This window comes from Zingiber officinale, chromosome 6B (genome assembly GCF_018446385.1).
Source record: "Zingiber officinale cultivar Zhangliang chromosome 6B, Zo_v1.1, whole genome shotgun sequence".
NCBI lineage: Eukaryota > Viridiplantae > Streptophyta > Magnoliopsida > Zingiberales > Zingiberaceae > Zingiber > Zingiber officinale.
Window position 1 is genome coordinate 111,319,788 of NC_055996.1, and position 72,089 is coordinate 111,391,876.

General features: G+C 38.0%; 1 protein-coding gene and 1 long non-coding RNA gene across 4 annotated transcripts; one reads left to right on the forward strand and one right to left on the reverse strand.

Annotated features, from left to right (window-relative positions):
* The first annotated feature begins 27,830 nt into the window (after positions 1–27,830).
* LOC121988919 (homeobox-leucine zipper protein HOX13-like) lies at positions 27,831–29,268 on the forward strand. Of its 3 annotated transcripts, none has more exons than XM_042542651.1 (3): positions 27,831–28,217; positions 28,301–28,686; positions 28,724–29,268. In XM_042542651.1, the coding sequence occupies exons 1-3, from the start codon at positions 28,184–28,186 to the stop codon at positions 28,766–28,768; spliced, it is 465 nt and encodes a 154-aa protein (XP_042398585.1). In that variant the 5' UTR covers positions 27,831–28,183; the 3' UTR covers positions 28,769–29,268. The 3 variants fall into 3 exon arrangements, with proteins under 3 accessions (XP_042398585.1, XP_042398586.1, XP_042398584.1); XM_042542652.1 differs by having other exon boundaries at positions 28,301–28,644; XM_042542650.1 differs by having other exon boundaries at positions 27,836–28,217; positions 28,301–28,644; positions 28,761–29,268.
* Positions 29,269–43,920: 14,652 nt separating this feature from the next.
* Positions 43,921–46,401, reverse strand: LOC121988920. The gene is made up of 3 exons (XR_006114129.1): positions 45,863–46,401; positions 45,591–45,767; positions 43,921–44,182 (listed from the first exon to the last, which is right to left on the reverse strand). It is a non-coding gene; the product is annotated as an uncharacterized LOC121988920 (long non-coding RNA).
* Between the last annotated feature and the right edge of the window lie 25,688 nt (positions 46,402–72,089).

Below are 72,089 nucleotides of genomic sequence, written 5' to 3' on the forward strand. Positions count from 1 at the left end.
CCTTGTTTCCTTCCTTTTCCACTTGTATAACAAGTCCTTGTATAAAAGAATATTATATTATACAACATCAATAATATTTAAATCATTTACTAAAAATTTTTTATAATAAAAATCTTTAAGATCTTGATCTACACGCCAGATAACTATCATTTTATTACATCATTTAGGATCTTATACTTACTGTTTTTGAGATGATTGAGTATTTAAACTTGCATTTATATCATATTTCATAAGTTTGGATTTATTTAGAGATTTGATGTGATTTATCTTATATTTATGGAATTATGCGCTAATTTATGGAATTGATTTTGTAGGCGATCAAGGAGAAGGATCAATTTGTATCGATCTAGATTATTCATCTAAGATCTAAAGAAATCTAGGTCATCCATTACAATCTAGTGCATCCAAGTCAAAAACAAAGTAGATCATCACTATTGATCAAGATATTGAGCTTTCATCTAGATGTGAACTGATTCAGTCAGTGGATCATATCTTAAGTATTCTCAACCGTTGATCGAGATTCAAATGAGAAGCTATAGTGTTGGAAAGGAATCGTCAATTTGCTACAGGGTAAGGCACATGAGAACAGGGATCGACTTCCTCCTCCGATCGCCAGCCACCTCTGCTCTATCTCATCACCACCATCACCGGCAAGGATGAAGGGCTTTTCCTTACTCAGTCTGGTGATCTATCACTCCTCCGTCCGTCCACTTCTCATCTTCCTCACACCCGAAGACAACCTCATTGCCACTTCTTCCGACATCAAACAACACCGCCGATCTAAGCTGAGTCGATCGTCGGAGTTATGAACGAGATAGCGATTTTCCATCGCCTCTGAATTCTGCATCCACTTGTTCAGATCATTCAACTCCATCTCAGCTTGGCAACATCTTTGATCAATCTCCTCCATTCTTTTTCACATCCGGGTAAAGCTGATACAAGTTAGGGGAAGCCCTAGCTTGGTTTATAAGCATCATTTAGAGTTCTAGATTCATTCATTGTTGGTTGTAGATCTCATTCATGGATCAATTTGATAGAAGCATGCTTAAGTTCAATTCTCTTATACACTTTGCTTGAATTTGATTGATTCTTGATTAATTGATCAGCAATTAATTTTAGTTAAGTTTACTGTTCATGTTCTTGTTTGGTTTTATTAAGGAATTAGAGTTGACAATTAATTCTGCTTCTGATGGTTTTCTTTCCAATTGCATGAGTTGGTTTGTATTCAAGCTTAGTTCTTTATTTTCGATTCGATGCATAGGATAGATTAGATTAAGTTCGTCAAATGCCTTGTGTTCTTTAGTTCATTGCAATCATAATTTAGGTTAGATTAGGTTATTTTCATTACTTGTCATTAGATTTAGCATCTCAAAACCCAAAACCCCCAGTTTCGAATAAACTTGATCTTAAGATTTATCACACACCAACTACATTCCTTGAGAGACGATCCGAGTCAACTCTATACTGCATTAGTGTAGAAGGGTTTCAGTAATAATATTTGATACCATTTCATGATAAAAATAGTTTATCAAATTGGGCATCGTTGTCGAGTGTAGAGGTGTTTTATAATTTTAGGATTATTTTCTACTTTTACATAAAAATTTGAAAAAAAATTGTTATTGAGTATTTTAATGCTTAGATATTCATGTATTTGATCTTATATGTTCCTGTGTCTTCTGATCTTATTTGCTAGTGTTTTAGTGTAAGAGCATGAAATTTCTTTGGCCATGGATCTATATTATTAATATTTTGGTGGTAGGATGGAGAGTTAGTACTATGAGTCTAAGCAACCTCAATACTATCATCCTGAACCTCATTATTATCAGCCTCAGACTCAATATTACCAGATTGAACCTCAATATTACCCACTCGTGGAGTAGCCAAATAGGTATGGTCATTTCCAAATTCCTATAATTCTGATTGGATGGATCATTCACATTTTAGTTACCATGCAGGATACACAAGGTCAATTTATTGAGCCGTATACACTATATCAGAGTCCATAGGGATTTCAAGATGATCTTATGCCTACCTAGTCACATCCAATCCAGCAGATCAAGCCAAGGGGACATTTCAAAAGTCCAGTGAAGAAATTCCTGCCCTTAAACAACGAAATTTGTCAATACAAGAGCTTAAGGAGCTTGTCTAGCAAATGACATTGCAACAACAATAATTTTCATTGCAATTAGCATCTTATACTTTCCAATCCCAACCAGAAATTGATGAATCTAAGTTAGAAATTGCAAATGCTGTTGGATCAACTTACAGCATTTGACGCTCAGCAACAAGTGCAATACTCGAGTGAGTAGATATATAGTAGAGTTTGTGACAACCGTGAACTTGATTCAACTATTTTTACAAGACTTTTCTAGTTTTTTATATTGTGATGTTGTAGTTGTAGATAATTCTGATTTTGCTAATATTGTTGTTGCATATTTTGTTGATGATGCAGGTGATGTTGGAAATGTTAAGGTTGATGAGGAAAGACTTGTGCTGTAGAGACAAAGCCCTAAGAATCACTTTCTTTAGTTGTACATTCACCTTATCCAGAGCTTGAACCAGAGCCAGAGCCCTTACTTGATTAGGAGGAGGCCACGGTCATTGTTTCAGAACTTTCAGGTACCTTCCAACATGACAAGGTTAGTATTTCTTGTGATCTTTTAGAAAACTTCATAGAGGTACCAATGATGTATTTTATTGGTTGTGATTCATTACTTGATGTATACTTTATAGAATCTGACATTATTTCATCTTCTTCTTACGTTGCATGCATGCAGGAGGTGTTGTCTTTCCTTGGCTTTGCAGGTCACTATAGGCTTCTAGAATGGTTGCTCTATCTAAACCGCCTCCAACCTCTAAGGAGAACTTTCAAGGAGCAAATGGTTGAAGGAGAGGTGTTTGCGTCAATTCTTAGTATTCCACCTCCATCTTGGATTCTACACCTTAACCGCCTTCAACCACCTGGAGATACTTTCAGGGAGGCAATTATGGAGGGAGCGACATTTATTGACACTGAGTACATGAGGATAGCTCCCTCTTCTATCCAGACCATCCCACTACCAGCGTGGATATTGCTTCTAAATTGCCTTCAGCTGCCAGGAATAAAAGGGAGTCCATTCTTTACTTTTCTTTTTTACTGTATACATTTCTTTACTTTCACATTTTGCTTTCCTATTGTGCTTCCATACTTTGCACTTTGCTTGGTCTAGATAGCATTTGGTTTTGAATAAAATTCTCCATGTGTGTTTTTTAGTAATATCTTGAGAATCATAAAAGTTCTTTAAGTTTGACTATCAAATTTTAGGTTATTGGACATGATTGAATGCTTTACTCACATGCTATAGGTTAGTGTGGTGGTGGATTCTATTTTGATTAATTGAGTTTGATTGCTAAAATTACCTAAAAAGGACTACCACAAGCCTAATCTTTATTCTCTTTTTGTGTGCCCCTAGGGCATAGCCGAGTTGGTTATCATATGACAGATTTCCAAAATTGTGCAAGGGTCAAATCCCAACATAGACTGAGGAATTACCCTCTCATGTAATGACCAGCTTCAGTTTCTTTATTTACTTCCTCCCAATGGTGTGGGGTAGTCGTGTGTGTGTAGGGGGGGGGGGGGGGGGGGCAGAGGGGTGAATTTTACCTTTTACAGAATTTATTCTCTTTTTGTGTGATATGTACTCATGACAATTGAACTATAGAACTTGTTTTGTTGGTTTGAAATCACAATAGCATATGTGTGCATAGAGATGATTAAGGATATTTCCTTTCCTATTCTTTGATTTCTTCTCTTTGAATTTTATCTAAATAACTGACGAAGGGGAAGGGAGAATGCGTAGAGAGAATGGGAATTCACTAATGAAGAGGAGCTGCATCTAGGTTTAAACGAAAATAATTTTTTTTATTCAAATAAAACCAAACTCAACATGTTTTTACAAGAGCCCTAAACCTTGTTTAAATAGTCTAAGAAATAAGATAAAGGCGTAAACAAAAAAAAGTAAAAGAAAACTAATCCTAAAAAAAGGATAAATTTTAAACTAGCTTTTAGAAAAGAAAACTAATTCTAAAAATTTAAAACAAATAAAAAAAAGTTAAAATACCAACTCTAGAGTTTTGGTGACCCGATTTGTGTGAACCATAGTGCCACAATGTTGGAGTGTATACTGAGAGCCTAAGCTTTGTAAACATTCATTATGAATAAAGAATCACATTTGGTCTAATTATCTACATTTGTTTGTAGTTGTTCATTTAATTTATATTGTAGATAACATAGTATGTGGTGTCACATACAGAAGATGATGTTATCAGTACCTTATAAATTATAAACAGTAGCTCACGACCAGAATGGAAAGGAACAAACCATTAGAAAGTCGTAGTGTAATTAGGTATTAGTTTATCTTGACTATATAATTACACTAGTACACTCAGAGTGTATTGAGTAGGACCATTTGAGGTCGTTCCTTTTATACTGACTTTATAAAGGAACAAAGACCTCAGTTATTATGGAAGTGTGTGCTCTTAATCCTAATATAATAACAAGCACATATGTTTGATATTTATTTCTTTAATTTATCAATGGGTGAGATTTAGTTCGATGAATCAATAAACCCGATAAATTGGGAAATGGTATCACTCATAGTGTGTGTTGTTGATTATAGAAGGAAACCGTGTCCTAGTGATACTAGGTTGATAATGTCCTCAAGAGGAGCTCATAAAGATTGTCATGTTAAACCCGCAGTGGACTTAGTCCGACATGATAATAAGGTTGAGTGGTACTACTCTTGGACTTAGATATTAATTAAATGAGTTGTCGAACTCACTTAATTAGTGGACATTCGATATCTTAAACACGGAGACTAACACACTCATAATAAGAAGGAGCCCAAAAATGTAATTTGGGATTGGTGCGGTAGTTCAATGATAGTTCTCTAGTGGAATGAATTATCATTGATAAAATTAAGTTGTGTGTTCGGGGCGAACACGGGATGCTTAATTTTATCGGGAGACCAAAACCAATTCCTCCTCTCGGTCCCTATCGTAGCCTCTTATTTATAGAGTACTATACCCACATATACCCACCTTTTATACCCACCTAAAGGGGGCCGGCCAAGCTAGCTTGGGAACCAAGCTAGGGCCGGCCTAAGCTTGGGTTTAAGGTGGCCGGCCCTAGCTTGAACCCAAGCTAGTAGGGCCGGCCATAATTAAATAAAAAAAGAAATTTAATTTTAGATTTTATTATTATGTGGAAGATATATTTTAAAGAGAATTAAAATTAAAATATCTCTCTTGTAAAAGTTTTACAAAAGATTAAAGAAAGAGATTAGATCTCTTTCCTTATTTGTAGATTGGAGAGTTTTTTATTTTCTCTTTAAAATTATTCACATGTTAATAAAATTAAAATTATAGATATTTTCTTTTATTAACCATGAAGAGATTTTTAAAGAGAAATTTTATTTTTTAAAATTTCTGGAAACAAATAAGGAAAGTTTTAATTGTTGATTAAAACTTGTCCAATTTGTTTCCTCTTGATGTGGCCGGCCATCATTGTTTAATTGGGGAAATATTATTTTATTTTTCTCAATTAAATCATGTCAAGGAAATTAAGAAAAATTTGTTGTAATTAAATTTCCTAATTTACCTAGGCCAAGGAATATAAAAGAAGGGGTGAGGGTGCCTTCACAAGACACAACATCTATTATTCCTCTCCCTCTTTTGCTCCTTGGTGTGGCCGGCCATCATCTCCTTCTCTTCCTCTTGTGGTGGCCGAACCTCTCCCTCTCCCTTGGAGTTCTTGTGGTGGCCGGATACTACTCGGAGAAGAAGAAGAAGAAGGAGAGAAAGCTAGCATCTCTTGGAGCTTGGTTAGTATTTTGTTTTTCCTCCTTGGTGAAGTTTCCCTTTGTGGCCGAACCTTGCTTGGAGGAGAAGAAGGTGGTTGGTGGTTTCTCATCTTGGAAGATCGTTGCCCACACAACGTCCGAGGTTAGAAGAGGAATACGGTAGAAGATCAAGAGGTTTTTCTACAAGGTATAACTAGTAATTTCTATTTCCGCATCATGCTAGTTATTTATGGAAATAATACCAAATACAAGAGGCTTACGTTCTAGTATTTCGAATATGGGTTTTCGAAGTTGTGTTCTTTTGTTTCTTTCTTTTCCTTGTGATTTGATTGTTCTCTTTGGTTAACCTAAAGTTATTTTAGGAAATTAAATATTAGCTTTCTATTAAAGGTTTTGTCTAGTCGGTGGTGGTTGCTCCCATATCCAAGAAGGCCATGTGCCTCGCCACGCCATCTGGAACCTTTATGGAAAATAATATTTAATGGAATTAATAACTTAAGGAGACTTGGGTCGAACGTGTTAAGTTCCGCGAGAGATCCAAGTCAAAACCTAAAAGAACAAATAGATTAAGTTTTGGATCAAACGTGTTAAGTTCCGCAGGAGATCCAAAATTTAATTTAAAAGAACACATGGTAGCTAGGAAAAGGTTCAGACCTTTGTACAAAATTTTTGTACAATGGAACCTATAGGCTTTCCGAGTAGCAACCATCAATTGGTATCAGAGCTAGGGTTTAGCCTCTGTGTATTTGGTATTTAGTTTAATTATGCACATGTCATACATAATTTAGGCAGGTTAATAGTAGGATGTGCTAACTCTATGGATGCAGGATCCAACTATTATGGCTTTTAGTTAATTATGTGTGTGATTGGACCCTTGGACATGTCAAGGGCAATTTATATGTGTGTGCATGATTGTATTAAAATACAGCAGGAGCTGTATTTAGTTTTATTAGGATTTTATTTTTGATCTAGATACATGTACATTCCTTTTATGGAATATAGGATCAAAAATGTAAAATTCTATTTATGTCGCAGATCGAATCTTGCAAAGCGTGGAACCTTCTAAGGACCAGAGGCGCAGCAGAACTCGGAGCAAGATGGATGCGACAGATAGACCCGGTGGCGGTGGCCAAATATGGCAGCAGCTTCGGATGACAACACACGGAGGACAATTAAAGATAAAAGCCATAATAGTTGAAAATTAGATTTTCTATTTATTGCTTTTATATTGTGCTGTGTGTGCATGTTAGTTTACAAGTTTAGTAGGCTAGCATAGTTAAAATTCCTCATTTATAAATAACTAAGTGGGAGAGGGATTTTTAAGTAAATCCCATGGTCTCCATTACTGGTTTGTAAGTGATGCAAACGAGCTTGCGCGTTGGCTCTGAGTGCCTTCCTCCATAACGGATGAGCTTGTTTGCGGATCACTAGAACAGACTTCCATTTATGGATGACTATAGGAAGTTAATTAAGAGCGTGTGATCTTCCCCAACGGAAGGGGCATAATCTTATTAATGGACTTAGTGTCAAGTAATGGTGTACACTTAGACACATCTAATAGTATCCTCCCGAGTCACTGCTATTATTTGTGTGACCAAATAATACCAACTATTAATTTTATTTGTCAAAAGTTAGGTTGACAAGATAATAAAATTAATGGGTTAAAACCCTCCTTTACAAATGTTGAATTTGTATACGTCCACACTAACGTGGCATACAAAATTCACGGTGGTTTAAGGTGTTGGTTAATTTAAAATAGTATTGTTTGAGGAATCAATATTATTCTAAATTTAGAGTTCTGACCAAAAGTTATTTGTGATTCTTAGGATGACTTTCAACCCACTGTCCATCATACTTCAACAAAATAGACTTACTGGACCAAATTACATAGATTGGAAAAGAAACCTGGATATTGTTCTTACTGCTGAAAGCTATAAATTTGTACTGACTGAGCATTGCCCTGATGCACCTACTGGTGAATCTACCCAAGAGGAGATTGAATATCATAGGAAATGGGTAAAAGCAGATGAGATGGCGCGGTGTTACATTTTGGCTTCAATGTCAAATGTATTGCAACATCAGCATAAAGATTTACCAACAGCCTATGATATCATGAACAATCTCAAGGAACTCTTTGGTCATCAGGATAGGGCTTCTAGGCAAGAAGCCATGAGAAAGATAATGACAGCCACCATGCAAGAGGGTACTCCTGTAAGGGATCATATCCTAAAAATGATGGCTTATCTGAACGAGATACAGATCCTTGGAGGAGAAATTGATGGGGAAACCCAGATCGATATGATCCTCCAAACGCTACCTAGAAGTTTTGAGCAGTTCCGCCTGAACTATAATATGAATAAGAGGATTTATTCATTAGGGGAACTACTTGTAATACCCACTAAGCTTGTAAGCTAAATATATGAATGTGGTATTTAACCTTAGAAAATAATGGGAAAAGAGTTGAACCAAAAAGGAAATAAAAAGAAATAAAAATAGGGAGAAGAAGAAGGGCAAGTGCTTCATCTGCAAGCAGGCAGGACATTGAAGGCGGATCGTCCTCGTAAGAACCAAAACAAAGCTATATCTCATACTCTAGTTGTTGAAACATGTTTAGCGGTGTTATCTACCAGCACCTGGTGTGTAGATACGGGAGCCATGATCATGTCTGCAATTCCTTGCAGGGTTCCAGGAAACCCGACGACTATCTGAAGGGGAGATTACCGTCTACATGGGCAATGCTACTAAGGTGGCAGCTGTTGCAATGGGAGACGTCTACTTATCTTTGAGTAGAAATAGAAATTTGGTTTTAAGAAATTATCGTTATGTACCCAGTTTTAGAAAGAATTTAATTTCAGTTTCTAAACTGTTTTTAGATGGATATTCAGTTTCTTTCAATAATGATGTAGTTATTAAAAGAAATAAAGTGATTATCTGTCGGTGCATTAGTTGGCAATTTGTATATTTTAAATCCAAATTCTTCCACAAAGCAAAACATGGAAATTTATAATTCATCTTCTAATTCTAATAAGAGAAAAGAACCTTGAAATGAACCAAGCATATCTTTGGCATCTAAGGCTTGGTCATATTAACTTAAGTAGGATTCGAAGGCTTATAGCCGATGGACTTTTAAGTTCATTAGAGTTGGAAAATTTTCCAACTTGTGAATCTTGCTTAGAAGGTAAAATGACCAAGAGGCCGCTCAAGGCCAAGGGGTATAGAGCCAAAGAAGTGTTAGAGTTGGTTCACTCGATTTATGTGGTCCTATGTCCGTCCAGGCAAGAGGAGGTTTTGAATATTTTGTCTCTTTCATAGGCGATTATTCAAGATATGGATACATTTACCTAATGCGCCGCAAGTCCGAGTGCTTTGATAAGTTCAAAGAATACAAGGTCGATGTGGAGAAACGACTAGGTAAAAGTATCAAGACACTACTACGATCGTGGTGGCGAATACCTCTTAGGAGAGTTTAGGAATTACTTATCGAAGGCCGATTCAATCCCAATTGTTCGCACTGGAACACCCCAACGTAATGGTGTAGCGAACGAAGGAATAGGACTCTTATGGAGATGGTTAGATCAATGATGAGTTATTCGAATTACCAAATTCGTTTGGGGATATGCTCTGAAACAGCAGTATAATGCTCCGAACTTAGTACCTTCTAAATCGGTTTCTTCTACTCCCATAGAATTGTGGAATGGGCGAAAACCCGTCTAAGACATATTCGGATATGGGGTAGTCCAAAAACGTGCTGAAACCAGATGTTGATAAGTTAGAATCTCGCAGAAGTTCGCGTGTTTGTAGGATATCCCAAAGGAACGAAGGTGGTTTATTTTATAGTCCTAAAGACCGAAGGTCATTGTTAGCACCAATGCCCGCTTTTAGAAGAAGACTATATAATGGATCACAAGCCCAGAGTAAAGTTGTTTTAGAAGAACTTAGAGAGGACATGTCTACTTCAGTACCAACAAGACAAGATGAAGTACCACAAGAGACCGCAACACGTGTCGCACATGATACACAACCACGCATGCCTCGTCGTAGTGGGAGGGTTGTAATGCACTAAAGATTCATGTTTTGGGAGAATCTTCGGACTTGATCCTGTAAACATGAACCCCCGGTCATATGAGGAAGCACTCCAAGATATAGATGCAAGATCTTGGCAAAAGGCAATGAATTCAAATAGAGTCCATGTACTCTAATAAGGTCCGGAACTTGTAGAACCACCGATGGTGTAAAAGCCGTTGGATGCAAGTGGATTTACAAAAGGAAAAGAGGGATGACGGAAGGTAGAAACCTTCAAAGCTAGGCTTGTTGCGAAAGGGTACACTCGTAAAGAGGGAATTGATTATGAGGAAACCTTTTCACCGGTAGCCATGCTTAAGTCTATCCGGATACTCTTATCCATTGCTGCTCATATGGATTATGAGATTTGGCAAATGGATGTCAAGACAGCTTTCCTTAATGGAAGTCTTGAAGAGAACATCCATATGAAGCAACGGATTTATTGAAAAAGGCAAAGAGCATCTAGTATGCAAGCTCAATCGGTCCATTTATGGACTGAAGCAAGCTTCAAGGTCTTGGAACATCCGGTTTAATGAAGTAATCCAGTCATATGGATTTATGCAAAGTCCGGATGAGTCTTGTGTATATAAGAAGTGTAACGAAAACGTGGTGGTATTTCTTGTACTATACGTAGATGATATTTTGTTAATTGGCAACAATGTCAAGGTATTATCAGACGTAAGGGTATGGTTGTCCAAACAATTTGATATGAAGGACTTAGGAGAATGTGCACACATTCTTGGGATCAAAGTTATAAGGGATCGCAAGAAAAAAATGTTGTGTCTATCCCAAGCTTCATATATAGATACAATCCTTGCTCGTTTTAGCATGCAAGACTCCAAGAAAGGTTTCTTACCTTTTAGACATGGAGTAGCTCTATCTAAAGAGATGTCTCCAAAGACATCAAAAGAGATAGAGGACATGAAAGCAGTTCCTTATGCTTCGGCTGTAGGAAGCCTAATGTATGCAATGCTATGTACGAGACCTGATATCTGTTTTGCCGTGGTCCAGATATCAGAGTAACCCTGGACAAGGACATTGGACTACGGTAAAGCATATATTAAAGTACCTGAGAAGGACTAGAGATTATATGCTAGTTTACCAAGCAGACGATTTGCTCTCTATGGGTTACACGGATTCAGATTTCCAATCAGATAGGGACAACAGTAAGTCTACATCAGGCTATGTGTTTACTTTATGAGGTGGAGCCATTTCATGGAGGAGTGTTAAGCAGAAATGCGTTTCGGACTCAACCATGGAAGCTGAGTATGTAGCAGCCTCTGAGGCAGCTAAAGAAGCAGTATGGCTCAGGAACTTTCTAATGGACTTAGATGTGATTCCTGGTTTGCCCAAAATCATCACAATTTATTGTGATAATAGTGGTGCAGTTGCAAACTCGAAGGAACCACGAGCTCATAAGGCAAGTAAACATATAGAGCGCAAGTACCACCTGATACGAGATATCGTGAAGCGAGGAGAAGTTGTCATCACCAAGATTGCATCAGCGGATAACCTGGCAGATCCTTTCACTAAGGCCCTTCCGGCGAAAGCTTTCGATCGGCATGTGGAGGGAATGGGAATCAGATGTATGGTAGAAGATATGGCAGCTTAGTCATTAGTATAAGTGGGAGATTGTTGGAGTGTATACTGAAAGCCTAAGCTTTGTAAACATTCATTATGAATAAAGAATCACATTTGGTCTAATTATCTACATTTGTTTGTAGTTGTTCATTTAATTTATATTGTAGATAACATAGTATGTGGTGTCACATACAGAAGATGATGTTATCAGTACCTTATAAATTATAAACAGTAGCTCACGACCAGAATGGAAAGGAACAAACCATTAGAAAGTCGTAGTGTAATTAGGTATTAGTTTATCTTGACTATATAATTACACTAGTACACTCAGAGTGTATTGAGTAGGACCATTTGAGGTCGTTCCTTTTATACTGACTTTATAAAGGAACAAAGACCTCAGTTATTATGGAAGTGTGTGCTCTTAATCCTAATATAATAACAAGCACATATGTTTGATATTTATTTCTTTAATTTATCAATGGGTGAGATTTAGTTCGATGAATCAATAAACCCGATAAATTGGGAAATGGTATCACTCATAGTGTGTGTTGTTGATTATAGAAGGAAACCGTGTCCTAGTGATACTAGGTTGATAATGTCCTCAAGAGGAGCTCATAAAGATTGTCATGTTAAACCCCGCAGTGGACTTAGTCCGACATGATAATAAGGTTGAGTGGTACTACTCTTGGACTTAGATATTAATTAAATGAGTTGTCAGAACTCACTTAATTAGTGGACATTCGATATCTTAAACACAGGAGACTAACACACTCATAATAAGAAGGAGCCCAAAATGTAATTTGGGATTGTGCGGTAGTTCAATGATAGTTCTCTAGTGGAATGAATTATCATTGATAAAATTAAGTTGTGTGTTCGGGGCGAACACGGGATGCTTAATTTTATCGGAGACCAAAACCAATTCCTCCTCTCGGTCCCTATCGTAGCCTCTTATTTATAGAGTACTATACCCACATATACCCACCTTTTATACCCACCTAAAGGGGGCCGGCCAAGCTAGCTTGGGAACCAAGCTAGGGCCGGCCTAAGCTTGGGTTTAAGGTGGCCGGCCCTAGCTTGAACCCAAGCTAGTAGGGCCGGCCATAATTAAATAAAAAAGAAATTTAATTTTAGATTTTATTATTATGTGGAAGATATATTTTAAAGAGAATTAAAATTAAAATATCTCTCTTGTAAAAGTTTTACAAAGATTAAAGAAAGAGATTAGATCTCTTTCCTTATTTGTAGATTGGAGAGTTTTTATTTTCTCTTTAAAATTATTCACATGTTAATAAAATTAAAATTATAGATATTTCCTTTTATTAACCATGAAGAGATTTTTAAAGAGAAATTTTATTTTTTAAAATTTCTGGAAACAAATAAGGAAAGTTTTAATTGTTGATTAAAACTTATCCAATTTGTTTCCTCTTGATGTGGCCATCATTGTTTAATTGGGAAATATTATTTTATTTTTCTCAATTAAATCATGTCAAGGAAATTAAGGAAAATTTGTTGTAATTAAATTTCCTAATTTACCTAGGCCAAGGAATATAAAAGAAGGGGTGAGGGTGCCTTCACAAGACACAACATCTATTATTCCTCTCCCTCTTTTGCTCCTTGGTGTGGCCGGCCATCATCTCCTTCTCTTCCTCTTGTGGTGGCCGAACCTCTCCCTCTCCCTTGGAGTTCTTGTGGTGGCCGGATACTACTCGGAGAAGAAGAAGAAGAAGGAGAGAAAGCTAGCATCTCTTGGAGCTTGGTTAGTATTTTGTTTTTCCTCCTTGGTGAAGTTTCTCTTTGTGGCCGAACCTTGCTTGGAGGAGAAGAAGGTGGTTGGTGGTTTCTCATCTTGGAAGATCGTTGCCCACACAACGTCCGAGGTTAGAAGAGGAATACGGTAGAAGATCAAGAGGTTTTTCTACAAGGTATAACTAGTAATTTCTATTTCCGCATCATGCTAGTTATTTATGGAAATAATACCAAATACAAGAGGCTTACGTTCTAGTATTTCGAATATGGTTTTTCGAAGTTGTGTTCTTTTGTTTCTTTCTTTTCCTTGTGATTTGATTGTTCTCTTTGGTTAACCTAAAGTTATTTTAGGAAATTAAATATTAGCTTTCTATTAAAGGTTTTGTCTAGTCGGTGGTGGTTGCTCCCATATCCAAGAAGGCCATGTGCCTCGCCACGTCAGTACTGGGAACCTTTTATGGAAATTGATATTTAATGGAATTAATAACTTAAGGAGACTTGGGTCGAACGTGTTAAGTTCCGCAGGAGATCCAAGTCAAAACCTAAAAGAACAAATAGATTAAGTTTTGGATCAAACGTGTTAAGTTCCGCAGGAGATCCAAAATTTAATTTAAAAGAACACATGGTAGCTAGGAAAAGGTTCAGACCTTTGTACAAAATTTTTGTACAATGGAACCTATAGGCTTTCCGAGTAGCAACCATCACACAACACAGCCATGCTCGTGGGCACGACAGTGCCTAGGAACACGACTAGGCCGTGTTCCCTTTTGGAAGGGTCACTTCGCTCTATCAAAAGAGTGTAACATGTCCATGCCAGGGGGCATGTGCTGTCCACTAGAAAGATAATTCTACCTCGTTCGGACTCGGAATAGAGCGCAACCACATTAGGAGGCCACAGGCTAATCATCTTCCTTGTCAGTAGTCTTAATCGTCCATCTTCAAGATCCAAAAGAGAGGCTGGTAGCCTCGTTTTCTTCTCATCATAGCTCGAAGGGGAACATAGCCGTATTGGAGGACATAAATTGGTCATGCTGCTGGATGCTCTTGCATTAGAAGTCTCAAGTTGAAAAGAACTCATCCTCGAGTTCAAGGTAGTGTCTTCAAGATCAAAAGTCCTGAAGTGCTGGTAAATCAAAAGACGTCTTGTAAGTGGTAGAACAGGAAGAAGATACTCTTACATTAACTCAGTTACATTTATGGGTGGTTGTTGTACTTCTAATGGAACATGCATTGCATCCCTAGATAATCTGCCATCTAGAATCTCACAAATGACCAAAATCTCACAACTATCACCATAAAGTACCTTGTCATATACTGGCTTACTAGTTGACTCGTTCTCGTCTTCATCATAAATTGGATCATCGACTAATGACCTTTAAGATCTTGGGCATTATGATCACAGTGTGAGACTTTCTTAGTCGGAACCTATATGTCATGACCTTGACGTACCTCACGATCTTCAAAATCTTGTGTGGCTAGACGTTGGGATAACTTCACGACTTGCCTCTATACATCTTCAAGTATCTCGTCTTAGTGCTATGATCATGGTGCGAGGCTTCTTTAGCCAGAACCTGCCTATCACGACCTCGATCACAACCACGACAACCATTCATGGGATCTAAGGCTCTGATACTAAATGATGCAGGGAAGAAATCTCCTGGTGCAACGTTTGAATAGAGGTTGCAAAGAAAGCGTAGGAAGAGGAGGGATTCGCCAACGAAGAGGACCCACCTCTAGGTTTAAAAAAAATATTTTTTTTATTCAAATTAAATCAAAACTCAACATGTTTTTACAATAGCCCTAACCCTTGTTTAAATAGCCTAGGAAATAAGAAAAAGTCACAACAACAACAAAAAAAAGAAAAAGTAAAAAAAAACTAATCATAAAAAAAAATCTAAACTAACTTTTAGAAAAGAAAACTAATCCTAAAATTTTAAAACAAATAAAAGAAAGTTGAAATACCAACTCTAGAGTTTTGGCAACCCGGTTTGTGTGAACCATAGTGCTGCAGTACATCCATGCATGTGGGCACGACCGTGTCTGGGAACACATCTAGGATGTGTTCTTTTTTGGAAAGGCCTCTTCGCTCTGTTAAAAGACATAGTGTAACACACCCATGCTAGGGGGCGTGAGCTGGCCACTAGAAAGATGATTATGCCTTGTTTGGACTCTAAATAGAGTGCAATCACATTAGGAGGCCACGAGCTAGTCATTTTCCTTGTCAATAGTCTCGATCGTCCTTCTTTAAGACCCAAAAGAGAGGCTGGTACCCTCGTTTTCTTCTTATCACAGCTCGAAGGGAAACATAACCGTATCGGAGGACAAAAATTGGTCATGTTGCTGGATGCTCCTGCATCAATAACTCAATAAATTCATCTTCCACCATATTTGTTTGTCATTCTTTCATTGAGAGTTTGGATGAGTTAGATTTTCCAGGACTTATAAATTTTAAGTGTGGGGGAGCGTTTGCTTTTGCTCAAGGATTTTTTTTAAGACTTTGGAGAGTTCCATGAGTGCTGAATTTTGGTTTGGAGCATGATAAGGGAGTCTCATGTATTGCCTTGGTCTTGTTATTTGATGCATGGATGGGAGTCTCATATTTGATGCTGGATTCTAGTGCAAGTTTTAAGCATCTCAGGAAAGAAGGGAAAAATAAATCAAGGGGCTGTGAAAAAAGAAGAAGAAAATTCAATTCTGATACAATGAAGTTGAGCTTTAGCCTAAATTCTAATGCGATTGGGGACCAACTACTTCATTTGAGGCCTGTCAATTTAATGCTAAGGGGTATCAATCCCTCTGATAATTTCTCACAACTGTAGGCTGAAATTACCTTAAATTTGAACTTCTTGAAACTGATCTCATATTTGAATTTGTTGAGTGTGCATTGGATTCAAATTGCTGTATACCAAGTTCTGTTGCATGTATTTGATCAGTAGGAGCACTCGATCTCATCTCCCACTACTATTTGGATTGCTTATCTTCTCAAGACTTCTGTGACCTGAAGCATGCAACTCCCATGGTGTGAATTCTGGAAACCAGCTGTTTTAGTGTTATTTGTGTTCTGTTTTTCTCAAATTGCCTGAGATCAGGAATCTGGAACAAGAATCAGATTGCTTTGCCAAATTTCTGGGGGCTTTGAACCCTGAGAATTCTGTTGAATCTTAAAGTCTGAAACCTAATTAACAGAAACAGAAAAGGAAACCAGTTCTACCTCAAAGAGTTAATGTGCCAAACCCTTGTACTGTTCCTGACCAGCATAGTTGTGAATTCAAATTTTAATGATTTCGGTGCTAAATAATACTCTCCTCCAAGCTTAACTCTTTATAACCTTAACTGAAATTACTTTGGAATCTCAATTCTGAAACTCTGAGATTTGATTCTGGAATTCTGGATTGAATCAGAAGTGGCCTCTGATAGCTGGCAATTGGTTTTGAACTTTAAAAGTTTTTTTTTGGTGTAGCAATTGGTGGGGAGTTGTTGAACTTTAATTAGATGCTGGATTGATGCAACTAGTGTGAATTCTACAACTCAAAGAACTTGTTAGGACCTCAGTTTCTGGGATCTCAGTGAACAACTCAATAGGTTCTGGAATTCTGATGCAAGAAATGAAATGAGTTCTCTGTTACTGCATAAGGTTCAGAATTTTGAAACTAGGTCAACAGAAAAAAAAAATGGGGACTGTGACAATGAAGGAATCTGATTTTGATTATAGGTTTCAGCCAGCTGTAGGCTTGTTTCCTCACCTATGCTCTTCAGATTACTGCTGAACTCAAAAAAACCCGTTGTGATACTTTCCATTATCTCGGCAGAATAATATGGAAACTGAAGTATAGCAATAAGGCTTTGAGTTGCACATGAATGGTGAAAATGAAGTCTGGAAGAAAAGAAAGCAGAAAACAAAATCAGTGACATTTCAGAAAGCAATAAGGCATGGTTTCCTAGATGCAAAGATTGACCCAAGCCTGAGACTTATTTAAAATCTAAATTGATGTTGAATCAGGTTTCTGAAGGTCTGGTTACTGGATCTGAATAGCTGCATCTTTAGAGAAATCTGCGAAACGAAACCGGAAAAATGAAATTCTGTTTGGTGCCAAATTCATATGCTACCTCTGAACATCAACTGATAGAAATCAAAATTCTGTCACTCGGGTGCTAAGTGATACCTTTTAGTGAGCCTAATTCTGTATGACTTAAGGCAGAAGTTTCTAGGATTCCAAATTCTGGAACTGAAGCTGTTAAAAAAACAGAATCTAGAATTCAACTTCATTGCTGAAATTCTTTGGCAAGATTCTTTGTATCTGATTTTTGAAGCCATGAACTGAAGAGATGGATTCATTTCTGAGATGGCATTACTATAACTCCAAAGGATGGGCAGTTGATCAAGCAGTGTCAGGAAAAGATTTAGAAAAAAAAAAGCTGTAGAATTTGAACCAGAATAAGAAATGGAAAATTTGATAACTGAATTTGGAGTATCAGTCATCAAAAATGAATTCTGAATTACTGAAAAGTTGTACATTTTCAGAATACAAACTCAAGAATATTACAGGGACTTGGCAACAAAAGGTGAATTCTGATCATCTTCTCAGAATCAAGAAGGTTTCATCTCCATTGTTGTAGTTTATAAAAATTTAGTATTTGGAAGGGTGTAACCGAGACATTAGATTTTTGCAAGGTAATAGCCAAAAATGCTACACTGATACACAATCTGGAATCAAATTTCTGAAACTGAATCTAAGAAGCTGATTTCGGAAACAGGAAATGCAGAAGTGCTGAGTTAAAAGAAACCGTTAAGAAGCTGCTGTTATCTGAGTCTGTAAATGCTGCTAATCAGATAACAGAGTCAAGGCTGTGGCCACAGTAAATGTGATGATCATTCGGTCCATTGATAGTGAAATTTGAACTAACACAGAATTTGTTTTTACCTGAACAAAGACTCCAGAATGTAGAGATTCTGGAACTGTGGTTTTAGCAAAATATGCAACTGAAATTGAAAGTGTACAGAATTTCAAGGTTTCTGAAATTTTGGTTTCCAATTCATTGATCCCAATGATACTTACAATAAGGCTTACTGATTTATCTATAAATTGGTTGGATCAAATGGTTGTGAAGGAAGAAAAAAGATGAGGTTGGGTGATTAGATTTGGAATCATACAATATCCAAAGAACATGGCTGCAAGAAGTAATTATACTTCATTGATGGTAAAACAGATCCAACATTAAATGCAGACTAACTCATCAAGTTTATTTTTCTAATACTCTCACTTCCTCATTGATTCTTTTTCTTTTTTTTTCTTGCTTCACTTAGTTCTTTTTGGTCTCATTCCTATTCTTAATAAATCCTTATGATTCATGCATGTTATATTTTTATGTTAATGGAAAATTAGAAAACAAGCAAACTTATGGTAGTGAAATGTTATTGAGTGAGCTCCACTTATACACATGATTGTGAGAGTTAAAGTAGGTACATTTACCCGGTGAGGTTACATCTTGCTTAATTGTTCAAATGGATGAAATTACTATACCTATTGATTATTGTAGGGATTGTATTCATGATTGTTTTGATCTTTTGATGGTCTTAGTGAAATTCTTTTACTATCTTCTAAATATTGCTAAGAAATTATTAGAGAGATAATTTTTAGTTAGTTCTTAGTTTTGTTTGCTTGCTCGAGGCGTGTAAGAATAAGTGTGGGGGATTTGATAACACTATCAGTTTGTCGCGTTATTTAAGATCCTATACTCATGTTTTTGAGCTGATTAGGTGTTTAAATTTGCATTTATATCATATTTCACGAGTTTAGATTCATTTAGCTTTGATGTGATTTATATTATATTTGTGAAATTATGTGCTAATTTGTAAAATTAATTTTGTATTGATTTAGACGGTTCATCTAAGATCTGAAGGAATCTGGGTCAACCATCACGATCTAGTCCATCCAAGTCAAAGAGGAAGTAGATCATCACAATTGACCAAGATCTGGAGCTTTTGATCTAGATCTGAACTGATCGAGCCGTTAGATCAGATCTGATCTGAAACATTCTCAGTCATTGATCAAGATCTATTAGATTCAAAAGATCAATTTGCTACAGGGCAGCGCGCGAGAATAGGGATCAACTTCCTCCTCCAATCATCAGCCACCTCCACTTCATCTCATCACCACCATCACCGACGAGGATCAAGGGCTTTTCCTTCCTCAGTCTGGTGATCTCTCACTACTCCAGCCATCCACTTCTTATCTTCCTCACACCCAACGACAACCTCATCGCCACTTCTTCTGATGCCAAACAACACCGTCGATCTGAGCTGAGTCGATTGTCAGAGTTACGAGCGAGATAGGGATTTTCCATCATCTCTGAATTCTGCATCCACTTGTTCAAATCGGCACTTCAACTCCATCTCAGCTTGGCGACATCTCTGATCAATCTCCTCTGTTCTTTTTCACATCCGGTTAAAGCTGATACAATTTAGGGGAAGCCCTAGCTTGGTTTGTAAACATCATTTAGAGTTCTAGATTCATTCATTGTTGGTTGTAGATTCCATTCATGTGATCAATTTAATAGAAACATATATGCTTAAGTTCAATTCCCGTATACACTTTGCTTAAATTTGATTGATTCTTGTTTAATTGATCAGTTAATTTTAGTTAGGTTTCCTGTTCATGTTCTTGTTTGGTTTTATTGAGGAATTAGAGTTGACAATTAATTCGCTTTTGATTGTTTTCTTTCCAATAGCATAAGTTGGTTTGTATTCAAGTTTAGTTACTTTATTTTCGATTCATAGGTTAGATTAGAGTAAGTTCGTCAAATCCTTTGTGTTCCTTAGTTCATTGCAATCATAGTTTAAGTTAGATTATGTTGTTTTTTCATTACTTGCCATTAGATTTAGCATCTCAAAACCTAAAATCCTCAATTTCAAATAAACTTGATCTTTAAGATTTATCACACACCGACTACCTTCCTTGAGAGACGATCCAAGTCAACTCTATAGTGCATTAGTATAGCAGGTTTCAGTAATAATATTTGATATTATTTCACGATAAAATATAATTTATCAATATTTCCATAAGCGCATTTATGCTCTTTATTTTTTTTACTTATGTAGGAGCTACATTATGACCATCAAAATATTCTTTAATGATAAATCTATTTCTCAAGTAAATCATTAAAAACTAATAATATCACTAAATAATCATTCATTATATACCTAACATATCTATGGATTATGTATAACAAGAGTACATTTATTTCACACAAGTAAACCAACTGATCATACCTAACTTATCTAATGGATCATCTATAACCATTATGCAATAATTTCTATAAGCTAAGAGCAAAAATATCACATTGACATATGTCCAATAAATAATAAGAATAATAACAAAAGATGAATAACCAACATAAACATATTTTTAAGCGTGTCCATCAATTTGGACATATCAGATGAGCTAATTAATCGATCGAGATGGGTCAGTTAGATGAATTGATTCAATTAGGTCAGATGTGTTGATCATGTCGATCAACTCAAATGAGTCAATCGCATCACACATATCTATTAAGCTAATTGAAGTAGATCATGCAAATAAGGCGAGCGAAAAAAAATATTTATGTAAAGATATATTTTTTTTATCTAAACATTATTCCTTAATTATATAATATTTAGAATATTTTTTTTCAATCAAATATAAAGACAATTCTTTTCATTCTATGAATTTAAAAAAAAAATGTAGACTAGCTCTCAATTAGAGTGTTAGTAATTCACGGCCTATAAAAGAGGAACTAGAGGCTAAAGCCATCTAGAGGTCATCTTGTAGTTTGTTAATAAATTAGTCTAACTTTTCTCGACTTTGCACATCTCTAATTCCACTTCAACCTATTAACTCTATGAAACTTACTTCGACCCAAAGTCCTACTTTAATTTATTCTACCAAACTCTCAGTATCACTACTAATAATATAATCCAACAAAACCTAACTTGAACAAAAGCTTGTTATTTAAGTTTAAGCAATACTAGTTGCCCCCAATAGATCTCTCTCTCTTGTGCTTTCGGCCATAACAGAAAGACACAAGCATTTGAGAAATCACATAGTTCAGATCTCTGTGAGGCATCAGACAGTCAATTTCAACAGAAAATAAAAACTAGACTGATGAATCACATGTTAGACACCAAGAATGAACAGTTCTTGAATCCTGAATACTCCAGGTAAAGTAATTCCGGCTCATCACAAATAATTAAAATGGTCATTTTGAAGCAATGAGCAAGGTTGCGTGCATCTTGATGCATATGAAGAATAAAGATCATAACAATAAGACGGGAACAAGTTGCATCGGTAATATAATAAACACAGAAACAACACCAATCCCAGGGTTAAGGCAGTGGCCGACTGAGGCCTTGTGGCCTTGCCAACAGGGTTAATGCCGACAGGGTTAGGGAGAGGGGAGAGGGGCTTATGTGATGAGGAGAGTAGATTGTGCATGCCAGAGAGGATCACGATCGTGCCGAAGCAGAGAGGATTGAGATCGCGTTGAAGAGGAGATCGGAGAAGAATCGTGTGCACGGGAAGAAAAAATTCCGAACCTAAAATCCTAAATAGAAACTCATTTAACGACATAAATTTTATATCGTCGATGGATTTTTTTTCTATAATTAAATATCGATCGAATTAATTTTCATTGTTAATTAAATAGAATAAATATAAACTTGGATGAAATACGATTGAATTTAATATTCATCGTTAATTAATGTTGAAATTTAAATTAGTATTTAAAGACGGATATTAAATTCGATCGATAATTAACAACGAAAACAAAAATCCATCACTATTTAAGAGCAACGTAAGAACTTTGAGGATGATTTCCGGCGATAGCGGCTGGAAAGACAACCTCCGATGTTACGATTGCAGTATTACATTTATATAGGGATTGAAAACACGACCCAAGTTGTCAAAAGACATCTTTCTCTTTCCTTAAACGATGTGGCCTCTGGTAACCACCGTTCTGCCACGCCGCATCCAAATTCAGGGGCAATTTGAACTTAAGTAGGATGTGACTCAGATTGACTCGACTTGAGTTCAATTAGACTTAGCTGATCTGACCTGAGCTAAGCTGAGTCAGTCTCGATTTGACTTGGATTCATCATGAGTTATTATTGATCGAGTCTTGAGCTGGCCAACATGGTCTCTGCCTTATCCGCCACATCAAGGATAGAGCGGTGATGGTCCGGCTGTCGTGTGTGGCAACCTTTGTTTGTTACTGTGTATGACGAAAGGTGAATACGTTTGTTCCTAGTGTCCTAGTTAGTTCATCCCAAGACTAATACGGAGGAAATAAATCATGATGACTAAGAAGGCAAGTGACAAGTAGGATAAGTTTTATATAGATTACATAGATTTACGCCCCGTCAATTCTGAGAATCGATCCTTAAATGTATATCCGTTATATTAACGACCCCTTAGTGTCGGCTCCACGGATATGAAGAGAGGTATATGTAGGTACACAGACGTCAAACATATGGTAGGATAAATCTCAAGTTATCAATTTTTAAGAATCAACTATTGATCATTACATTAGAGATGATGTACATCCACCATCTATATTATATCCTATGGATCAAAATCGACCTTTAAATCTTATCTAATATGGTTGTGGGGGGCGTTGTTGTTCTCTACTGCAAATAAATAAAGAGGATGAGGACGGTTGGTTGAACATTAGCCGCCTGAATAAGAGGGGGAAAATACACGGCGAGTGGAACAGGAAGCATCTAATTGGGAGATTTTGCAAATATTTCTATTATTTTTTGATAAATTATAACTAAGGCCTCAATTTTACAATTATTTTTGTTCCTTCAAATTTGACTTACCGTGGCGAACAGTTGAAGATGCATGATGTCACTTGCGGTCATCTGATTCTGCGAACCTACTTACACGTATTAATTCTTCTTTTGAAATTGATTTTTAGCATTTAAATAAAATGGAATTATCAAATTCTCAAGCACGTGTGATAAATCAATAACATACTTTCGTAAGCATCGATATTAGAATATATCATGGACATCCATTAGACTTCCACTAGTGAGCAAGTGTAAGTCTATATAAGCCACTAGATTGACCCACTCAAGAACCTACAAAGGACTAGTAAATCTAGAAGCTGATTTCTCATTAATATCAAATCTTTTGATGTTCTTAATAGGAGATAATACATAATTCTCGAAGAGAACTCTAACTATTTTGTCAGCTTTAAATTGTTAGTGATTTTTGTATGATCATCTTCATCATCTCTACATTTCTCTGAATGTACTATAAACCAAATAGCTATACTCATTGAGAAGTTGATATAAAAATATAGACATTCATAATATTCAAGTTATCGTGATAGAAGAGAATGATATACTGAATATAATGGATAAATATTTTTTTGATAAACATTATTGGTGATATTGTGAATGATATGGAAAGAGTGATGAGAAGAAAGTTATCGATATAAAAATGATGGTGATTCAGTATCAATATCCAGGGGAAAAAACTAGTTGAGATCAAAGAAAGTTGTCCAGCCAAATATTATATATAGATAGTTAAATCATCAGTCAACGAACAAGTAACTCATGTGTTCCTCGAGGATTGTTAGTAAAGATGATGAAGAAGACCTAAAAGACGCTCCAAAAAAGGGTTAGACGGGCGTCGAAGAGATCTTGGTAGGTCACTCTGATGCTTAAGTTAGGGTTTGTTTGAGGTAATATGCGGAAAGAAGATGATAAGGAGAAGAAAAAAATGATACGCAGAGAGAAAAAAATCTCAGGGATAGACACATAAAGTGATGGGCTAATAAAAGTGAAAATGATGGGTCATAAATTTATGTGTCTATCCCTGAACTTTTCCTCGAGATTTTTTCCTCTGCGTATCATTACTCAGGAGAAGAGAACCTGGTAGAGTTGTCGAGAGTTCGGACCCCTTATACTGACCTTCTCTAGGTTTGTATAACTATCCCAAGAGCATCTTCATATAGACATTGCATATTCTATTGCCATCATTCTTGTATGTGCCATCGGGGAGACTAAATCTAGCAACCGTTAGTTGTCTTTTCATTCACTAACATCACGTGTCTGAAGGATGACATTTAGGTGACCATCTCTGACAATCTTGTAACTATCTCTCCGACTATAAAAAATCAAGCGAATAACGACGGAATCTGACAAGAGAGACCTCTTATATTATATGAGAAAGAATAACACAAGGTCAGCTTATGTATTCGATGAGATCTGGGGTGCATGGACGACCACTTGGTCTGTAGAGAGATGGTAGATAAAGGCACTAAAAGCTTGAGAAAATAGAAATATAGAACTAGGTGGCTCTAGTACCGAATCCGCTCAACATACATCAGGATCTTGATCCATTGTTGAACACACTATGGATATGGTGAGTTTAATTTAAAGTTATATAAATTAAATTTTTATTTATTAACAAACTTGTATAATTTTGACCCAACTTATTTGTGTATACAGGAGTGTTCTTTAGAAAGACAACTCACTTGTCTAGAGATCTTTCTCAAGACTCACTAGAGAAAGGATGATACATATGTTGATGTTCGATCCAAGAACATTGGAGTTTGAATTATTAACTTTATAATATTTAATTGTTAATAATGATTAATTAGCTTTAGTAATTGTGTATAAAATATAAATCGTATATTTTTTTTACACAGAAGGAAATGACAAGTAGGATGACTCAGACATCTCAGCCACCAGTAGATGGAGGGGCGTCACAGGATCTATCCACCCAGCAAATAAATGATATTTATTATGATGTTATGGATGGAAGGACAAAGAACTCCTCTCTCTACGGCCTTGGCTCCCAGGCTAAGGTGACATTTGATCTCTTGAGGACTCCTTGGGGCCGTGCTAGTTCCTCTTCTTCTTTTTCTTCTAAGATGGAGTCATTAAGAAAAGAAAATATAGAATTGAAGACTCAAATGACTACGATAGATCAGAGGTGGGATGTTCAGGAGCAGACATTGGCTCAGATGTGAGCAGTCATTACTAGATGGAACCAGTCACAGCATGGTATTGAGTCACAAGTGACTCGAGACCTATCAGACCCTACTGATGATTATATTTTTCTGAGGTATGATCAACCACAACTTATTATTATTTTTAATTTATCATATATTAATTAAGTAAAATATATTTATTCTATTTGGATATTATTAGATATTTATCTTAAGTTGTATTACATTTTTTTAGGAGTCCGTATTAATACATTCACTATCATCACGATCATTGCATATCCAAAATATAATCCAAGTATTTTTTTTTACATGTAAATTTAGTTACATATTATAATTTTTAGTTATATATTACATTTGCATCGAATCGTTCTGATCATAATCTCTTATATTTGACTTTTACATAATTATATTTGGATATATGTGTAACAGATGTATCATGGTAAGTATTTTGGATATTTTGTATTTTGCCTTTTACTTGTCATTCACTTTTGGATAGTTATGATTGTGAGTATTTTGTATTTGGATAGTTATGCTTGAGTTTTGTACTGAATTTTGGAGATTTTGATAGTTATGATTGTGTTTTGTATTGAATTTTGGATAGTTTGATTGTTTGTATGTTGTGAGCATGTTGTATTTGTATGTTGTATGGATTGTGATTTATGTGTGAATCGTGTTTGTGTTGCCTTCGTGTGTGATGCTTTTATTGATATGAAAATTGTATACAGGATACGTTCTAAACAGCAAGGAGTATTTAAAATTTTTATTAAATTTTACCAACGGAATCATAATTTTGTCAGTGATTTCCGATAGAAATCTGCATTCCGTCGAAAAAAATATCGACTCTATACAATAATTTTCGATACAATGCCGACTGAAATGTTAATTCTGTCGGTAATTACCGATGAAATTATTGGTTCTGTTGGTAATTACTGACTAAATCGTGAATTAAGTCGGTAATTATCGATTGAATTGACGATTGCGTCAGTAATTTTACCTACTGAATCCGATTCAGTCGGTAAATTCCATTACCTCCCGTCTCTTTGTGTCGACGGGACAGTTATTCTGTCGTTAAAATTTACTAACGAAAATTTATATTCCGTTAGAGAATACCGACTGAATATCATTTCCATTGGTAAATTACATTTTCGATAGAATTGCGATGGAAATTTCAATCGTTATTCGCTGTTATTTTTATAGTGTCCATTTACCCAGTGCCACGTGCCCTAGGATATTCACAGAGGAACGATCTCAATGATGATGAGATTATCTTGCCTAAGTCCTTTAAGCAAGCTACATGAGGTGTGGGTCAGATACAAGGACAAGGAGACGAGAAAATGGAGTTATTGTGAAGTAGCCTTGAGTGTAAACAAAGTATGGATTTGAGACCGAGGCCGGAGGGTGTTAGCTATTAAGCTCGAGACAGCTGTCAGGATTATGAGTTGAGACAAGAGTGGTGACGGTGCCTAGGACCGAGATGGATGTCAATTTTAGGAGCTGAGATAGGAGCACGTCGGTGCTTGGGATCGAGACAGGTGTCAAGATTAGGAGCTGAGGTAAGACTAATGTCAATGCATAGGACCAAGATGGGTGTCAAAATTGGTAGCTGAGACAAGAGTTACTACAATCATCTTGCACTTAACTAAACTTGAATCTCTAGGATGAGCATACTAATCCGGTTCAATCAAATCCAAGTCTTGTCTGAACAGAACCAATTCCTTTTGGATCATGTTTGATCTATCTTGACTTTGACTGATAAATCAGCATGATCTTTAGCCACACGGGACATGTAAGGGTTACAGAAAACTGCCACATGAAAAATAATGTAACATTGAAAGAGATTAAAATGGATTTTTTTTAACAAAAATGATAGGATCAACATGGTATATATGGTATCAATATGATCAAGTAGTTTACCTTTAACAATTAATTAACCAATGACAACTACTTGTAGTTATAGGGTTAAAACTTAAATATATTATTTCTCTGTTTTGAAGATGCCTAAGATGCTAAAAACCAGTTGTTAAGGTAAAGGTCTTATCCATCCAAGAAGAAGACTTTCTCTTCTAATATTTTCTATGGAACTTCCGAATTCTAATGGTTAATTTTTTATAAACAAAAATAATAACAACAATCAAATATTATTCAATACTAAATTGTTTTTCTGAAACTAAGTGATTCCTGCAGCCACTTAATTCTTTAAAGCCAAGAAAGCTCCTTACGATATTCCTGAAAATAAATTAACTGCAATTATTATTAAGAAAATGTTATTCTATCCTTTGTAAACAAAGAGCTCATAAAGTCAGAAAAACATGCAGACAATCACAAAATGGGGAAATCAAATACAATTTGATTTATTATAATCACAAGGGTTGACATAATAACCTATCGTTGGGTTGTCAGCCAGCTAATCTGAAAACGATAGAAACAATTTTTTATAATAAAGTTAATTAGATTCTGTGAACAAACACTTGTGATGAGAAGCATCACTCTTTATTATTTTATATTGTTTTTTAAGCAAACGAAACAGTGCAATTGGTGGTTAATTAACCATGGTTACCTTCACCTAATCCAAGCAGTTAGCTAGCCCTGTGCTTTATACTTATGAACAACTTGCTGTTATTGTTTCAGGGCAATCTCTCGGATCCATAGAGAAGGAAAGCTCACGAGGACGATCGAGCAATCTCTCAGATTCATAGAGAAGGAAGGCTTGAGAGGAGAATTAATGAAGATGATGGTCATGGATGGAAAACAAGAGATCTTTTGGAACACCAGCTGCTCTTTCTCTACCAAGCCTTCTTCTTCTTCCTACCTCCCTCTCTCCTCTTCTTCCCCAACTTTTCTACATCCTCCAACTTCGTGAAGCTTCTCAAGAAATCAGATCGAAGTCTTTATTCCTTTTTTTTTTAAAAAAAAACTGCAATTTTTTTTTTTCTATTGCTTGACGTGAGAATCAAATCGATATGCAGAAGCTCAGCAGCTCGTATTCCTTCAATGGTATGTGTCCTTTCTCTTTTGCTTCGTTTTCATGTTTATGGCTGGCTACTTCAAGTGCTTATACATCTTTTATTAATTTACAGTGGAAGAGAAGGGGAAAAACAGAGTGATGAAATTGGACTACTGCAAGACGGAAGAGGAAGCAGAGGAGCTCGGAGAGAAGAAAAGGCGGCTCCGAGTGGAGCAAGTCGAGGCGCTGGAGAAGAAGTTGGTGGCGGAGGAGAAGCTTGACCCTGAAAAGAAGCAAAGACTTGCAGAGAACCTCGGCCAGCAGCCGCGGCAGATGGCCGTCTGTTTCCAAAATTGCCGCAAACGGTCTAAGATGAAGCAACGGAAGCGCGATTTCGAAGCCCTCAAGGCCCGCCACGACGCCCTCAAGCTCGATTGCGACGCCAAACGCCGCCAAAACCAGGCTCTCATCTCCCTAGTACGATTTAGTAGCTACTTGGATAATCATCTATTGATTCAGATAACAGTACTTGGATTTCTTTGGATGATTGATTCAGATAACAGTACTTGGATTTCTGTGGATGATTGATTCAGATACGTGAGCTGGAATCCAAGCTCGCAGAATCAACAGGGTGCGAGATGGAGACGACGGGAAGGCTTCTTCCGAACTACAACTACACGGACGGGGCTTCGGATACCGATTCCAGCACCAGCAGCACGCTGTTGAATGGCGAAGCAAACTATGGCGACCACTACTGTTTGCTTCCCGAACAGAGCACACCAAGCTTCTCCTGGCGCTACTCTGACATGGATGACACAGACTAAGCTTGAAGCGAATTGCCAACCCGTAGAGACAGACTAAAAATGGAAGCGATCGAGAGGCGCGATTCAATAAGGAGACGAAGCGACTGCTGCTTCTGTTGGAACTGGTACTTGGCAGGGGGGCGTACGGGCATGGTAATTTAGTAGCTTCCGCTTGTAGTTTCGATTACATGTAAGAAATGTGCTACTGCAGTTAGTGTCATCCTAAACGTTGCTTATGTACTTTGCTGTGCATTCAGTTGTATGAAAAAACAATTTGGGTGGTGTGCCTACGTACGCACGTTTTATGCTCCCTTTGGATCCTGAATTGTAAACCAGGTAACAAGAGGAGGGTACGCGCGTGTTCTTGCGTCTAAGGCATGGATATAGACTGTAGACGTTAAGAATCGCATTCATGTTCACCTTGCAGATAAGATAATGTCGGGAATATTTGCTTTCTCATGACCTGATTTTGTGGTTCTTTCTCTTAGAAAAAAGGTAAAGCACTGGAACACCTACGTACCTATGCAGTATATCACACAATGAAACTCTCACTCCACTAGTCATAAACGAGTCTAGTCAAGTTTTATTTATACAAAAATGAACTAAATGGTTGAAAGTTTAATTTAAATTTAATTTGTTTATATGTTATGGGACTCTCAATTAAGTTTATTAATTATTTGAATTTTTTTTGTATTTTATTTTTTTTTATTATTCTTGATAATACAAATTTATATATTTATTTTCAAAGTTTTTTTTTAGTCTTTTTGCCATATTAATAAAAGTTTATTGATAACTTTGTTTGTCATATAATTTATATTCATGAACATTAACTATTAGGACACGTATGAGTTAGACGGGAGTGAACAACTCGCTTTGTTACTTTGAACTAGATTGGTAGTGGAAACTCGAAGTAAAGAATTTTCATAATGCTAACGCTTAGATTTTACTTGGTATTCACTTCCTTAAGGTGATTAATCCAAGGGTCCACTTCTCATTTATAGCTTCACTATAAAAATTTCCTTCCTAGAGGTGGAGAAGTCTCGTACAATCTCGAACACTAGAAAAAAAACAAGAATGCAAATACAATATACAATTGAGAATGACTTTACGGTTTATAATGAGAAACCTTGTGTTGCTTTGCTCTTTTCTTCCTTTGGATTGCCTCTTGATAGATGAAAATGCAAGAGTAATTTTCTCTAAAACTCACAAGAATCAGTGTTAGCTTTCTCTTCGCAAAATCCCCTTTTCTAGGGTTTCTTTTGGACTAAAAACACCTCCCAATCAACTAGTCTTATCCCTAATTGATTGTTACGTGAGATCAACCAATTAAAACCTGCAGAATGACTCTTTTCTGCCCGTATAATCAATAGGTGAGTCATACGAATTGATTACTAACTTCTAATCAATTAACTCAATCGATTTTGAAACTTTCTGTTTTAAAAAAAAATAATTCAATCGATTAGCTTGAGCCCAATTGATTCCCTAATTGATTCTAGCATTTACTGTGCTCTCACGAAAAAAGCTTCCAATCAATTTCCTTAATCCATTGGTACCTTTGAATCAATTAGGCTAATCGATTTAGAAGCCTACTGTGATTCGTGAAAAATCTCCCAATCAATTAGCTCGATCGATTGACCTTGGGCTAATTGATTAAGCTAATTGATTGCCTAACCCAAACTATGAACCCAAGTTTAAGATTCCTTTGCCCAATCCGAAAGTCATCCGTGACTCATTGGGACTTCCCGATGCCTAATATTCGGTTAACCTTGACCTCCCAGAGCTTCTTCACTAAGTGTCTGATCCTCCTTGACCCACTTGGACTTTTCCTTGCCAACTTCTCATTTGACTTCTGATTACCAAGTATTCAGTCAATCTTTCACCCACTTAGATTTTCTCACCAAGTATCTGATCCTGCTTGACCTACTTGGATTTTCCTCTTGTCAACCTTCCCGTTAGCCTTTTCTTACCTAACTTCCAGTTAGAACTAGTCACTTGGTAAACTTCCCATCCTTATTTAACATCTAGTTAGGACTTCCCTTGTCTAATCTCCAGTTAGAACTAGTCACTCAGTAGACTTCTCGCCCCTGCCTAACCTCTAGTTAGGACTAGTCACTCGGTAGACTTCTCACCCTTGCCTAACCTCTAGTTAGGACTTCCTCTTGCCTAACCTTATTTAGGACTTTCCGTTGCTTAACCTTCAGTTAAAGCTTTTCCAGTCAAGTATCTGGTCCTTCCTTAACCTAATTGACTTCTCTCTCACATATTGTTAAACATCAAAACTGAAGCTTGAGTCAATCAGAGCTTAGTCAACTTGGTCAACTTTGATCCGAGGATGATTGCACCAACAATCTTTCCCTTTTTGATATTTGACAATATGTTTAAGTTAGGATGATCCATTAGCCCAACTTCCATCTTCATCCTATGCCAAAGCATAAATGAGGGTTTCCTAACTTAAACCCTACATTCTCTCCCTTTGACAAACATAAAAAATCTTCTCCCAAGATTAATCTAACCATGACAATGAAGATTCTCTACTTTCCATTGTTTCCAAATGCTCAACCTTAAACATTTTTCAAAATTCCTCTTATCACAATGAAAGTTCTTAGACTCTCATTGTTTTCAATACTCAACATTGAGAATACACCCATCTATAAATTTATAGATCTCCTTTCTTATTCAAATCATGCCTTTAAAGTGTATCTCCCCCTAAAGACATGATTTATCCTTAAGTATTGCACCAACAATGATTTGGAGTTCTTAAACCTTTAGAAAATTCTAAAATGGAGTCATGAGGTTACAAATTCAACCTTGAATCCAATTAGTCCCCTTTAACCATTCCTTTCTTAGTTTCATAAAAAAAAATTACCTTAAATACTTGTCCAAGCATTTCATAGGGTTAGAAATAATTAAATTGACTAATCGTGACTTAATAGACTGAAATCAGACCATTTTAGCTAGTCATGCCAATCGATTCACATGAGCGATCTATCAATTACAACACATACCAATTGATTGACAACAGTGTTCAATCGATTGGTATTTCTAATTTCTCAATTCAAATTTCTATTTGAAATTGGAAAATACATAAATAATTCTACGATATTCAAAAAATTATGAAATTTTATATACACATTACTTATGTCATATACAATCAGAAAAAATAAGTTTCTATAAAAATATATCTCATTTTAAAAGAATGATACAAAATTAAAAAATATTGAAAACTTCAATATTTCACTTTAACTTTGTATCTAACTAATCATTGGTGATTCCTATCAACAAATAGACTTTATCAAAGTTTTTCAAAATGATTTTGAAACTATTTTTAAAAATAATTTTTAACAATGATCAGCTAAATGCACATGATTTGCATATTAATTTTTCCAATGATGTCAATTAATGTCATTATCCTTAATTATAAAAAATTTAAAATAATGCATAATAATGACTATGACATACATCAAATGTGAAACTATCATAGTTTAATGATGTATGTATGACATGCCATGTAACAAGATTATAATATAAGTGTATGATGTCATGGCATGTGATAGGATAGACAAACATGGTGTTGGTGCTAGAAGCACTAGTTAATCAAATCTGTGTTTCGATATTGGCAAAGGTTCAAAATTAATTTGTGTTGTGATCTAACGAGTTAAACTAAGCGTGTAAGAAAGTCCTAAGTGATCTTAGGCAAAGTGAAAGTTTTAGTTAAAGTCAGGAAAAAGGTGGAAAGTCCTAGCTGTGGTTAGGTAACGAAGTCCTGATTTGTGGTATTGGGCAAAGACTTGGTAGGTCGAAGATGTTAGGCAAAATCCTAAGGTCGAGGACACTATGTGAAAGTCCTGGGGGTCACGGACACCATGCGGGAAATCCTAGGGTCAAGGACACTAGATGAAAGTCCTAAGGCCTTGGATGCTGAGCAAAAGCTCAAATGGTCTAGAGGATCGGTTTGGCAAAAGATAATTTCTCTTGAGAGGAGTAGGTGAGGGTGCATTCCCTATAAAGGGAACAGTAGGTATCGGTCCTATTGGTGCAATTTGCACTAATGATCTAACTCAGGTTTTGATGAATGATAAGTGGATCAAAGTTAGAGTGTTTGTGGTCTAATTGCTTTACCAAGTGTGCAGAAGTTGACAGGTTTAAAGGACCTGATATTAGGTTGAAATCCTGTTAGGTCCATAGGACCCAATAGCTGGTGCGAAGTCTCGATAAGTCCGCGGATCTGGTGAGAAGTTTGGTTAGGTCCGCGGAACCTGACAACCGGCCGAAATCCAGTTAACGGGGTTTGACAAGTGGTGGAAAGACCTGGTGGATCAAAGACAAGTTAAGCGACTACTGTTGGTAAGTGGAGGTAAACAACTGGAGGAGAGATCTAGTGAGGACGCATTCCCGGTTGAGGGAACTGTAGACGTCAATCCAACTTAGGTCTAATTGGAAAATCTAAGTTGAAACCTTAACTAGATCATGGTCTCAGGGAGACAGGATCTAATTACTATTATTATCTTGCTGTATTATACTAACTTTATTTTGCAAGATAAATATATTTTTTATTACCTGAACTAGCTCTTTTTTTGTAGGGAATGAGTTGTTGAAAAAAGGGAGTCCAAGTGTCCAGAAGGGATCCGAGCGCCCGGACTAGCTTTGTTGGAGTGTATACTGAAAGCCTAAGCTTTGTAAACATTCATTATGAATAAAGAATCACATTGTCTACATTTGTTTGTAGTTGTTCATTTAATTTATATTGTAGATAACATAGTATGTGGTGTCACATACAGAAGATGATGTTATCAGTACCTTATAAATTATAAACAGTAGCTCACGACTAAAATGGAAAGGAACAAACCATTAGAAGGTCGTAGTGTAATTAGGTATTAGTTTATCTTGACTATATAATTACACTAGTACACTCAGAGTGTATTGAGTAGGACCATTAGAGGTCGTTTCTTTTATACTGACTTTATAAAGGAACAAAGACCTCAGTTATTATGGAAGTGTGTGCTCTTAATCCTAATATAATAACAAGCACATATGTTTGATATTTATTTCTTTAATTTATCAATGGGTGAGATTTAGTTCGATGAATCAATAAACCCGATAAGTTGGGAAATGGTATCACTTATAGTGTGTGTTGTTGATTATAGAAGGAAACTGTGTCCTAGAGATACTAGGTTGATAATATCCCCAAGAGGAGCTCATAAGGATTGTCATGTTAAACCCTGCAGGTGGACTTAGTCCGACATGACGATAAGGTTGAGTGGTACTACTCTTGGACTTAGATATTAATTAAATGAGTTGTCAGTAACTCACTTAATTAGTGGACATTCGATATCTTAAACACAGGGAGACTAACACACTCATAATAAGAAGGAGCCCAAAAATGTAATTTGGGATTGGTGCGGTAGTTCAATGATAGTTCTCTAGTGGAATGAATTATCATTGATAAAATTAAGTTGTGTGTTCGGGGCGAACACGGGATGCTTAATTTTATCGGGAGACCAAAACCAATTCCTCCTCTCGATCCCTATCGTAGCCTCTTATTTATAGAGTTCTATACCCACCTATACCCACCTTCTATACCCACCAATAAGGGGCCGGCCAAGCTAGCTTGGGAACCAAGCTAGGGCCGACCTAGGTATGATTTTAGGTGGCCGGCCCTAGCTTGAACCCAAGCTAGTGGGGGCCGGCCAAATTAAATTAAAAAAGAAATTTAATTTTAATTTTTATTATTATGTGGAAGATATAATTTAAAGAGAATTAAAATTAAAATATCTCTCTTGTAAAAGATCTACAAAAGATTAAAGAAAGAGATTAGATCTCTTTCCTTATTTGTAAATTGGAGAGATGTTTTATTTTCTCTTTAAAATTATTCACATGTTAATAAAATTAAAATTATAGAAATTTCCTTTTATTAACCATGAAGAGATTTTTAAAGAGAAATTTTATTTTTTAAAATTTCCGGAAACAAATTAGGAAGTTTTAATTTGTTGATTGAAACTCTCCTAATTTGCTCCTTTTGATTGTGGCCAGCCATGTTTGATTGGGAAATTTTATTTTATTTTTCTCAATTAATTCATGTCAAGGAAAATTAAGGAAATTTTATTGTAATTAAATTTCCTAATTTGCCTAGGCCAAGGAATATAAAAGAAGGGGTGAGGGTGCCTTCACAAGACACAACATCTATTATTTCTCTCCCTCTTTTGTTCCTTGGTGTGGCCGGCCATCATCTCCTTCTCTTCCTCTTGTGGTGGCCGAACCTCTCCCTCTCCCTTGGAGCTCTTGTGGTGGCCGGATACTACTCGGAGAAGAAGAAGAAGAAGGAGAGAAAGCTAGCATCTCTTGGAGCTTGGTTAGTATTTTGGTTTTCCTCCTTGGTGAAGTTTTTCCTTTGTGGCCGAACCTTGCTTGGAGGAGAAGAAGGTGGTTGGTGGTTTCTCATCTTGGTAGATCGTTGCCCACACAACGTCCGAGGTTAGAAGAGGAATATGGTAGAAGATCAAGAGGTCTTTCTAGAAGGTATAACTAGTAGTTTTTCCTTTTCCGCATCATGCTAGTTATTTATGGAAATAATACCAAATACAAGAGGCTTACGTTCTAGTATTTCGAATATGTTTTTCGATGTTGTGTTCTTTTGTTTCTTTCTTTTCCTTGTGATTTGATTGTTCTCTTTGGTTAACCTAAAGTTATTTTAGGAAATTAAATATTAGCTTTCTATTAAAGGTTTTGTCTAGTCGGTGGTGGTTGCTCCCATATCCAAGAAGGCCATGTGCCTCGCCACGTCGAACCTTTTATGGAAATTAATATTTAATGGAATTAATAACTTAAGGAGACTTGGGTCGAACGTGTTAAGTTCCGCAGGAGATCCAAGCCAAAACCTAAAAGAACAAATAGATTAAGTTTTGGATCAAACGTGTTAAGTTCCGCAGGCGATCCAAAATTTAATTTAAAAGAACACATGGTAGCTAGGAAAAGGTTCAGACCTTTGTACAAAATTTTTATGCAGTGGAACCTATAGGTTTTCCGAGTAGCAACCAACAATTGGTATCGAGCTAGGGTTTTGCCTCTGTATTTGGTATTTAGTTTAATTATGCACATGTCATACATAATTTAAGCAGGATAATAGTAGGATGTGCTAACTTTGTGGATGCAGGATCCAACTATTATGACTTTTAGTTAATTATGTGTGTGATTGGACCCTTGGACATGTCAAGGGCAATTTATATGTGTGTGCATGATTGTATTAAAATACAGCAGGAGCTGTATTTAGTTTTATTAGGATTTTATTTTGATCTAGATACATGTACATTCCTTTTATGGAATATAGGATCAAAATGTAAAATTCTATTTATGTCACGGATCGAATCTTGCAAAGCGTGGAACCTTCTAAGGACCAGAGGCGCAGCGGAACTAGGAGCAAGATGGATGCGACAGCTAGACCCGGTGGCGGTGGCCAAATATGGCAGCAGCTTGGGATGACAACACACGGAGGACAATTAGAGATAAAAGCCATAATAGTTGAAAATTAAATTTTCTATTTATTGCTTTTATATTGTTTTGTGCATGTTAGTTTACAAGTTTAGTAGGCTAGCATAGTTAAAATTCCTCATTTATAAATAACTAAGTGGGAGAGGGATTTTTAAATAAATCCCATGGTCTCCATTACTGGTTTGTAAGTGATGCAAACAAGCTTGCGCGTTGGCTCTGAGTGCCTTCCTCCATAACGGATGAGCTTGTTTGTGGATCACTAGAACAGACTTCCATTTTTGGATGACTATAGGAAATTAATTAAGAGCGTGTGATCTTCCCCAACGGAAGGGGCATAATCTTATTAATGGACTTAGTGTCAAGTAATGGTATACACTTAGACACATCTAATAGTATCCTCCCCAACGGAGTCACTACTATTATTTGTGTGACCAAATAATACCAACTATTAATTTTATTTGTCAAAAAGTTAGGTTGACAAGATAATAAAATTAATGGGATAAAACCCTCCTTTTACAAATGTTGAATTTGTATACGTCCACACTAACGTGGCATACAAAATTCACGGTGTTTTAAGGTGTTGGTTAATTTAAAATAGTATTGTTTGAGGAATCAATATTATTCTAAATTTAGAGTTCTGACCAAAAGTTATTTGTGATTCTTAGGATGTCTTTCAACCCACTGTCCATCATACTTCAACAGAATAGACTTACTGGACCAAACTACATAGATTGGAAAAGAAACCTGGACATTGTTCTTACTGCTGAAAGCTATAAATTTGTACTGACTGAGCATTGCCCTGATGCACCCACTGGTGAATCTACCCAAGAGGAGATTGAATATCATAGGAAATGGGTAAAAGCAGATGAGATGGCGCGGTGTTACATTTTGGCTTCAATGTCAAATGTATTGCAACATCGACATCAAGATTAGCCTATGATATCATGAACAATCTCGAGGAACTCTTTGGTCATCGGGATAGGGCTTCTAGGCAAGAAGCCATAAGAAAGATAATGACAGCCACCATGCGGGTACTCCTGTAAGGGATCATATCCTAAAGATGATGGCTTATCCGAACTACTGATCCTTGGAGGAGAAATTGATGGAAAAACCCGGATCGATATGATTCTCCAAACGCTACCTAGAAGTTTTGGGCAGTTCACTGAACTATAATATGAATAAAAGGATTTATTCATTAGGGAAACTACTGAAAGCAGCAGAAGGTTATTTCGTCACAATGCTCAAATTCACTATCTTTGAAAATGGTTCTACTTCTAAACCGAAGGAAAGAAGAAGAAGAAACAAGGTTCGTGAAAGAAAGTGAATAAATCTCAGTGTACGGGATTTAAAGCTGGAGAAGCCAAGGGCAAGTGCTTCATCTATAAGCAGTCGGGGCTATCCTCGTAAGAACCAAAACAAAGGTATATCTCATGCTCTAGTTGTTGAAACATGTTTAGCGGTGTTATCTACCAGCACCTGGTGTAGATACGGGAGCCATCGATCATGTCTGCAATTCCTTGCGGGGGTTCCAGAAACCCGATGACTATCTGAAGGAGAAATTACAGTCTACATGGGCAATACTACTAAGGTGGCAGTTATGCAGTGGGAGGCGTCTACTTATCTTTTAGTAGAAATAGAAATTTGGTTTAAGAAATTGTCTTTATGTACCCAGTTTAGAAAGAATTTAATTTCGGTTTCATATATTTTTAGATGGATATTCGGTTTCTTTCAATAATGATGTAGTTATTAAAAGAAATAAAGTGATTATCTGTTCTGGTGCATTAGTTGGCAATTTGTATACTTTAAATCCAATTTCTTCCACAAAGCAAAACATGGAAATTTATAACTCATCTTCTAACTCTAATAAGAGAAAAGAACCTTCAGAAATGAACCAAGCATATCTTTGGCATCTAAGGCTTGGTCATATTAACTTAAGTAGGATTCAGAGACTTATAGCCGATGGACTTTTGAGTTCATTAGAGTTGGAAGATTTTCCAACTTGTGAATCTTGCTTGGAAGGTAAAATGACCAAGAGGCCTTTTAAGGCCAAGGGGTATAGAGCCAAAGAAGTGTTAGAGTTGGTTCACTCTGATTTGTGTGGTCCTATGTCTGTCCAGGCAAGAGGAGGTTTTGAATATTTTGTCTCTTTCATAGACGATTATTCAAGATACGGATATATTTACCTAATGCGCCGCAAGTCCGAGTGCTTTGATAAGTTCAAAGAATACAAGGCTGATGTGGAAAAATGATTAGGTAAAAGTATCAAGACACTACGATCTGATCGTGGTGGCGAATACCTCTTAGGAGAGTTTAATTATCAGAGGTCGGGATTCAATCTCAATTGTCGCACTGGAACACCCCAACAGAATGGTGTAGCGAGCGAAGGAATAGGACTCTTATGGAGATGGTTAGATCGATGATGAGTTATTGAATTACCAAATTCGTTTTGGGGATATGCTCTGGAAACAGCAGTATACTGAACTTAGTACCTTCTAAATCAGTTTCTTCTACTCCCATAGAATTGTGGAATGGCGAAAACCCGTCTAAGACATATTCGGTTGGGGTAGTCCGGCACATGTCCTGAAATCGAGATCTTGATAAGTTAGAATCTCGTCTGAAGTTCGCGTGTTTGTAGGATATCCCAAAGGAACGAAAGGAGGTTTATTTTATAGTCCTAAAGATCAGAAGGTCATTGTTAGCACCAATGCCCAGTTTTTAGAAGAAGACTATATAATAGATCACAAGCCCAGTAGTAAAGTTGTTTTAGAAGAGCTTAGAGAGAACATGTCTACTTCAGTACCAACAGTACAAGATGAAGTACTACAAGAGACTGCAACACGTGTCACACATGATACACAACCACAGACTGTGCCTCGTCGTAGTGGGAGGGTTGTAAGGCAACCTGATAGATTCATGTTTTTGGGAGAGTCTTGGACTTGATCCGGGTAAACATGAACCCGATCCACGAACATATGAAGCACTCCAAGATATAGATGCGTCTTGGCAAAAGGCAATGAATTCGAAATAGAGTCTATGTACTCTAATAAGGTGTGGGAGCTTGTAGAACCACGATGGTATAAAAGCCGTTGGATGCAGTGGATCTACAAAAGGAAAAGAGGAGACGGGAAGGTAGAAACCTTGAAAGCTAGGCTTGTTGCGAAAGGGTACACTCGGAAAGAGGGAATCGATTATGAGGAAACTTTTCAGGAGCCATGCTTAAGTCTATCCGGATACTCTTATCCATTCTTTGCTCATATGGATTATGAGATTTGGCAAATGGATGTCAAGACTTTCCTTAATGGAAGTCTTGAAGAGAACATCCATATGAAGCAACGAAGGGTTCATTGAAAAGGCAAAGAGCATCTAGTGTGCTCAATCGGTCCATTTATGGACTAAAACAAGCTTCAAGATCTTGGAACATCCGGTTTAATGAAGTAATCCAGTCATATGGATTTATTCAAAGTCCGGATGAATCTTGTGTATATAAGAAGTGTAACGGAAACGTGGTGGTATTTCTTGTACTATCGTAGATGATATTTTGTTAATTGGCAACAATGTCAAGGTATTATCGGACGTAAGGGTATGGTTGTCCAAACAATTTGATATGAAGGACTTAGGAGATTGTGCACACATTCTTGGGATCAAAGTTATAAGGGATCGTAAGAAAAGAATGTTGTGCCTGTCCCAAGCTTCATATATAGATACAATCCTTGCTCGTTTTAGCATGCAGGATTCCAAGAAAGGTTTCTTACCTTTTAGACATGGAGTAGCTCTATCTAAAGAGATGTCTCCAAAGACATCAAAAGAGATAGAGGACATGAAAGCGGTTCCTTATGCTTGGTTGTAGGAAGCCTAATGTATGCAATCTTATATACGAGACCGATATCTATTTCACGTGGGCATGGTCGAGATATCAAGTAACCGACAAGGACATTGGATGCGGTAAAGCATATATTAAAGTACACGAGAAGGACTAGAGATTATATGCTAGTTTATCAAGCAGATGATTTACATGGGTTTTGATTTCCAATCAGATAGAGATAACATGAAGTCTACATCAGGCTATGTGTTTACTTTAGGAGGTGGAGCCATTTCATGGAGGAGTGTTAAGCGAAATGCGCCGGACTCAACCATGGAAGCAGAGGCCTCTGAGGCAGCTAAAGAAGCGGTATGGCTCAGGAACTTTCTAATGGACTTAGATGTGATTCTGGTTTGCCCAAAATCATCACAATTTATTGTGATAATAGCGGTGCGATTGCAAACTCGAAGGAACCACGAGCCCATAAGGCAAGTAAACATATAGGCTACGTCTAGATACGAGATATTGTGAGCGAGGAGAAGTTGTCATCGCCAAGATTGCATCGGATAACCTGGCGGATCCTTTCACTAAGGCCCTTCCAAAAGCTTTCGATCGGCGTGTGGAGGAATGGGAATCGGATGTATGGTAGAAGATATGGCAACTTAGTCGTTAGTATAAGTGGGAGATTGTTGGGTGTATATTGAAAGCCTAAGCTTTGTAAACATTCATTATGAATAAAGAATCACATTGTCTACATTTGTTTGTAGTTGTTCATTTAATTTATATTGAGATAACATAGTATGTGGTGTCACATATAGAAGATGATGTTATCAGTACCTTATAAATTATAAACAGTAGCTCACGACTAAAATGGAAAGGAACAAACCATTGGAAGGTCGTAGTGTAATTAGGTATTAGTTTATCTTGACTATATAATTACACTAGTACACTCAGAGTGTATTGAGTAGGACCATTAGAGGTCGTTTCTTTTATATTGACTTTATAAAGGAACAAAGACCTCGGTTATTATGGAAGTGTGTGCTCTTAATCCTAATATAATAACAAGCACATATGTTTGATATTTATTTCTTTAATTTATCAATGGGTGAGATTTAGTTCGATGAATCAATAAACCCGATAAGTTGGGAAATGATATCACTTATAGTATGTGTTGTTGATTATAGAAGGAAACTGTGTCCTAGTAGCTAGGTTGATAATATCCCAAGAGGAGCTCATAAGGATTGTCATGTTAAACCCTGCAGGTGGACTTAGTCCGACGTGACGATAAGGTTGAGTGGTACTACTCTTGGACTTAGATATTAATTAAATGAGTTGTCGGTAACTCACTTAATTAGTGGACATTCGATATCTTAAACACAGGGAGACTAACACACTCATAATAAGAAGGAGCCCAAAAATGTAATTTGGGATTGGTGCGGTAGTTCAATGATAGTTCTCTAGTGGAATGAATTATCATTGATAAAATTAAGTTGTGTGTTCGGGGCGAACACGGGATGCTTAATTTTATCGGGAGACCAAAACCAATTCCTCCTCTCGATCCCTATCGTAGCCTCTTATTTATAGAGTTCTATACCCACCTATACCCACCTTCATACCCATGATAGGGGTCGGCCAAGCTAGCTTGGGAACCAAGCTAGGGCTGGACTTGGGTGGCGGCCCTAGCTTGAACCCAAGCTAGTGGGGCCGGCCAAATTAAATTAAAAAAGAAATTTAATTTTAATTTTTATTATTATGTGGAAGATATAATTTAAAGAGAATTAAAATTAAAATATCTCTCTTGTAAAAGATCTACAAAAGATTAAAGAAAGAGATTAGATCTCTTTCCTTATTTGTAGATTGGAGAGATGTTTTATTTTCTCTTTAAAATTATTCACATGTTAATAAAATTAAAATTATAGAAATTTCCTTTTATTAACCATGAAGAGATTTTTAAAGAGAAATTTTATTTTTTAAAATTTCCGGAAACAAATTAGGAAGTTTTAATTTGTTGATTGAAACTCTCCTAATTTACTCCTTTTGATTGTGACCGGCCATTACAAGTTGATTGGGAAATTTTATTTTATTTTTCTCAATTAATTCATGTCAAGGAAAATTAAGGAAATTTTATTGTAATTAAATTTCCTAATTTGCCTAGGCCAAGGAATATAAAAGAAGAGGTGAGGATGCCTTCACAAGACACAACATCTATTATTTCTCTCCCTCTTTTGTTCCTTGGTGTGGCCGGCCATCATCTCCTTCTCTTCCTCTTGTGGTGGCCGAACCTCTCCCTCTCCCTTGGAGCTCTTGTGGTGGCCGGATACTACTCGGAGAAGAAGAAGAAGAAGGAGAGAAAGCTAGCATCTCTTGGAGCTTGGTTAGTATTTTGGTTTTCCTCCTTGGTGAAGTTTTTCCTTTGTGGCCGAACCTTGCTTGGAGGAGAAGAAGGTGGTTGGTGGTTTCTCATCTTGGTAGATCGTTGCCCACACAACGTCCGAGGTTAGAAGAGGAATACGGTAGAAGATCAAGAGGTCTTTCTAGAAGGTATAACTAGTAGTTTTTCCTTTTCCGCATCATGCTAGTTATTTATGGAAATAATACCAAATACAAGAGGCTTACGTTCTAGTATTTCGAATATGTTTTTCGATGTTGTGTTCTTTTGTTTCTTTCTTTTCCTTGTGATTTGATTGTTCTCTTTGGTTAACCTAAAGTTATTTTAGGAAATTAAATATTAGCTTTCTATTAAAGGTTTTGTCTAGTCGGTGGTGGTTGCTCCCATATCCAAGAAGGCCATGTGCCTCGCCACGTCAGTACTGGGAACCTTTTATGGAAATTAATATTTAATGGAATTAATAACTTAAGGAGACTTGGGTCGAACGTGTTAAGTTCCGCAGGAGATCCAAGTCAAAACCTAAAAGAACAAATAGATTAAGTTTTGGATCAAACGTGTTAAGTTCCGCAGGCGATCCAAAATTTAATTTAAAAGAACACATGGTAGCTAGGAAAAGGTTCAGACCTTTATACAAAATTTTTGTACAGTGGAACCTATAGATTTTCCGAGTAGCAACCAACAAGCTTCGCTCGGGCGGCTTGCCAGGCACCCCGGCAATCTGAGCACCCAAAGTTGGTCCAGGCACCTGGACTAGAAATTCATCCAAAAGCTAAGTTAGAGCGCGATGGTTAGCCGAACCCACATCAACGGTCCAGTCGCTCGGAGGTGGATAAAAACTTGTCGGATCAAGTTTCAATGAGAGATCGCCACATCAACAACGGTCCAAGCGCCCGGAACAGGCCTATATAAAGGCCTTCGACCAGTGGCTTCAAAACAACATCTGCTACAACTTTCATTCTTGTGTGCTGCTCCATGAAGGCTCCGATAATCCTTAAAAGCTACTTCGATGTCCAACAACCGACGATTAAGGAACTCGATTTATTATTTCTTCTTGTTGGTAACTTTTGTCACACCCCAAGGGTAAGGTTGTCTGACGAAAATCGAATAGCACATCCCCTATAGCAGTGACAAATGAAACCAATATACATTGCCATAAGGCTACTCACAAGCAAACTACAGCCAACACGGCTGGATGTAAACATAACTACACAGTTTATAAGCAGCCCACATGGCTGAAAGTAAATACAACCACCCAGTTAATAAACAACCCACACGGCTGAAACAAAACACAACGAAAGTCACAAAATAACAACCACAAAACCACAATACAACTAACTACGTGTCAGGTTGGCTTGACACAACAACATCAAACCAAATATAAGAAACCACAAAGCTAAACTCCATTCAAAAGATACATATACACAAACAAATCCAAAGCTAATAATGCGAACAAAAGCAATAACGGAAAAAGGCGCTTGATGTGACATGGGACTGGCGGACATGATCTCTAGGCAACTCCATAAATCCTCTACTTGTTACCTGCCGAAAGAATACCACTTTACGGATGGTGAGTGTTAAGACTCAGTAGGTAATAGACAGATAGTGTATGAACATAATAAAGAACTAGAGATGCAAAGATATACAGTCTCATACAAAAAATAGCAGATACTACCATGTTATCATAATAAATGTCTATACCTGAAACCATATCCTAGGCTAGTAATAGAAGGTCAAGACTAGTAAGGATCTACTATAGTACTGCTCATAACTACAAGAGTAACATGTGAGGTATATATATATTACCAATAAGTAAGTCAGTGTCTAAACACATATCATAGGTACATAACTCAATATATGTAAGCATATCTATCATATGGATAAACTAAAATCATAACATAAGTAAGCAACAACTGCATAAGTATAATAACAACAATGTATGCACGAATGGTCACCCCGCCCACCTCTTTACAACACGACCCCTGTATGGTCAAGAGGCTGGATCGATGACAACTGTGCCACTCAAAGGCCGCCACTACTTTCGAGTGACCGAGTGGACAGGTGCTGAGTAGCTATCTAGCTACAAAGAGAAGGGGGTCCATGCTGCTTTCAACTCCAGCTACCACTACCCATTAGTGGTCTAGTGTGGCATGACAGGACAAGCGACATCTCCTCCAACTACCACTACCCATGAGTGGCTGAGTGTGTGGCGCGGCCCAACGACTCACTCACCCACAAGGAAGATGTGGTCGCCTGCATGCATGCAATGACATGATGTGCAAGATATAACAGCCATAACATATATAAACAGAAATCAAGTATGCTACATGAAACCGACATGCTGAATAAGATACATGAGTAAACAACAATCACAACAGGTAAATATGGTATCTAGTATCTACTATATATATATATATATATATATATATATATAGATAACAACGAGAGACTGTATAGATATGGATTTGATTATCACAAAAATCGAGTGGATAAGTATTAAGCACAGGAAAAATATGAGTGGAGTCGAGGTAAATACAGCAATTATCTGAATATCGTTTATGCACTAAAGTCAAAGTACTAAAGAGAAACAAAGTGGAAGTACCCGCCTTTATCTGTTAATTGTGTTAAATAATCCCATGTCGAGACGCTCATCTCGAACCAACATCCTATAGCATAGAATACATAATATAACTAAGTTCTATTATAAACCAAATAGCTAAACCTAATCCTAATCCAAATAGAAAACCACAATTTGGATCAACCTAATCAATCCAGCCCAATTAGCTAACCCTAATTGGATCCATCATACTCATTTACATCATGATCAATTACTAACCACCGAATCTAATAATTAACCAAAGTCATTAGTCCAATTAGGTTTAACTCAAGCCATTTCCATTAACTACAAATTAGCACTGTATTGATCCAAATCTCAATCCTCCATACTCACCACAATCCAATGATGTTTGTTGATAGTTCATGACTGGAGGGATGGCCTGCGACAATAGAACACCATAGAAATCTTCACGCTGCCAAAGTCTACTGTTGCAATGGTGACCATGGTCTTTGTTCTGCTTCCTAGACTACCGACAGACCTTCCGATTAATGTGGTCAATTAGCAAGGAGCCTGGATCAGCATGTGAAGATGGTTGCAAGCAACAAATCAAAACCTCCCAATACAAGAATTCAGATTGCTACCAATATGAGACTAACATGTCTTACCTTAATCCAGATCTGTAGCTTCCTCTTTGTCAAAAATCCAAATGCTACTATAGTGGAATTAGAGCTCCCCTCTTCTCCAAATCTAGAGAGAGTACCGCAACAAGAGGAAACGGTGGTGTCGGATTGGAAGGAGGCAGCTCGACGGCGTCTCTAGGGCGCAACCAAAAGCTTGGCTGCCGGGAAGAAGAGGATGTGGTGGTGCATAGGAGTGGGGCGCCAGTGTCTTGCGGTCGGAGTGGCAAAGTGATTGGCGATCGACGTCTGGCCGTGGAGGTCAGCGACGACACAAGGAAAATGGAGAGGGGTGATGAGATTTAGGGCAGAGTCAAGATTGGGAGAATAACTTGGCGTCAACGAGATTGGAAGAGGAGGAGGGTCGGTGGCGTCCGACGATCGAGCGATGGTGTCGATCAGCATCATCGAGCGACTGCACAAGGAGGCTGATTGGGCAGCGCAGACATGGCGATGAGAAAGATCGGGAGGAAGTGTATTGGTGGTGGAGATGAATCAGGAGATAGGGAGAGGTAACACCACATTTAGCATAACTCCACCTTTTTTATACTTAGGTTTAATCAATCAAATCCTAAATTAATTCCTCAATCAATTCCCAGCTTAACTGATATTCTAAACATGCTTTCTCCGAGCCTAATAGATATATCCCCTTAAACGTGTCATATAGTCTCCGTTTAAATTCAGAAAAATTTTAAAAAAAAATCCAATAAGGGTTTTCCTTTGATAACACTTATTATTTAATTGCCGAATTTTACAACTTTTCAGTTTCCAATTTGTGTACTAAAACTTTGTAATTCAAATATTTGAATTGATAGTGATTGCCCAACAAAAATGATCGACGATTGCGGGCCTTAAAGTAGGAGTCGTTACAGGCTCTGAACCTAGTTGGCATTGTTAGCATTGTTTTTGTTTCCTTTATTTCGCTATGTATTCTCGAATTTCTGAAAAAGACGAAGAATGCTATTCACTCCCCTCTAGCGTCTATCTGATTAATAAGTGGTATTAGAGCCAAGTTGGCTCTGAATTGGTGCAACCACCAATCAGCAAGGGGGTGATTTTCAAACTTTCTTTTAATATTTCTTTTTCAGTTTTTGAGATTTTTGATATATTCCAAATTGGTAAAATTACCTCTTTGGATAATTTTTTTGTTGCAAAATACTTTGAATTGGTGCAACACCAATCAAGTTTTAATACTTTTATTATCTCCCACACTACTAATCCAAGACCTAGTGTTGAGATTTCTTTTTTCCTCTGCTTTGTGTGTAAGGTTCTATCTCTAAATGACCCAAATCGAAGGATACATCACCGTTCGTCTCCCACTCTTCAACGGAGATGACTTCTCATATTGAAAGAAGCAGATGGAAGTGTACCTAAAGATCGACATCAATCAATAGTTCACCATCCGACAAGGATATAGGGTGTCGATAGACGAAGCAACAAAAGTACCGATTGACCCAGAAAGATGGAATCCAGACGACAAGAAAAGGACCCAGATCAACTCGAAGGCAACAAAGACAATCCAGTGCAGACTTATTAAGGAAGAACTGAACTATGTCTGCCCATTCGAGAATGTCATGGAGCTCTCGGACAAACTGATTGAATTACATGAAGGCACAAGTGATGCAAAGGTAACGAAGTGTGACTTATTATTAAATAAATTATTTAACATTAAAATGTAAGATAGAGAAGCATCTACTCAGTTACATGCAAGAATCAAGGATATTCTAAACGGGCTCCACCTAATCGGTCACCAACTAGAGAACATAGATGTAATGGGGTATGCCTTGAACTCTTTTCCTTGAAATGCACTATGGTCATCTATAGTAGATGCCTATAAAGTTTCAAGAAACTTAAATAAATTAAAATTAGATGAGCTATTTTGTGAACTTAAACTCCACGAACAGACTAAATCAAAGCAGGTTAAGAAAGGTATTGTAGTTTTTGTAGGTTTCTCAAAAGAAGTCAAGAAGAGGAACAAATAGGAGCCAGAATCTAAATCTAACTCAGAAGCCGACGAAGAACAACTAGTGAACATGGTCAGAAAAATATTCATTAGAAGGAAGAACAATTTCACAAAGAAGGATCTACAAAATGTGATCAAATCAAATGACGCGAAGGCAAAGATCACATGCTACGGATGTAACAAGAAAGAACACTAAAAGCATGAGTGTCCAAAAATAAAAAAGAACAAACCCAAGACAATCAGAAAAGAGAAGGCACTCAAAGCAACTTGGGACGAGTCATCTTCTGAAGAATTGGACGTCGAAGATCAGAAGCAACACAACCAGGTATGCCTTGAACTCTTTTCCTTGAAATGCACCGTGGGCATCTATAGAAGATGTCTATAAAATTTCAAGGAACTTAAATAAATAAAAATTAGATGAGTTATTTTGTGAACTTGAACTCCAACAATAGACTAAATCAAAGCAGGTCGAGAAAGGTATTGCACTTTTTGCAAAAAGTGAGGTGGATCAAGACGACGAGTCCGATTACGAATCAAGTCACAAGTCCACACTTGTTTCAGAAGGCTCGAATGAGGTATCGTCTATCTTAACTGCTAAGTTTTTTTAAATAATCACATGTCTCAATAAAAAATTAATAAAATTTGAAAAATAAAATAACACATTCCATAAGAAAAATCAACACCTTAAGAAATAATTTAACTCCCAAACAAAAACCTCTAACCCAACTCAAGTCAAAAGTCTTGAAGAAGAAAATTTCAAATTGAAAACTGAAGTAACCGATTTAAGGGAATTGTTAGAAAAACTTACAACTAGATTCAAGTACCTAGACACGATACTTGGATCTCAACGAATTGTATATAATAAATCTGGACTCGGATACAAGTTCAGCTCAATAAACAAAATATTTATATTACTCATAAGCCAAAACAAGAAGCTAATCAAAGCCAGGGTTCTGAAAGCGTGTCTAACCACACAAGTAGGACTCAATCAATTTTATGTACCTAAAAATAAAATTCATTACCTAAAACCAAATCCAACTAAACCTATTAATTCAACCCCAAACCTAAAATGCAAAATGAAATCAACTAAATCAAACTCAAATAAAAAAACTAAATTTAAATCAAATAACTACAAAGTTAATTTAAATTTAAGTTACAATCAAGTTTACTATAACTATAAAACATATCGACACAAACCTGAAATATAAATCCAAAATTTAATAATTCAGAGGGAGGCTTCAAATTAGTTGGCACCTCTAAAATAATAGTTTACCCAACTAGGTAATTAGGACTAAGTTAAAAAGGGACTAAAGTTTAACTTGAAAAATAACACTGAAGAAGTTTTGGATGATAGTAGGTTAGAAAAACTCTGTCTATGCATGTTTAGAAAGATATGACTTCGACTTAGTACATTTAGCTAAGTAGAACTAACTGAAGCTACCTCTTACTAATCCTAATTGGTTAGACTAAAATTTTGTATTAAGTTCAGTGGATAGGATTATTTGAAAATTTTTGAAGGTGTGGTTACTCTAATGATATCCAAGTGCCTCACCACAACTTAGAAGTTTATCCAAAAAATGTCTGTTTGTTAAACCCAAAGCTAAACTTGAATCTAACACAAATTAAACTAAACCTTGAAATTCAATTTAACTCATCTCACAAAACCATAAGATCCATTTGTCTGAAAACTTAAACTGGTGAGATGAATAAGGTTAAATAAATTCAAAATAAAATAAAATAAAATAATGATTAATTCTAATTAATCAATCTAAAATTCAATAATTAATTCCTTTAAACTTATTTACAAATAATTATAAGTATATTATTTTTACTTGAAAACTAAGACCTTAGGTTGAGGGGAGGATATTTATTCAGATAATTTTTAAATTATAGGAAAATTATTTACTTTTTCTAAAATTTCTCATTTTCTTAGTGTTTTAAAATTATTTTGGCCTTAGCCTAGATTGAGCTCATATAAAGCATGATCCTATAGATCTAGGAATCGAGCATCTCACAAACACACTAGGTTTACTTTAATTGTGTATTCAAAAACATAGAATGACATGAGATGTGTAAGTCTTTTGCTTAGACTTCAGATACTTATATCAGTGCATCAACATAAGTCTGGGCAGAAAATATAATAGTATATTGATCAAGTTAAGTTATCTTTTTTAACAAATATTTAATTGGATAATATTACTTAACTTGACTAATCAAATGAAAACTGCTATTTTTTGTATAGTTAGCTAAACTAAAGGTTAGACATTTAAGGACCAATTCTAAAGGTTAGACATTTAAGTTTTTTTTATTTCTCTAAACAACTTAAGTTTTAAATTAATTTTTAACTTAAATTAATTTCTTAACCTAAATTAATTTTTAAATTAATTTTTAACTTAAATTCTTAACTTAAATCAATTTTTAAACAACTTAATTTTTAACTTAAATTAATTTTTAAAAAACTTAAGTTTAAAATTAATTTTTAACCTAAATTAATCTCCTAATTTAAATTATTTTTTAAACAACTTAATTTTTTAAATTAAATTATTTTTTAAACAACTTAAGTTTTAACTTAATTAATTTAAATCAATTTCTTAACTTAACTAAAATTTTTAACTTCAAATTTTTTTAACTTATTCTTTTTTAATTTTTTAAAACTTAATTACATTTTTTTAACAACTTCCTACAAAAACTAAACTCGGGTGCTTGGACATCGCGACAAAAAGTCACCCCTGGTTTCACTGGGGCAACCCCGGTATAAGGGTTTGGGCACCCCACTACGCCTCCCAGTCTAGGCGCCCGGACCAAGTCTATAAAAGGGGGACAGCATGCGCTCCTTACATTTGCCCCTCTCCAATTTTTGTTTGAAGAGTTCTTCAACGAACTCTTGCACGCACAAAAAATTGGAAAATATATATTTTTTAAAAGTTTTTCCATCAAACTTTAACTTTCTCCTCTAGTTCTCAAGCTATGTTGCTGGGGATCAACCGAGGTCATCAGTTCTTTCTTATTAATATTCACGATGTGTTAGTAATATTTTCAACATACATAGAATTTCATTTTTAGATTTTTTATTTATTAATTAGGAAAAGGCCAAATATTGGTGCTGGTCCTTCAACTTCTAGTATAGACCCTAGGTATCCAATATAAGAACTTAGGATTATTAGATTTTCTTCCATTGCATTCTCGATATCTAGATAGGGGTTTCTTCTTGTGATCATGCATTCCCTATATAGAGGTCATTGACTATTATAAGTTGCAAAGTTTAGTGTATTGTTCTACTTCCATAAACATAGGTCCGTGTACTGAACTATATAACAACTTAGTTAAAGTTAATGATGTTATATACACCTCTAGGGTCGTCGGTATGGACATTACATTATCTCCTACTATCATTAGAGACTTTTTAAGATTACAACCCTCTGCATGCCCTTTTTTATGCTACCCCCTAGGGATCTACCATTTGGTGATATTTATTCACATATCACGCTCGATACGATATATTCATATTTTTTTAGGGGAAAGTGCATCCCTGTTATAACTCAGTTTAGATCTGTCACCCTTAGGATCCAGGACTATATCCTCTATAGGGTCCTCGTTGTTGGTGCAAGATCCCTATGTCAAGGTTAACCTGGTTGACTAAGTTTGAGTTTGTTGGTGCAACCTTAGGTCAAGGTTGACCTGGTTGACCAGACTCGAGTTGACTTGACTCGAGTTGTATTTTGATGTTTGACGAGAACATGATGGGAGATTGTTGGTGCAACCTTAGGTCAAGGTTGACCTGGTTGACCAGACTCGAGTTGTATTTTGATGTTTGACGAGAACATGATGGGAGATTGTTGGTGCAACCTTAGGTCAAGGTTGACCTGGTTGACCAGACTCGAGTTGACTTGACTCGAGTTGTATTTTGATGTTTGACGAGAACAAGCTTGGGAGATTGTGGGTGCAACCCGTGGTCAAGGTTGACCTGGTTGACCCGAGGTGAGTTAACCTGACTCGGAAATGTCCAAGCAGGGAGCTTGGCACGGGAAAAGTCCAAGCAGGGAGCTTGGCATGGGAAAAGTCCAAGCAGGGAGTTTGGCACGGTGAAAAGTCCAAGCAGGGAGCTTGGCACGGGAAAAGTCCAAGTATGAAGACTTGGCACGGATAAGTCCAAGTATGGAAGCTTGGCACATGGGAAGTCGGAGAGGGCTCGGTAGCTCGTTCTCCGAACTATGGTCAGAGAGGGCTCGGGAGCTCGTTCTCTGGACCGGATGTGGAAAGTCCTGGTGAGTGAAGCCAGGCAGATGGAAAAGTCCTGGTGAGTGAAGCCAGACAGTTGGAAAGTCCTGGTGAGTGAAGCCAGGCAGTGGGAAAGTCCTGGTGAGTGAAGCCAGGCAATTGAGAAGTCCTGGTGAGTGAAGCCGGGCAGATTGGAAATCCTGGTGAGTGAAGCCAGGTGAAAACCCTAGTGAGTGAAGCTAGGTAAAAGTCCTGGTGAGTGAAGCCGGGCAAGGGGAAAAATCCAGATGGATCAAGGGTGATCGGACATCTGGTGTTGGAAAGACCAAGTGGGTCAAAGGGATTGACCGGACACTTGTTGGGGAGTCCTATCAGGTCAAGGGAGTGACCGGATGCTAAGCATGATGTACCAACAGGTTAAGGTTGACCGGATGTTGGTTTGGAAGGTTTGGGACTTGGTTTGGGCAAAAATCAAGCTCTGGATCGATCAGTGGATCGATCCAGTGATACACTGGGTATCTGGATCGGTCTGGTGACCGATCAGTAACCAAACAGTAGCCTACTGAGTGTTATCTGATCGGTCTGCAGACCGATCAGGAAACAACGATCAGAAGGCAAGAAGTTCGGGAGAAAAGCATGCTGATCGGTCCCTGGACCGATCAGAGGAAGCCCTGATCGGTCCCCAGGACCGATCAGGGTCTTGCTGGACCGATCAGGAGATGTTCTGATCGGTCCAGCCCTAGCCGTTGGCTCACAACGGCTAGTCTTCTGTCTTCTCTTCTTCGCAGGTATAAAAGAGGGCTGAGGGCTTCTACAGTGTAACGACACCGAAGCTTCTGCTTCTTCCTGAACTTCTTCTTGCTTTTGCAAGTGCTGTGCTAGAGCTTTGTTAAGCTCGCTTCCGAAGCTTCACGTGAGCTTCCTCGACTTCTTCGACTGGGTTCCTGCTGTTGTAGGCGTCGCTTGAAGCTGCTGCTTCATCCAGTCGACAAGAAGGCAAGCTAGGGTTATTACATCTTTGTATTGTACTTAGTCTCTTGCTGTATTCTTGTACTCCTATTTATCTTGCTGTTGCAAGACATTGTGGCGAGGTTTCTCCACCCAGAAGGAGTGATTATTAGCCGGGTTTCCGGGGACTCATCCACCGACGGATTGATAGGCTTCGTCCACCTTACGGACACGCCGAGGAGTAGGAGTTTCATCTCCGAACCTCGTTACATCCATCGAGTTTGAGGTTTGTCTTTTTCCTTTGCGTTTCTATTTAGTCATTTCAGCTGCGCTAACCCTAATCGTAGGAAGAAACGCGAAAATTTGGGGCGGCTATTCACACCCCCCCTCTCTAGCCGCGATCATCGATCCTAACAGAGTTGGCTCAAGCTTGAGTCTTGATGTTTGGGTTTCGATGTTTGACAATACATGGAGAATACAGATGCAATCATCCGATTGGAGAGATTATTGATACAATTCTCCTCTGGTCAAGGGATGACCAGTTTGATTTGAAGAAGAGTCAAGTAGGTCAAGGTTGACTGGATACTTGATTGGGAAAGTCCTAACTGGAGGTTAGGTAAGGGAAAATCCTGATGAGTGAAGTCAGGTAAAAGACCTAGTGAGTGAAGCTAGGCAGTTGGAAAATCCTAGTGAGTGAAGTCAGGTGAAAGACCTAGTGAGTGAAGCTAGGCATGTGAAAGTCTCGGTGAGTGAAGCCGGTCAGTGGGAAAATCCTGGTGAGTGCAACCAGGTAAAAACCCTAGTGAGTGAAGCTAAGCAGATGGAAAGACTTGGTGAGTGAAGTCAGACATGTGGAGATCCAGGTGGGTCAAGGTTGACCGGACACCTGGTGGTGAGAGCCCAAGTAGGTCAAAGGATTAACCGGATACTTGGCACGAGGAAATCCAGATAGGTCAAGGGTGAGTGGACATCTGGTGGAAGTCCAAGTGGGTCATGGAGGACCAAACACTTGGCACAAGACGGTAAGTTCAAGTGGATCAAGGTTGACCAAACACTTGGCACGAAGGGAAAAGTATAAGTGGGTTAAAAGATTGATCGGACACTTGGTGAAGAAGTCCTAGCAGGTCAAGGTTTATCGGATGCTAGGCATGAGGAGTTCCAATAGGCCATAATTGACCGATGTTGGAGTTAGGGGACCTTAAACTTAGTTTAAGAAAGTCAAAGGGAAGTCAATCGATCAACGGATCGATTGAACTATGGTTTAATCGATCAGCCGATAGACTGAAGATGTGCCGTGAGTGAAGGATGGCCCAATCGATCAAGCGATTGATTGGGAAGCGAAATCGTGACCACAGAAGCTTCCCTAATCGATCAGCCGATCGATTGGGCATCGCCAATCGACCGGTCAATCGATTGGGGGACTGGAAATCGCGTGAGTCGCGATAAGAGTTGAATCGATCGGTCGATCGATTCAGGTCTTATTCCAGAGAGCATAGAGGTGCTCTGAATTGATCAACCGATCGATTCAAGCCTCCCCAATCAATTGGGTTATGACTGTTGCAAAGAAAGTGTTGGGTTTAAAGCTGTCTTCCTCGCAGTAATTCCACATCTCTTCCTCTCCACTTCTTGCAATCATTCTCACAGGTTCACGCTAGGTTCTTGAAACTTCTTAGAGCAAACTGTTGCTGCACTTCCAAGGTCAAGAGGCGTTCCACACAAGAAGAAGAAGCTAGGGTTTCGGTTGTATGTTGTAAATCTTATAAGATTTTACTTGTATTTATTTCCCTTTTCTTCTTGTTGTATTGTGAGTTTGTACAAGACTTCTCCGGCTTCGGTAGTCACCGTAAAGAAGTGTTTTCATAGTGGATGAGTGAGTGAGGGCTGGATCCTTGGATTAGTCACCTCTTCTTGAGGTGGATACCAAGTAAATCTTAGCGTTAGCGTTGCTTGAGTGTTTTCTGCTGCATATTATCATCACAAATCAAGACAATAAAGCGCGATGAGCTATTCACCCCCCCCTCTAGATACAAATTGACCCTAACACTCGTTACGTGCATTCTACCTCCAACTGTTAGGGTCGATTTGTAGCAAGAGGAGGGGTGAATAGCTCGTCGCGCTTCGTTGGATTGCTTCGATGTGGTTGATGTGCAGTAGATAGAACTTGATGTGCGTAGATTGTATACACTTGTTTAACATATTTTGACGCACATTCACATATTTTATACATGCTTTATCTATGAATTTTCATACTCCTTGCTTTACTTTTAGCATATTTACTCTTTTTTGTTCGGAGATATGCTCGTGTGCATTTTCTGTCTACAGGAATCGAATTTGGAGAAGCATTGATGTTTGTGGCCAACTCTACAAGCAAGTAAAGGAAGACAACATCAGCCATGTGAGCCACATGGCCATGCCAAAGGAAAATGACCTTGGTCGTGTAGAGCAGACAGCCCGTGCAACATCAGCAAAGGAGAAGCATGACATGACTGTGTGGATTCACACGACTATGTCATCCCTGAAGCAATTCCAAAACACGGTCATGTAGATCTACACAGACGTGCAACCTTTCCAGAGCCAAAGCATTGCCAGGCCGTGTGTGCCACACGGTCGTGTGACATTTCCAGAGGCAGAACATTGCTAGGCCGTGTGGATCTACACGGCTGTACAAGACATCCAATGACAGAGCATGGAACGGCCGTGTGAGAGCCACACGATCATGTGACCTTGGCCGAGAGGAAACACTGACATGTCATGTCAGATCCACACGACCATGGCACGGGCCGTGTGGCGCCCAAACCCCTTGCTCTATATAAGGGGTTCTCCTCCTTTTAAAGAGGGGAGGCTCTCCCTTTGGGGAGATCCAATCTTGAGGCTTTTCTTCATCTTTCGGGTGTTGATTCGACAATCTCAAGACATTTCCATTCTTGAATCAAATCCGGTAGAAAGGATTGATTCCGAAGATCACTCGTCGTATCTAGATAAGTATTTCTTTTCTATCTTCTTGATTGGGATCAAAATTTTTACGATCTTCTTGTTTTCGGATCTTTTCTTTTGTATCATGGAGTAGATCTCCTTATTCTAGGATGGAGGGAGTATTTGTGATGTAAATTGATGTAAGATCTTAAGGATTTGACAACTTCTTGATTCAATGATGTTGTTATATTTTGTATCAATTCAATCTTATATGGATTGTTGTGCTTGGATCTAATTACCATTCTTGATTGATTGTTTGAAAATCTTGATGATCTTGTAGAGGAATTCTTTAGATTATATGATCGAGGGGCATTGTGATAGGGTTGCCCCGTTAACGGACGTCTAGGGGATCACCTTGAAGGGTGAAGTAAGAATTTACAAAGAAGAGAGATAGATAGATGTGCTATGTCCTATATCTTGATGTGAATTGATTAGTGATGTGTTTCTATATCGTATGACCGAGGGGCGTCGTGACAGGGCTGCCCCGCTAACGGACTTCATAGGGATCATAACTATTTGATTACTTAAGGTGTAGATAAAAGTCCCTTGCCGGTGTTTTCTATAGGAAATTACCGGTGACTTCTTACAAATGCAGGATAATTGAAGATAGTATTGGTAGATCATATTACATTAATAAGTATCACAAAGAAACCAAATCTCCTAGAACTTTCATTAAACTTAGTTTTCTGCATTTACCATTTGCATTTCTTTTCTAGTTACATCTTAGTTCGTGTAACTACTTGTTTGGTTGTTTAGCTAATTTGCTTTGAGACATCTTTAGTGGTTATAACCAATCCCTATGGATTTGATATTCTTTTATTACTGACGATGAAACTATGCACTTGCGGTTGCATAACAAGTTTTTGGCGTCGTTATTGGGGGCTACGTCTATAACATTAGAGATTATCATTTGAGTTAGACTAAACTTTTCTTTGTTTTTATTACATCTAACTTGTAACAAGTTTTCTAATTCTGTTCTTTAATTTTTCTTTGCATTCTTTTATTCTTTTTGTTTGTGATTCAAATTTTGTAATCTTGTTCTTGTGTATGCGAAGATCTAACTTCGCAGGAGATTTATTTCCTCTTGATCCCGAAATTGATAGAACCTTTTATAAAAGGAGAATCTCACAAAGATATTTAAAAGAACAAGTACATTCAAATATGGTTTTCAGACCATTGAAAGATTATGGAGCTCCAAAGTCTATCTTAGAATTAGAGCCAATTGTTCATCCAGAAATTTAAGCGAGGAATTTTGAGCTTAGACCATCCTTTATCTCAAAGATTCAGTAGGATCAGTTTGGGGGATTAGAGTTGGAGAACCCTTATTCACATCTCATGGAATTCCACAGATATTGTAATACATTGAAATATGAGGAAGTTTCACCTGATGCTATACGATTATTGGTTTTCCCTTTCAGTCTTAAGGATGCTGCGAAAAGGTGGTTTTATACTTTGCAACCTCAGAGTATCAGAACTTGGGATGAGTTAGATCAGAAATTTCTGAACAAATATTTTTCACCACAAAAGACCATACATTTGAGAAATCAAATTTAGAACTTTAAGCAACTTGTTGGGGAGGAATTACATCAAGCCTGGGAGAGATATTTATCTCTCTTGCATTCATGCCCATATCATGGTATCGAAAAATGGATAATTGTACATTTATTCTATGTTGGGCTTTCTTTCATAAGTAAGAGTCAGTTAGATTTAGCATCTAAAGGATCTTTCATGAAGAGAAGCTTGGATGAAGCATATGAGATAATCTGCAGGATACTGTCAAATCTTAATGATTGGTCAGGACAAAATCTAACGACTCTCTCATTCAATGTATGTGAAGATAAAGAAAAAGAAAGTGACGAGGAAAATAAGCAAGAATGTGTAAATAAGATTGAAGGAGGCATCACTTTGAATTGAAAAGATTTTCAAGATTTATTCCCTTTGTGTTGTGAATCTCTATCAAAAATGTTTAGCAAAGAGATTTCTTCAAATGAACCTTTTGTAAAGGTGGAATGTCTAAATATTTATGAAGATATTTACGAGGAAAATAAAGGGATGGAATTAGAAATTGAAGAGAATCTTGAAGAAGAGTATCCAAAAAAAGAAATAAAGTTGCTAGAGCAAGACTTGACTTTGCCAGAAATTTTGCCTCCACAGCTTGAGTTAAAGTCATTGCCACCTAACCTCAAATATGCATTCCTTGGACCTAATTCCACTTTTCCAGTTATAATCAACGTAAATTTAACCGAGCTGGAGACACAAAGATTGCTTAAAGAGTTAAGGTTGCATAGAAAAGCAATTGGGTACACTATTGATGATATTAAAGGAATTAGTCCTTCTCTTTGCATGCATAGAATCTTACTTGAAGAAGGATATAAATGTTGGACCCCATGGTGATTTTGATGTGATCAACCAAGTTATGTTAGGTTATGTTTGGTTTTAATCCCTGTGTCTAAGTGTGTAGGAGCTTAGGAGCACAGGAAGTCGAGTGGAAGACACAGCTAGCGAGAAGGATGGTATGAGAAGAGAGCCGACGAGCTCGGTGCGTCTGAAAGATGAAAGAGCTACGGAAGAGTACACCGATGGATGAGAAGAACGTGTGCGACGTTTGAGGGACGAGAAGCCAGGGCAGAAGTCTGCTCAAGGAGAAGGCCGGAAATTGAGTTCAGGTGAGCCCTATTTCTGTTGGCCGCAATTACCCAAGCAATCAGAATTTCAGAAGCTAAAGTGATGATGAAGAAATGCTGAAAAAACAGCTGAAGGCACCCTCAACAGTCATTGGAGGCGCCTCTGCCCTCATCAGCTTGAGGGCGCCCTCAACAACATTGAGGGCACCCTCAACAGTATTGAGGGTGCCCTCAACTGGGTTAAACAGTCGTTGACAAGCGAATAAAGTTTTATCCGCTTATCCTCTTAGAGGCGCTCTTAACCCCTTTGGAGGCGCCCTCAAGACTCGAGATAGGATTTCCATGAGCTATATAAAGGCCCATAGAGCTAGGAATTATTGAATCAACTCTTGTACTAATTTTCTAGCAACTCTTAAGCTCTCTAAGTGTGTAAAAGACTTCTCCGCCTTCGGAGAAGGAGATTCGTAGTGCGCTTTTTCAACCGCCTTGGATTAACAACTATCTAGATTGTAACCAAGTCAAATTACTGTGTCTCTTCTTTCTTTCTATTATTTTATTTTATTATTGTTGCTTTTTTTAGAGTTGAAAGCACGAGGAGGGTATTTTCTTATTGCAGGCAATTCACCCCTCCCCTCTTACCGACCCCACTGCACCAACAATAAAAACTCAATTGAACATCAAAGGAGGTTGAACCCAAATTTGAAAGAGGTAGTGAAGAAATAAGTACTTAAACTTCTTGATGCTGGGATCATTTATCCTATTTCAGATAGTAAATGGGTGAGTCTAGTGCATGTAGTTCCCAAGAAAGGAGGGATGATTGTAATCAGAAATGAGAATAATAAATTAGTTTCAACACAAACAGTTACAGGGTGGCGAATGTGTATTGATTACAGGAAATTAAATAAAGAAACTAGGAAGGATCATTTTCCTTTACCATTTATTGATGAGATGCTTGAAAGATTGGCAAAGCATTCATATTTTTGTTATTTGGATGGTTATTCAAGATTTTTCTAAATTCCAATTCACCCTCAAGATCAAGAGAAAACTACTTTTACATGTCCCTATGAAACTTTTGCTTATCGCCGTATGCCATTTGGACTTTGTAATGCTCCGGCTACATTTCAAAAGTGCATGATGGTAATTTTTTAGATTTAATAGAGAGAATCATGGAAGTATTTATGGATAATTTCTCAGTTTATGGAAATGATTTCGATACTTGTTTACTTAATCTTTCTACGATTCTTCAACGGTGTGAAGATGTAAACTTGGTGTTAAATTGGGAAAAATGTCACTTCATGGTTAAAGAAGGGATTGTCTTGGGACATAAGATATCAGAGCATGGGATTGAAGTAGATCAGGACAAGGTGGAAGTAATAGAGAAGTTACCCCCGTCGATTAATGTGAAAGGAGTAAGGAGTTTCTTGGGACATGCTGGATTCTATAGGCGCTTCATTAAGGATTTCTCAAAAATTTCTAAGCCACTTACAAATTTGTTGAATTTTGTTTTGATGATGATTGTATGGAGGCTTTCAAAAAAATTAAAAGTGCTCTTATCTCAGCTCTAGTAATCTAAACACCAGATTGGGAGCTCCCATTTGAGATTATGTGTGACGCCAGTGATTTTACAGTAGGAGCAGTTTTAGGATAAAGGAGAACAAGATTTTACATGCAATTCATTATGCAAGCAAGACACTAGATGCAGCTCAAGTAAACTATTCCACTATAGAAAAGGAATTCCTAGCAGTAGTTTTTGCATTTGATAAGTTCAGATCTTATCTGGTAGGTTCAAAAGTGATAGTTTATACTGATCATACGACCATTCGACACTTACTAGATAAGAAGGATGCTAAACCATGGCTTATCAGATGGATCTTACTTCTTCAGGAATTCAATTTAGAGATCAGAGATAAAAAAAGGGGCAGAGAATATAGTGGCGGATCATTTATCTCAAGTATGGCAAAATGGAGAAAAAGATGTAAAGTGTGATGTACCTATTGATGATATTTTTTCAGATGAACATCTATTGGCATTGGCATGTGTAAAGACACCTTGGTATGCATATTTTATTAATTATCTAGCAAGTGGAGTTCTTTCCACAAATTTCTCTAGACAACAAAAGAAAAAATTTCTTTCAGATGTTAAAAATTATATTTGGGATGAACTGCTTCTTTTCAAAAAATATAGTGATACGATCTATCGAAGATGTGTACCAGAGGAAGAAGTTAAGGATATATTGTTCCATTGTCATTCTTCATCATATGGAGGGCATTTGGGATGTTCAAAGACATCTGCAAAAATTCTACAGGCAGGGTTTTACTGACCTACTCTATTCAAAGATACATGAGAATTTGTGCAATCCTGTGATCAATGTCAAAGGACTAGAAATATCACTAGGAGAAATGAAATGCCACTAAACTATATTCTTGAAGTTGAATTATTTGATCTATGGGGGATAGATTTTATGGGACCATTTCCTTTTTCATATGTACATAGGTTTATTCTGATAGCGGTGGATTATATGTCGAAATGGGTGGAGGCAGTAGCTTCTCCTACAAGTGATGCAAAAATAGTCATCAAATTATTTAAAAAGACAATCTTTCCACGATTTGACGTACCTAAGGTAGTCATTAGTGATGGGGGAGTCTCATTTTATAGAAAAATAGTTCGAAAACTTACTCAAGAAATATGGAGTAAATCACAAAGTGACAACACCATACCATCCACAAACTAATGGGCAAGTTGAGATCTCTAATCATGAAATCAATGCTATACTAGAGAAAACAGTCTCAACTTCACGCAAAGATTGGTCATTGAAGTTAGATGATACTTTATGGGTGCATCGTACTGCCTACAAAACTCCCATTGGTATGACTCCATTTTAGTTAGTCTATGGAAAGTCATGTCATCTTCCAGTTGAATTGGAACATAAAGCTTATTGGGCAATTACAAAACTTAACATAGATCTCAGGATAGCAAGAGAAAAAAGAAAACTTCAGTTAAATGAACTTGAGGAATTAAGAATGGATGCTTATGAACATGCCTGATCTTATAAGGAAAGGACAAAGAAATTACATGATCAACATACTCTATGTAGAGATTTTAAAGAAGGGGACTTAGTTTTATTATTTAATTCAAGGTTAAAATTTTTTCCAGGAAAACTAAAGTCACGATGGGCGGGTCCATTCAAGGTTAACAAGGTTTATCCTTTCGGAGCAGTAGGTATTTGGAATGAAGAGCTGGGAATTATTAAGGTGAACGGTCAACATCTAAAAAGATATATACATTGTATGAATTTGGAAGAGAAACAAAAATTATACTTCTCTGAACCTCGCCCCCCCAGATTAAGAAGACCGGTCGAGCTAATGACCTTAAACAAGCGTTTCTTGGGAGGCAACCCAAGAGTTCTTTTTCAAATTTGTAATTATCTTTTTCATTAATTAGTGCTTTTAAATTTGTTTTTAATTTTTGTTTTTAGGTTGTGTTTTGCTTCCATGAGCTGGCCGTGATTACTTCATGGGCATGGAAGCATTGGAGAAGTTGGAAAGGGAGAAAATCATCTATGTTGAGCTAAACAGAGCTTGGTCATGTACCAGACACGGCCGTGTAGAGCTTACAGAGGAGGAAGAGTACTCGGTCGTGTGACTCACACGGGTCGTGTGAACTTATCAGAGAAAGAGATGTGCTTGGCCATGTACGACACACGACCATGTAGAGATTCCAGAAAAGGAAAAAATGCTCGATCGTGTACCACACACGGTCGTGTGAGAATTCCTGAGAAGAAGAAGGACTCGATCGTGTCTCAGACACGGTCGTGTGAGGCTAAATCAATAAGGAAAAGAATCCGGCCATGCATCACACACGGCTGTGCAAAAGAAGCCGAGAAGGAGCTTGTTTTGCTCGTGTCGATTAACACGACTGTGCGAACATTCCCGAGAAGGAGAATGCAAGGCCCATGTAAATTTACACGGTCGTGTTGAAAATCCATACACGGTCGTGTGAAAGGAAGAGCACGGCCCAACCCAGTCTTTAAGGGCTAGGGCACGGGGGTGTATGTGCTACACGGTCGTGCCTGCCGCACACTCCCCTTTTCTCTCTTCTTTTCTTCTCTTCAAGGGTTCTAAACTATTTCCACTCAATCCCTCCTCTCATCTTCCTTAAAAGTTCAACCTTTTTAGCTTCTACTATGCTGAATGTAATCAAGGATACTTCATCAACAAGAAGAGGGAAAGAAAAGATGCTTGCCACAAAAGGAAGGAACTCTTGTTTCAAAGGTATTTCCAATAATTTTGGCATTGTCTTTTCTAGCAAAGAACAATAACTTCAATATTTTTCTTTATGTAAACGTCCTCTCTTGAGCACTAAATTTTTGGATGATGCAACTTTAGACACCTTAGGGTTTAGAGATGATATTGGTTGATTATTTGAAAGAATAGGTTGGAGTGGATTAATGAATATGAAATATCCAACTTATCCTAGAATCGTTTTTGAAATCTTAAGTTCTATAACGGTAGATAATGTACAAGGAGGGGGGAAATTAAAATTCCATTTATTGAATGAAGATTATGAATGGACATTGAGTGATTTTAATACTTGTTATGATCTACCTAAAAATGATGTGTGTACAATTTTACCTGAATTCAAGAATTCACACTTTTGGCAACAAATCTCTAGACAATCCCATTTTAACCCTCACACTTCTAGAGCTCCTTATATCATTAATCCCATTTTTAGATATATTCATGTAGTCATGAAGAACACTATATTTGGACGAGAGGATAAAGAAGGGATAGTAAGATTTATGGATTTGTATTGTTTTTGGGCAATGGTTGAAAATATTTCAATTAATTCTGATTATTTCTTCCTTAAGCATTTAGTAAAATTGGGGAAAACAGATTTTACCACACCTATTATTTTAGGATGATTGTTAACTCAAATAACATTAGTATTAGGGTGTGATCTTGATGAATTAGAGGTGATTGATGAATCTTGTAGATTAGATCTAAATTCATGTTTAGCAATGAAAATAATAAGGTGTGAGGAACATGGGTATAGTCTTCTTAATAAAAATAATTTCCCTTTAAGATTGTCCAATCATGACCTTACTACTATTCGTGTTAAGGATAATTGGTGTTTACTTTTAGCAAGTCAACAATCTAGACTATTGTCAACCTCAGTTTCAAGAGATGTTCCTTCGGTTAGTCGTAACATTCATAAATTTGATTTTCATGAACTCCATTCTATTTTGGATAAAATTCATAGTGATTTAAATTCGACTAACGAACTACTTGCAAATAAAGTTTGAATGGGAGAGGAACAATTTAGGAAATTGCAAGAGTGTTTCAAGAGTGAGAGAGAGTTGTGTGATAAAATTTCTGGATTTATGAATTCTTATAGAGCTCGAATGAAGTTTAATGGAGATTTTCGAGGTTTTATGAGATATTTGCAAGATGATTTAGATAAATTGTTTAAATATCATAAATTTTTTAGAGATGAAGTAAGATGGTTCAATAATGCTTTTCCTTTTCCTCTTCATGAGTTCCCCGAACTACCTCCTCCACCACCTATTGATTTCATCGGGATGATGAAAAGTTTAAGTCTGGGGGGTGTTTGCAACAACCTGATTTTTCTTTGCATTTTTCAGTTTTTCTATTTCATTATGTATTTTGTTTTGTTTGTTTAGTTTCTTGAGTTTGTTTTTGACTTTCATTTGATTGTCTTTTGAAATATTATGGCATACATATTGAGAACATCAATCTTCACTTTTATGCTTTCTTGTCTTTAAGTAAAATGGTTAGTACATTTTTATCTTGATTCATGATGTTGTAAATGATGCTAGTATGTTTAGTGCACCTCTTTTCTCTATCTTAAGTAGCATGATATGAGCTAAGTATCATATGGAGATAAGTTTGAGATTTGGCTTAACCTTAAGGATCTTACTTTCACTTTACTTGAGCTTGAATAATTGATATCATTGAAATAGTCATGATTCATCCTATTTGTTTAGTATTTGATTTCCATGGTGATTTCTCAAACTTCATTTTGGTTACCGGATGAGGCTCGAATCGTGTAAGCTCATTTGGAAAAATCAAAATATCCTAACATTTGTGCTTATGTACATTTGTATTTAAGTGTTGCACCTTGCAATCACTTAGAAAAAAATAAAAAAAAAAGTGAAAAGGAAATGGAAAAAAATGTTGAATAACGGATATAAAAAATAGTTGTTGTGAGTGGAAACTAGCAAGTTACCCCTTTGAGACCGAGTTAGGTTACTGGGAAAATAACTGTTATGATTCTCTTGATATCGAGCACACCTTTGAGACCTTGGGTTGATTGAGAAATATGAACCAAGTGTGTGGCAGGTAAGTGTCTATCACCGGAAACATTAGAAACTCAATTGGATGACGACTTGACTAGGACGAAAATTGAAACTTGAAGAGTTCGGACCACTTATTTGCATTGTGCACAAAGAGACTTATGCTTAAGCCATACTTGAATTATTTCCATGATCATGCTTATCAATGAAACTTTTGGATAGAGATAGGAAAGTGCATTAGGGATTATGATGCATTATAGAACATATGAATCTAGATTGCAGCATTTTGCTTGAGGACAAGCAAAAGTTTAAGTCTGGAGGTGTGATGTGCGTAAATTGTATACACTTGTTTAGCATATTTTGACGCACATTCACATGTTTTATGCATGCTTTATCTATGCATTTTCATACTCCTTGCTTGACTTTTAGCATATTTACTCTTATTTGTTCGGAGATCTGCTCATGTGCATTTTCTGTCTACAGGAGTCGAATTTGGAGAAGAATTGATGTTCGTGGCCAACTCTACAAGCAAGTAAAGGAAGACAATATCATCCATGTGAGCCACACGACCATGCCAAGGGAAAATGACCTTAGCTATGTGGAGCAGACAACCCATGCAGCATCAGCAGAGGAGAAGCATGACATGACCGTGTGGATTCACATGGTCGTGTCATCCCTGAAGCAATTCCAAAACACAGTCGTGTAGATCTACATGGTCGTGCAACCTTTCTAGAGCTAAAGCATTGTCAGGTCATGTGTGTTGGATCGTGGCAACAGGCTAGAAGGGGGGTTGAATAACCTGAAAATAAAAAACAAACCCTTCTCGAACTCTTAAACTAACACTTGCATAAATTAGCTAAACAGAAACTAAATCAGAAGAGACGAGGTACCAGATTTGACTTGGTTACAATCGGGGAGGTTGTTAATCCAAGGAAAATGATCGTATTAAAAACTCCTTCAGGCGGAGAAGCCTCTTACAACGATGAAGTGTAGAAAACAGAAGCTTAACTACAGAGAAAGCGTACAAGTGTAGAAAGAATGAATTGCTTGAGTTGTTATTGATGAAAAGCTTCTGGACCAAGGCTGTATTTATAGCTTTGGTTGGAGCGCTCCGAAGGGATTTCAGACGCTCTGGGGGGATAAAACTTTATCCCCAATGTTCAGATCGCGTTTGACGCGATCTGGTCAAAAAGTCAACTCTGGGCGCCCCGGACTGTTCCGGGCACCCTAGCTGGGAAAGTCAACCCCGTTGACTTTTTCCAGCCCGAGTCTTCTGCTCCGGCTCCGTTCGCCTTAGACCCAGTCTTCTGCTTGCTTGGGTGATCTCTGCCATCTAGAATAGGGCTCACCCGAACCCAACTTCCGGTCTTGTCGAGCAGACTTCTGCTCCGGCTTCTCGTCCCTCGAAATCATCGTGTGCTTCCTTCTCGTCCGCCAGCGTACTCATCCGCAGACTTCGTCCCTCGGTCGCACCCCGTGCCGACCTTCTCACTAGTTGCATCTCTTGCTCCTCGAGTAGTCTTCCGCTCCGGCTTCTCGTCCCTCGGAATCACCGCACGCTTTCTTCTCATCCGCCGGTGTACTCTTCCACAGTGCCTCATCCGTCGGACGCACCGCGTGTCATCCTTCTCGCTAGCTGTGTCTTTCGCTCGACTACCTGTGCTCCCAAGCTCCTGCACACTTAGACACAAGGGTAAAAACACATAGGACCTAACTTAACTTGTTGATCACACCAAAACAACCTTGGGATTCCAACAGTGTGTTCCACATAGCCGTGCAACCTTTCCATAGCCAAAGCATTATATTCCAACAGTGTGTTCCACATAGCCGTGCAACCTTTCCATAGCCAAAGCATTATCAGGTCGTGTGTGCCACACGACCGTGTGACATTTCCAGAGGTAGAACATTGCTAAGCCGTGTGGATCTGCACAGCAACAGGCTAGAAGGGGGGTTGAATAACCTGAAAATAAAAAACAAACCCTTCTCGAACTCTTAAACTAACACTTGCATAAATTAGCTAAACAGAAACTAAATCAGAAGAGACGAGGTACCAGATTTGACTTGGTTACAATCGGGGAGGTTGTTAATCCAAGGAAAATGATCGTATTAAAAACTCCTTCAGGCGGAGAAGCCTCTTACAACGATGAAGTGTAGAAAACAGAAGCTTAACTACAGAGAAAGCGTACAAGTGTAGAAAGAATGAATTGCTTGAGTTGTTATTGATGAAAAGCTTCTGGACCAAGGCTGTATTTATAGCTTTGGTTGGAGCGCTCCGAAGGGATTTCAGACGCTCTGGGGGGATAAAACTTTATCCCCAATGTTCAGATCGCGTTTGACGCGATCTGGTCAAAAAGTCAACTCTGGGCGCCCCGGACTGTTCCGGGCACCCTAGCTGGGAAAGTCAACCCCGTTGACTTTTTCCAGCCCGAGTCTTCTGCTCCGGCTCCGTTCGCCTTAGACCCAGTCTTCTGCTTGCTTGGGTGATCTCTGCCATCTAGAATAGGGCTCACCCGAACCCAACTTCCGGTCTTGTCGAGCAGGCTTCTGCTCCGGCTTCTCGTCCCTCGAAATCATCGTGTGCTTCCTTCTCGTCCGCCAGCGTACTCATCCGCAGACTTCGTCCCTCGGTCGCACCCCGTGCCGACCTTCTCACTAGTTGCATCTCTTGCTCCTCGAGTAGTCTTCCGCTCCGGCTTCTCGTCCCTCGGAATCACCGCACGCTTTCTTCTCATCCGCCGGTGTACTCTTCCACAGTGCCTCATCCGTCGGACGCACCGCGTGTCATCCTTCTCGCTAGCTGTGTCTTTCGCTCGACTACCTGTGCTCCCAAGCTCCTGCACACTTAGACACAAGGGTAAAAACACATAGGACCTAACTTAACTTGTTGATCACACCAAAACAACCTTGGGATTCCAACAGTGTGTTCCACATAGCCGTGCAACCTTTCCATAGCCAAAGCATTATATTCCAACAGTGTGTTCCACATAGCCGTGCAACCTTTCCATAGCCAAAGCATTATCAGGTCGTGTGTGCCACACGACCGTGTGACATTTCCAGAGGTAGAACATTGCTAAGCCGTGTGGATCTGCACAGCAACAGGCTAGAAGGGGGGTTGAATAACCTGAAAATAAAAAACAAACCCTTCTCGAACTCTTAAACTAACACTTGCATAAATTAGCTAAACAGAAACTAAATCAGAAGAGACGAGGTACCAGATTTGACTTGGTTACAATCGGGGAGGTTGTTAATCCAAGGAAAATGATCGTATTAAAAACTCCTTCAGGCGGAGAAGCCTCTTACAACGATGAAGTGTAGAAAACAGAAGCTTAACTACAGAGAAAGCGTACAAGTGTAGAAAGAATGAATTGCTTGAGTTGTTATTGATGAAAAGCTTCTGGACCAAGGCTGTATTTATAGCTTTGGTTGGAGCGCTCCGAAGGGATTTCAGACGCTCTGGGGGGATAAAACTTTATCCCCAATGTTCAGATCGCGTTTGACGCGATCTGGTCAAAAAGTCAACTCTGGGCGCCCCGGACTGTTCCGGGCACCCTAGCTGGGAAAGTCAACCCCGTTGACTTTTTCCAGCCCGAGTCTTCTGCTCCGGCTCCGTTCGCCTTAGACCCAGTCTTCTGCTTGCTTGGGTGATCTCTGCCATCTAGAATAGGGCTCACCCGAACCCAACTTCCGGTCTTGTCGAGCAGACTTCTGCTCCGGCTTCTCGTCCCTCGAAATCATCGTGTGCTTCCTTCTCGTCCGCCAGCGTACTCATCCGCAGACTTCGTCCCTCGGTCGCACCCCGTGCCGACCTTCTCACTAGTTGCATCTCTTGCTCCTCGAGTAGTCTTCCGCTCCGGCTTCTCGTCCCTCGGAATCACCGCACGCTTTCTTCTCATCCGCCGGTGTACTCTTCCACAGTGCCTCATCCGTCGGACGCACCGCGTGTCATCCTTCTCGCTAGCTGTGTCTTTCGCTCGACTACCTGTGCTCCCAAGCTCCTGCACACTTAGACACAAGGGTAAAAACACATAGGACCTAACTTAACTTGTTGATCACACCAAAACAACCTTGGGATTCCAACAGTGTGTTCCACATAGCCGTGCAACCTTTCCATAGCCAAAGCATTATATTCCAACAGTGTGTTCCACATAGCCGTGCAACCTTTCCATAGCCAAAGCATTATCAGGTCGTGTGTGCCACACGACCGTGTGACATTTCCAGAGGTAGAACATTGCTAAGCCGTGTGGATCTGCACAGCCGTGCAAGACATCTAGTGATAGAGCATGGCACGACCGTGTGACCTTGGCCGAGAGGAAACACTACCAGGCCGTGTGAGATCCACACGGCCGTGGCACGGGCCGTGTGGCGCCCAAACCCCCTACTCTATATAAGGGTTTCTCCTCCTTTGAAAGAGGGGAGGCTCTCCCTCTGGGGAGATCCAATCTTGAGGCTTTTCTTCACCTTTCGGGCGTTGATCCGGCGATCTCAAGATGTTTCCATTCTCGAATCAACTCCGGTAGCAAGGATTGGTTCCGAAGATCACTCGTCGTATCTAGATAAGTATTTCTTTTCTATCTTCTTGATTGGGATCGAAATGTTTACGATCTTCTTGTCTTCGGATCTTTTCTTTTGTACCATGGAGTAGATCTCCTTGTTCTAGGATGGAGTGAGTATTTGTGATGTAAATTGATATAAGATTTTAAGGATCTGCCAACTTCTTGATTCAATGATGTCGTTATGTTTTGTATCAATTCAATCTTGTATGGATTGTTGTGCTTGGATCTAATTACCATTCTTGATTGATTGTTTGAAAATCTTGATGATCTTGTAGAGAAATTCTTTAGATTGTATGACTGAGGGGCGTCGTGACAGGGCTGCCCCATTAACGAAAGTCTAGGGGATCACCTTGAAGAGTGAAGCAAGAATTTACAAAGAAGAGGGATAGATAGATGTGCTATGTCCTATATCTTGATGTGAATTGATTAGTGATGTGTTTCTATGTCGTATGACCGAGGGGCGTCGTGACAGGGCTGTCCCGCTAACGGACTTCATAGGGATCATAACTATTTGATTGCTTAAGGTGTAGATAAAAGTCCCTTGTCGGTGTTTTCTGCAAGAAATTACCGGTGACTTCTTACAAATGCAGGACAATTGAGGATAGTATTGGTAGATCATATTACATTAATAAGTATCACAAAGAAACCAAATCTCCTAGAACTTTCATTAAACTTAGTTTTCTGCATTTACCTTTTGCATTTCTTTTCTAGTTACATCTTAGTTCGTATAACTACTTGTTTGGTTGTTTAGTTAATTCTCTTTGAGACATCTTTAGTGGTTATAACCAATCCCTGTGGATTCGATATTCTTTTATTACTGACGACGAAACCATGCACTTGCAGTTGCGTAACAGAACTTGAAGCAATAGTTACAATGCTAACACAAGGATTTACTTGGTATCCGCCTCAAGAAGAGGTGACTAATCTAAGGATCCGACCCTCACTCACTCATCCACTATGAAAACACTCCTTTATGGTGACTACCGAAGGTGGAGAAACCTTGTACAAACTCACAATACAACAAGAAGAAAAGGAAAACAAATACAAGTAAAATCTTACAAGATTTACAACATACAACTGAAACCCTAGCTTCTTCTTCTTGTGTGGAATGTCTCTTAACCTTGGAAGTGTAGCAATACTTTGCTACAAGAAGCTTCAAGAACCTGGTATGAACTTGTGAGAATGATCGTAAGAAGTGGAGAGGAAGAGATGTGGAATCGCTGCGAGGAAGACGGTTTTAAACTCGACGCTTCCTTCATAATGGTCATAACCCAATCGATTGACCAATCGATTGGGGAGGCTTGAATCGATCGACTGATCATTTCAGAGCACCTCTATGCTCTATGGAATAAGACCTGAATCGATCAACTAATCAATTCAACACTTATCGTGACTCGCGTGATTTTCAGTCCCCCAATCGATTGACCGATCGATTGGCGGTGCCCAATCGATCGGATGATTGATTGGGGAAGCTTCTATGGTCACGATTGCACTTCCTAATCGATCGCTTGATCGATTGGGCCAACCTTCACCCACGACACATCTTCAATCGATCGGTTGATCAATTGACTTCCCTTTGACTTGCTTAAACCAAGTCTAAGGTCCCCAACTCCAACATCCGGTCAACCGTGATCTATTGGATCTCCTCATGTCTAGCATCCGATCAACCTTGACCTACTGGGACTTCTTCACCAAGTGTTTGGTTAATCCTTTGACCCACTTGGATTTTCCCTTCGTGCTAAGTGTCCGGTCAACCTTGACCCACTTGGACTTACCGTCTCGTGCCAAGTGTTCAATCCTATATGATCCACTTGTACTTCCACCAGATATCCGATCACCCTTGACCCATCTGGATTTCCTCGTGCCAAGTATCTGGTCAATCCTTTAACTTACTTGGGCTTCCCATCACCAGGTGTCCTGTCAACCTTGATCCACCTGAATCTCCACGTGCCTGGCTTCACTCATTAGATCTTTCCATCTGTCTAGCTTCACTCACCAGGAATTTCACCTAGCTTCACTCACTAGAGTTTTCACCTGGCTTCACTCACTAGGATTTTTCCACTGCCCGACTTCACTCATTGGAACTTTCACCTGCCTAGCTTCACTCACTAGGTCTTTCACCTAGCTTCACTCACCAGGATTTTTCCTTAGCTAACCTCCAGTTAGGACTTTCCTAGTCAAGTATCCGATCAACCTTGACCTACTTGACTCTTCTTCATATATAAGTATATAATTGGTCAGTCCTTGACCAGAGGGGAATTGTATCAACAATCTTCCCAATTGGACGATTGCATCTGCAATCTCCATGTATTATCAAACATCGAAACTCAAATATCAAGACTCAAGCTTGAGCCAACTCAAGCTTAGTCAACCAAGTCAACCTTGACCTAGGAATATTGCACCAACACTAACTACTCGTGGTGTAGCCATGATGCATTCATTTCATTCATTCATTCTTTATGCATTATATCAGAGGCTAGACATAGATATCAGTTTGTATATCTTTCATACCATCATTTATTCAGCAGGTATTACCATTAACTGGCGGGTCCATATACCTTATTGTCATATTTTGACCTCCTACTTAGCATCATTAGGTATTGGTGTCACCATGGGTGATGTT

Coding starts and splice junctions, on each gene's coding strand:
- LOC121988919 (XM_042542650.1), top strand. CDS start 28,184: ATGCAGAAGCTCAGCAGCTCGTATTCCTTCAATG. Junction 28,218..28,300: donor CAGCTCGTATTCCTTCAATG/GTATGTGTCCTT, acceptor ATTAATTTACAG/TGGAAGAGAAGGGGAAAAAC. Junction 28,645..28,760: donor ACCAGGCTCTCATCTCCCTA/GTACGATTTAGT, acceptor TGATTGATTCAG/ATACGTGAGCTGGAATCCAA.